The sequence below is a fragment of the Giraffa tippelskirchi genome, chromosome 7 (assembly GCF_054371585.1).
Source record: "Giraffa tippelskirchi isolate mGirTip1 chromosome 7, T2T-mGirTip1v1.2.pri, whole genome shotgun sequence".
Lineage (NCBI taxonomy): Eukaryota > Metazoa > Chordata > Mammalia > Artiodactyla > Giraffidae > Giraffa > Giraffa tippelskirchi.
Window position 1 is genome coordinate 63,503,936 of NC_137281.1, and position 60,984 is coordinate 63,564,919.

Consider the following 60,984-nt stretch of genomic DNA (forward strand, 5'->3'; position numbering starts at 1 on the left):
GACTGTAAGAGCCTACAAGGAAGTGTAAGAGCATTTAAGGTTGTGAGAGGGAGTATAAGAGCATGATAGGGAGCGCACGAGTGTGCAAGGTTGTGGGAAAGTGTGTAAGAGCGTGTGGGGTACTGTAACAGTGTGTGAGGATATGCAATGGAGTGTAATAGCATGCAAGGGAGTGTAAGAGTGTATGATGGTGTGTGAGGGAGTGTAAGAGTGTGAGAGGTGTGCAAAGGAGTGTAACAGCATGTGAAGTAGTGTAAGAGTGTGCAAGGGTGTGTGATGAAGTGTAAGGGTGTGTGAGGTTGGGCGAGGAAGTGTCAGAGCATGCAAAGGAGTGTAAAGAGTGTGCGAAGATGAGTGAGGGAGTGTAAGTGTGTGGGTGTGCAAGGGAGTGTAGGAGGGTGTGAGGCAGTGTAGTACTATGTGAGAGAGTGTAAGAGTGGGGGATGCTGTGCGAGGGAGTGGAAGAGCATGTAAGGGAGTGTAAGAGTATGTGAGGGTCTGCAAGGGAGTATAGGAGTGTGTGAGGGTGTGCTAGGGTGTGAGATGGAGTGTAATAGTGTGAGAGGGTGTGCCAGGGAGTGGAAGAGCATGAGAGGGGATGTAAGAATGTGGGAAGGTATGCAAGGGAGTATAAGAGTGTGTGAGAGTGCTACGAGGTAGTGTAAGAGTGTGCTAGGGTGTGAGATGGAATGTAAGAGTGTGAGAGGGTGTACCAGGGAGTTTAAGAGAGATCCCAGGTGCAGGATAGGTTGGGAGTCACCCTGGACCTAGTGGTTGTTTCAGGGATTGTAAGAACATAGGAGGAAGGATAAGAATGTGTGAGGGTGTGCAAGGAGTGTAAAAGCCAGCAAGGGAGTGTAAGTGTGTGAGGGTGTGCAATGGAGTATAAGAGTGTGTGAGGGGATGCAAGGGAGTGTAAGACTGTGCAAGAGTGTGCAAGAGTGTGTGACATGGTGTGAGGGAGTGTAAGGGTGAATGAGGAGGTGTAAGACTGCAAAGGTGTGAGAGGAGTGTAACAATGTGTGAGGTAGTGGGAGGGAGTGTAATAGTGTGTAAGTGTGTGCGAGTGACTGTAAGAGTGTATGAGGGTGTGCAAGAGCATGCGAAGATGTGCAAGAGTGTGTGATGGTGTGCAAGGGCAGGTGGTTTCATTTGAGGATGTATGAGGATGTGAGAGCATACAAGGATGTTCAAGGATGTGCAAGGTTAAGCAAGAGTGTATGAGGGGATGCAAGAGCATGTGAGGACATGGGAGGGTGTGTGTGGCCATGTGAGTATGAGGGCGTGTGAAGGCGTGTGAGAGCATCCACAGACATGTGAGAGAGTGCGAGGGTTTGTGAGGGCGTGCAAGGACAGGAAATAGCGTGAGAGGGTGTGCAAGGACGTGGGAGAGTATGTGGGCCTGTAAGAGGCCGTGCAATGGTGTATGAAAGCAAGCAAGTCTGAGGACATGTGAGAGTGTGCGAAGACATGCAAGGGATGTGAGGACATGCGAGGACACAGAGGGAGTGAGAGAGCATGCGAGACCCTGTGAGAGACTGCGAGGGCAGGTGAAGCCATGCAAGGGTTTCCAAGGGTGTGTGAGAGCATGTGGGGTCGAGCAAGAGTGTGCAAGTGTCAGCGAGACCATGTGATGGTGTGCCAGAGTGTGTGAGGGCATGTTAGGGAGTGCAAGGGCATGTGAGGGCCTGTAAGAGGGTGAGAGGGCGTGGGAGGGCCTATGAGGTAGTTCAAGTGGGTGTGAGAGTATGTGAGTAGGTGTAAGGGGATGCGAGGGCATGCAAGAGCGTGTGAGGTCATGCAAGGAATTGCGAGAGTGTGTGAGGACACTCGAGAGAGTGTGAGGCCATGTGAGAGTGTGTGAGGGCATGCAAGCACATGCGAGAGGGTGCAAGGACATGCAAGGGGAGACAAGGGCATGGGAGGACATGCAAGGCCGTGTGAGAATGTGCATAGGTGTGCGAGGCTGTGTGATGGCATGCAAATGCGTGCGAGGACATGCGAGGAAGTGTGAGGCCATGTGAGAGCACGTGAGGGCATGTGAGTGCATGCAAGAGGGTGCAAGGATGTGTGAGGGGACGTGAGGGCATGCTAAGGTGTTCAAGTGCATGTGAGGGTGTGGCAGTGCATCCGATAATGTGCGAGAGCATGCGAGATCATGGAGGGTGTGCAAGGGTGCAGGAGGTCATGTGAGGGCATGTGTGAGGATGTTCAAGAGTGAGGGCATGTGAGCACTTGAGAGGGCATACAAGGATGTGCAAGGGCATGCGGGAGTGTGTGAGGGCATGAGAGGCCATTTGAGGTCACGCAAGTGCATGCCAGGATGTGCGAGAATGTGCAAACATGGGCAAGAGTGTGGTAGGGCCTGAAAGGATGTGTGAGGGTGTGTGTGGTCATGTGAAGGCTTGGGAGTACATTTGTGGCTGTGAGAGAGCTTGAGGGTGAATGAGGGTGTGCGAGGCTGTGCAAGGGCATGTGAGGGCATGCAAAAGCATATGAAGATGTTGGAGGGTGTGTGAGGGCTTGCAAGAGAGTGGGAGGACGTGCGATTATTTGTAATGTCATGTGAGGACGTGAGAGGCCATGTGAGTGTGTGCGAGAATGTGCAAGGCTGTGTGAGAGCAGGTGAGCATGTGTAAGGGTATGCAAGAGCATGTGAGGCTGTGCAAGAGTGTGTGAGGGCTTGTGGGGATGGATGTGCGAGGGTGTACACGGATGTGCGAGTGCATGTGAGTCCGTGGGAGAGTCTATGAGGGCATGCAAGGATGTGCGAGAATCTACAAGGGCGTATGAGGATGTGAGAGAGCGTGCCATGATATGTACGAGCTTACGAGAATGTGCGAGGGTGTGCAACGCCGTGCAAGGGCGTGAGGTGGCATGTGGGACTTGTGAGAGTGTGCAAGGACATTTGAGTGCATGTGAAGCTGTGTGAAAGCATGTGAGGATGTGCGAGAATGTGTGAGGGCGTGCTAGGGCATGCACGGACATGTGAGGGCATGCAAAGATATGCAAGAGCATGTGAGGACGTGCGAGAATATGTGAGCACAGGAAAGGGCATTCTAGAATGTGTGCGGGCATGTGAGGGCGTGCCAGGACATGCGAGAGTGTGTGAGGATCTGCGAGCATGCACAAGTGTGTGCTAGAGCATACACGGGCATGTGAGGGCGTGTGAGGTCATCTGAGGGTGTGTGAGTGTGTGTGAGTATGGGCAAGAGCATGTGAGGGTGTGCGAGGACGTGCAAAGGCGTGTGAGGATGTGTGAGAGTGGATGAAAGTGTGGGAGAGCTTATGAGAGCATGTGAGAACATGCGAGGACTGCAAGAGGGTGCAAGAATGTGCGAGAGGGTGTAATGATGTGCGCGGGAGTGCAAGACTGTGTGACAGTGTGCAAGGGTATGTGAGTGCATGGGAGAATGTGAAAGAGTGTACGAGGACATGCGAGGGTGTGCAAAGGCATGCAATAGCATGCGAGGTCATGCAAGGGCGTGTGAAGATGTGCAAGAGCATTCGACAATGTGCAAGAGAGTGCAAGGGTATGCAGGGGTATGTGTGGGCATTTGAGGGTGTGTTAGGGCATGGGGAAAGGTGGTAGGACATGCAAGTGCGTGCAAGCGCATGCAAGGAGGTGTGTGGCTGTGTGAGTGTGTTCGTGGGCGTGTGAAAGCATTCGAGGGCATATGAGGACGTGTGAGTGCATGCGAGGGCATGTGAGGTTATGCGAGGGCACGTGAGGCTGTGCGAGGACGTGTGAGAGCATTCAACAGTGTGTGAGAGCACAAGGGCATGAAGGGGTATGTGAGGGCATTTGAGGACATGTTAGGTTGTGGGAGGACGTGTGAGGGTGTGCAAGTGTGTGTGAGGAGGTATGTGCCTGTTCGAGATATGTGTGTGAATGCAAGAGCTTTTGAGGGCATCTGAGTGTGTGAGAGGATGTGCAAGGCTGCCCGGGGGTGTGCACGAGTGTGTGGGCGCGTGTGAGAGCATGCTAGGATGTTCAAGGGCATGCAAGGGCTTGCAAGGGCATGCAAGGAAGTGCGAGGATGTGCAACCCCATGCGAGGGTGTGTGAGTGTGTGTGAAAATGTGTGAGAGTGGGTGAGCACATGTGAGGGCATAAAGATCATGTGAGTCCATGTGAGAGTATACAAAGGCATGGGAAGACGTGCAGGAATGTGCAATGGTGTGTGATGGCGTGCCAGGGTATGCAAGGATATGCAAGTGTATGTGCAGCTTTGTAAGAGTGTGCAAGGGTATGCGAGCATGTGCAAGGGAATGTAGGGTCATGCACGAGCAGGTGAGGGCATGCAAGAGTGTGTGAGGAAGTTAGAGAGCGTGCAAGGACCTGCAAGGGTATGTGAGGACGTTTGAGACCATACAAAGGAGTTCGAGAGTGTGTAAGGCCCTGTGAAGGCATGCAAAGGCATGCAAGAATTTGCAAGGGTTTGTAAGGATATGTGAGGCTGTGTGATGGCGTGCAAGAGCAGACGAATGCTGGCAAGGGCGTTTGAGAGCATTCTAGGATGTACAAGTGTGTGCGAGGACGTGCAAGAACATGTGATCACATGAGAGGGCATGCTAGGGCATTCAAGAGCGTGTGAGGGCGTGCGAGGGCCTTTGAGGTCATGCGAGAGCATGCAGGGGCATGAGAGGGTATGGAAGAACGTGTGAGGTTGTGCAAGGGCGTGTGAAGATGTTCAAGAGCATATGAAGGCATGTGATGGCATGTGAGGACATGTGAAAGCATGAGTGGACATGCGAGAGTGTTGGAGAATATGCTAGTGTGGGTGAAGTCGTGCTAGGGTGTGTGAGGGCGAGTGAGGGGGTGCAAGGGCATGAGAAAGCTTGCAAGAGCGTGTGAGTATGTATGAGAAAGGTGAGGATATACGAGAGCATGCAAGAGCATGTCAGGTCGTCTGATGCTGTGCAATATCTCGTCAGGGCATGCGAGGAGGTGAGAAGGTGAGTGAGGGCATGAGAGCATGCAATGAGGGGCGAGAGCATGTGATGGCATGTGAGGGCTTGCATAAGCATACGAGGGCATTTGAGGGCATGCAAGAATGTGTGAGAGCATGCAAGGGAGTGCAAAGACTTGCAAGAGCATGCAAGAGCATACGACAGTGTATGAGACCATGTGAGGGTGTGTGAGAATGTGAGAGAATGTGGGAGAGCGTGGGATGGCATGCAAGGGTATGTGAGGATGTGCGAATCTGAACAAGGATGTGCGACAGTGTGTGAGGACATGCAAGGGCATGCGAGGGTCTGTGAGGGTGTAAGAGAACATTCAAGAGCCAGCAAAGATGTGTGAGGTCATGCAAAGGCGTGCAAGGGCTTGGGAGGATGTGCGATGATGTGAGGTCATGGGAGAGCATTCGAGGGCGTGTGAGGGTGTTTGAGGGCATGCGAGGATATGCAAGGACATGCGAGACTGTACGAGAGCATGCAAGAGTGTTTGAGGACATGTAAGGGTGTGCGAGTTTGTGTGAGGACGTGCAAGGGCATGCAAGGTTGTACGAGGATGTGAAATGGTGGGCCATTTTGTGCGAGAATGTAGGAGGGCATGTGAGGGCATGCAAATTCGTCTGGGGGTGTCCAAGGGCGTGCTAGAGTTTGTGAGGGCATGTGAGGACTTGCGAGAATGTGTGGGGGTGTGCCAGGACGTGCAAAGTTGTTTGAGTTCATGTGAGGATGTGTGATAATGCCGTGCAAGTGTGTGCAGGATCATGCAAGAACATGTGGGAGTTTGCAAGGGCATGTGAGGGTGTGCAAAGAGGTGCAAGGGCGTGGGAGGGCATGCGAGGATATGCAAGGGCGTGTGATGGTGTGCAAGGCCATATGAGAGCATTCGAGGGCATGAGAGGGTGTGCAAGGACATGTGAGGCCATTTGAGAGGATGCGAGAGCATGTGAGGACCTGCAAAAGTGTGCAAGTTTGTGTGAGAGCGTGTAAGGGTGTGCGAAAATGTGTGAGAGTGTGAGAGAGCATGAAAGGTCATATGATTCTGTGAGAGGGTGATCTAGGACGTGTGAAGGTGTGGGCGGGTATACTAGGATGTGCAAAGGCATGTGAGGACATGTGAGAGCATGGCAGGGGGTGGGAGAACATGCAAGAGTGTGTGAGGATGTGTGAGGTCGTGTGAGGAAGTGCAAGAACTTGGGAGGGAATGCGAGAGTATGTGAGGCCATGCAAGGTCGAATGAGGCCGTGCAATTGTGTTTGAGGACATGCAAGGGTGTGTGAGGATGTGCGAGGGCATCCAGGCTGTGCAAGGATGTGTGAGGAACACATGAGAGGGAGTGTGATGATGTGAGAGAGTGTGTAAGGGTGTGCAAGGTTTTGCAAAGACGTGCAAGGGTGTGCAAGAGCATAGTGGCCATGTGAGGCCTTGTGAGCACGTGCAGCATCATTCAAGGATGTGTGGGTATGTGAACGAGTGTGCAAGGCCATGCAAGGGAGTACAAGAGTATGCGTGGGGGGCAAGAGCAGGCGAGTCCATGAAAGAACGTGCAAGGGCATGTGAGGGTGTGTGAGAGTGTGCAATGCCATGTGATGGCATGCAAGGATGCACGAGGGTATGTGAAGGCGTGTGAGGTCTTGCAAGAGTGTATGAGGCAATGTGAGGGAATGGGAGGGCTTGTGAGAGGGTGAGAGGATGTGCAAGGTCATGCAAGTTCCTGTGAAGGTGTTCAAGGGCATGTGAGTTTGTGTGAGGATGCAGGAGGGTGTGTGAGGGCGTTTGAGGGCATGGAATGCCATGAGAGTGTGCAAAATGTGCAAGGGCGTGTGAGTTCGTGCGAGGACGTGTGAAGGCGTTTGAAGTTGTGCCAGGACATGCCATGGCATGCGAGTTCATGCAAAGACATGCCAGGTCGTGGGTGGGTGTGCTAGAATGTATGAAGACATGCAAGGATATATAAGAGCATGGGAGGTAGGGAGAGGGCGTTCAAGAGTCTACAAGGCCATCTGAGGGCGTGAAAGTGTATGCAAAGGGCATATGAGGATGTGGCAGAGAGTGTAAGTGTGTGCAAGGATGTGCCAAAGAGTGCAAGTGGGTTCAAGGGCATGACCCCAGATGCAACTCCAGAGGATTCCCAAGAGGAGCCACCCCAAACACAATTTGAGAGGAGCATGCCACCACAACAAGAAAAGAAGCCCCATACCATAACTAAAGAGGAGAACCCTCACCCCACCACAACTATAGAGGAGTCTGCAAACCACAACAAGAGAGGTGCAGGAAAAAAAAATAAGTTGACCCCACTGCAACTAGAGTGGAGCCCCATGCAATAAAAATACAGTAGCCTACCGCACATCACAACTAGACAGGAACCAGCCTGCTAATCACTACTAGAGAGGAGCTGCCCCACTCAGCTCAAGAGGAGGACCCACCACAACTCTAAATGAACCCCAAGTCACCTGTCCCAATTCGAGAGGAACCCCGAGTCGCCCACCACAACCTGACAGGAGTCCTGTGCCATCACAAGGAAGGAGCCTCCAGCAACAAACAGAGGAGTGCCATGCCATAACTTGAGAGGATTGCCCTGCCAAAACTAGAGAGGAGCCCTACAGCACATTGTGCTGAGAGAGGATCCCCTCTGCAGCAAACAGAGATGAGGCCCCTGAAGTAACTCAAAACAAGCCTCTAACAACTGAGAGTGGAGCAACCCTGTGCAAACTAGTGCTGCTGTTGCTGCTGCTAAGTCACTTCAGTCATGTCCGACTCTGTGCGACCCCATAGATGGCAGCCCACCAGGCTCCCCCATCCCTGGGATTTTCCAGGCAAGAACACTGAAGCGGGTTGCCATTTCCTTCTCCAATTCATGAAAGTGAAAAGTGAAGTCGCTCAGTCGTGTCCAACTCTTCGCAACCCCATGGACTGCACCCTACCAGGCTCCTCCTTCCATGGGGTTTTCCAGGCAGGAGTACTGGAGTGGGGTGCCATCGCCTTCTCCGGAAAACTACTGAGGAGCCCCCAATGCTACAAGTAGAGAGAACAGCCTCCCCACAGAGAATTCTCAGAGGAGGTGACACCATAACCAGAGAAGTGCCCTGAGTCCCCTCCTAAACTTGAGAGGGGGCCTATGCCAAAACTCAAGAGAAGCTCACGGCCACGAGAGAGGAGCCCACCGACCAGAACTAGAGAGTGTTCCACCACTCCAATTGGAGAGGATACCCCAGACATCGCACCTACAGAGGGTCCCTTCCAATGCAAATAGCGATGAACGCTATGCTGCAAGTCGAATAGATCCCCCTACCACCGTCAGAGAGGAGGAACCTCATCACACCTAGAGAGCAGCCCCTTGAACATCGCCATTTGAGAGGAGCATTTCCACACATTGAAATTACACAGAATCCTCCTTCCACAGCTAGAGAGGAGGTTCCCATGGGACAACTAAAGAGCAGGATCCATGCCAAAATTCAAGAGCAGGCTCACACATATTGCACCTGGAAAGATTGCCTGTGCACATCGCTATCAGAGAGGAAACCCCCTCAACAATTCAAGAGGAACAGTGCACTACAACACTAGAGGTGCCTCCCACACACACCACAACTAGAGAAAAGCCCCCTAAAACTTGAGACTGAACACCACAACTAGAGAGGAGCCCACTCGAGACAACTAAGAGTTGACCCCCCACATCAACTAGAGAGTACCCCATGCCGCAGGGAGATTAGCCACCCACACATCACAACTAAACAGAAGCCACTCTGCACAATGCTACTAGAGGGGAGCCACCCCACCAAAACTTGAGGAGGCCCCACCTCAACTCAAGAGGAGCACCAAGTCCCCCGATGCAACTCGAGAGGAGTCCTGCACCACAACTAGAGAAGAACCCACCCGGACACTGCATTAAGAAAGGAGGCCCCACACCCTGCCCCTAGAGTGGAGCAATCTTGTACACCACATCGAGAGAGGAGGCTCCATACCACTCCTAGAGAGTAGCCCCTCAAACCACAAATAGAGATGAGCCAGAAAACTGCACCTAGAGAAGAGCCACACAACATGATGCAACAAGACAGGAGATCCCATCCACAATTAGAGAGGACTTCCCCAGGAACAGCACAACTAGGGAGGAGCACTCTGGCACAACACAACTTGAGAGAAGCCCACACGCCAAAACTAGAGAGTTGAATACACGCCACAACTAGATAGTTGACTCTCAGGCACAAATAGTGAGGAGCACAAGGCTGTAACTAGATAGGTGCCCAACCCCTCCTGTACATCACATCTAGAGTGGAGAACCACTGCCACAACTAGAGTGGACACACCTGCTACAGGTAGATAGGAGCCTGCCCCACACATCACAACTAGAGAAAAGTGCCCATGCACATCAAAACTAGAGCGGAACTCCCACATGGATCATAATGAAAGAGGAGGCCAAGATCACAACTAGAGAGGAGACCCCTGCTGCAGTTGGAGCTAATCCCCCCCAAATATAGCCATTAGAGAGGAGCATACCCATACAGCACAATTAGACAGAAGCCATCCGCCACAAGTAGAGAGGAGCCCACCATGCTACAACTAAAGGGGACTCCCACTGCCACAACGAGAGTGTAGCCTCCTGCACATCAGAACTAGAAAAAGTGTCCCTTCTCATCACAACCAGAGAGGAGTCATCATAATCAGACTTTGAGAAGAAAGTTCTACTACAAATAGAGAGGAGCAAGGCTACCACAAGAAGGAGCCCCTCTGCCAAAACTAGAGAGGAGTCTGCAAATGACAGCTAGAGAGGAGCCAATCCACCACAAATAAAGAGTGGACCCTCACGGCAATTAGAATGGAGCCCCATGCCACAACTAGAGAGTATCCTCCCACACATTGCACTTAGACTGGGGAAAGCCAGCACATCGCTACTAGAGAATAATTGCCCCACTTCAGCTCAAGAGGAGGCTCCACCACAACTCTAAAGGAACTTCAAGTCACCTGCTGCAACTCAAGAGGCACTGTGGGTTCCCTGTTGCAATTTGACAGGAGCCCTAGGCTGGAACAAGAAAAGAGGGGACAGGCCAAATTGATGGAGGGGATCCCCAGCTGAAACTGAAGAGAATTCCCCCAGCAAAACTAGATAGGAGTCCCCCAGGATATAACAAATAGAAAGATGCTCTTCTGCCACAAATAAAGACAAGCTCCCTAAAGTAAGTTGACTGAAGTCCCTCACGACTCGACAGGGGCAAACAGCAGAACATCTTGGCAGCAAGTGATCTGGCTGGGGGCTCCTCTCCACTCTGGAGGCCTGGATACCCAGGTTGTGGGTTCTGGTGGGTTCTGTTGCTGGCAAGTGACATCATTTCCTGGGGTTCGTGCTGAGGTCCCTTCCCCAAAGCTTCCCAAGGGAATCTCTGGGATTCTGACTGCTCGACCACCCCCTTAGGCCATGTGCAGGCACAGTGACACCCACACAGCCCACTCCACAGCCTTGGGGAGGCCTGGGTGCAGCCAGGGCCTGAGCTCCGAGGACCCCACTGCTCTCAGACCAGGCTCCTTCTTCTCATAAGTGATGTGGTCCTGGACAAGAATATGCCCCTCAGGGTTTCCCCAGTTCCTCCATCTGCAGAGTGGGGGTCATTCTCCCATCTGCTTCCTGGGTCTGTTGGCTTACGAGCACCTCCATGCCTTTGCACCTGGGGCCGATATCACATGGAGCTTGTGCGCTGAGACTTCAGAAAGAAAGATTCCATACAGGGCTGACATAGCACAGAATGGAGCAGAACGAGGCCTGGATGTGCTGTGGGACCCAGGAAAAGGCACTCCCCCTCCTGACTGTTTTGAGACCCCGCATCCAAGTTGGAGGACCGAAAGGAAGACTCAAAGGTCTCCCTGTGTTATAGAAAAGAGTAGCCAACTTTCTGGTTCTCTGTTTCCATTGAGATACTGTTCAAGTGTCCCAGCTCGGCTTCTGCAGGTGGCTGAGATTCTAATGGCTCCCTGCGTTCTTGTCTTTTACTCTCATAACCGTTCGTCCTTTTCCCCCTTCTGGGGTGGATGGGCACTGTCATTGCTTCTAACTTCGAGACAGATTGATGAAAAGTCTGGACAATCTATTCCTTCCCTCTCTTTTGTTCCATGTCTCTCTCTGGCTGTGTCCCTCTCTTTTCCTTTCTCAATTCAGTCTGTGTCTTCCTCTTTCTCTCTCGTGTGTGGATGGATGGATGCCTATGAATGCACAGGTATAAGATTAGATGAGGGTTAAGTTTTAGGGATAGGTTAGAGGGAGAGAAAGGCTTTAGGTTGGAGTTAGTCATGGGGGAAGAGTCAAGGGTGGTGGTGGTGTTTTTGGAATCTGAGCGCTGTGCATTCTTAGTCTATTTCCGTATGAACCCCTTCTCAGATACACCACTTGCAAGGAGTCTCTCATGTTCCGTTTCCTATCTTGGGATTTGTGAATGTTTAGCTTTTCCATTGTGAAGAGGTTCCATTGGATGGAAACCCACTGGTGTACTTCGTTTTCCTCTTTCCCTTACTTGAAGACATCCATTTCTGCTTCCACCCACCAAATGTCAAGGAGACCCTGATGTTAACAAGCTCTGACCTAGGCTTCTTTCTAGCTATCTCATAACATCAGCATTTAGAATGAGGTTTTTCAGTGATATTGAGGTGGTCTGAGATAAAAACCAATAGCATTCTTCAGATGTAGCTGTCTGGTTTTCCCATGGACATTTATTGAAGAGGCTTTCTTGTTCCCATTTGGATATTCTCCCCTTCTTTGTTAGAGATGAGTTGACCATGGATGCTGGGGTTTGTTTCTGAACTCTCAAATTTTTTCCATTGATCTGGATCTGTGTTTGTTGTTGTATTACCAAAAGCATACTGTCCTGCTGCTGCTGCTGCGGCTAAGTCACTTCAGTCATGTCTGACTCTGCGTGATCCCATCGCCTGAAAGCCTACCAGGTTCCTCCATCCAGGGCATTTTCCAGGCAAGAGTACTGGAGTGGGTGGCTATTCCCTTCTCCGACACTCTCCTGAGGATCCGAGTTTTGTAGTCTAATTTCCTTTTGCACAAACTTGGATGTCCGTTTCGGGGCTTTTTCGTCGGATTGTATTGACTATTTAGGCTCTTTTCTGTGTCCTGACACCTTTTGGAATTCTTTGTTCGGTGCGAAAATGCATTGGCATTTTGGGAGGAATAGCATCAAAGCTGTGGATTGCCTTGTGGGGCTGTGACATCATTTTCCCAATAGGAATTCTTTCAAGCCCTGAGCACAGCTTCTCTTTCCAGTGATTGGTGTGGGCTTGATCTTCTTTCTTCCATCTCTCGCCGTTTTGTGAGAACAGGTCCTTCCTTCCCTTCTGGGTTAGATGGACTCGTGGGTATCACTTCAGTGAATGGCATTGTCAGTGGGGGTGATAATTCCCTTCTCATTGGAAGACTTTGCTGTGAGTATTAGAAGTGCAAGTGATTTCTCTTCCCCTTCCTCCCTGTCCATCTCTCAGAGCCACCGGGAAACAGAGGCCTCATCCAGGGTCACACAGGCCTGAGGGAGTGCAACTAGACTGTTGTTTCTTCAGGCCCTCAGTGCTGGACATCATCCGGGATACTCTGTGTGTGTCTTCCTCAGTCTGGTGTCCCTTCAGACCTTTCCCTAGTTTTCACAGGCTTGTTGTGTTGGTGTTCTTTGTCTGTTTGGAGACACGTCCTTGAGAAGCTTTGTGTTTCCACTCATTCGTCTCGCGATGTATGACCTGTCTTTTGCTTTTGCAATGAGGTCTTTCCCACAGTAGATATCTTTGATTTTGCAAAGTCCACTGTATTCTCTGGGTTGTTTTGTGGACTGCCTTTTAGTTTTGTGTGTGAAGACTCAAAGCACGTGTCCGGTTTCTGCTCATTGTTCTTCTAGATTTGTGACAAGTTTTCATGGAAACTTTGTCTAGGGATAACTGGAAGTGAACTCGGTGTAAGGTGTCAAGCCTCCATCTCCATTCATGTCATGCCCTGCAGTTTCCAATTCCCTGTTCCTGAGTGGTTTTGGAGACCTTGTGGGAAGTTTGGTTGCATCGGAGTTTGCATTTCCACCTTGAGTAGATAGATTCACACTGTTCTGCCCTCAGGGACACTGTCAAGGGGGAGTGAGGAGCAGCCTGCACTTCCAGCAGTGACCACACGGTGGGGCGAGTGCTGCTCTCCCCTCTGGGAGCCCCAGGCCACAGGCATCCCAGTGAGGAGCCAGCTCTGTGCTCAGCTGAAAGGAGTTAGTCTCTCAGGAGCCTCTGAGCCCTTGCCTTTGGATCACCCAGGGTGGGCATTTACTGTGACAGAAAAAAATTGCCCTGAATTCCATGGACGGAAGAGCCTGGCTGTGTAGAGTTCGTGAGTTGCCGTGAATCAGACACAACTGAGGACACAAAAACTCAATAGACTAAAACACTTTTTGGGGGTGGGGGGAGTGAAAGGGGGTGATGTGGGGTTTTTTGTCTTATATATTAGCCAAGGGAAATCTAGTTTAAACCTAAATTCACATAGATGGGAAAGGTATAGCTCTCCGTCACCCTATTAAAAAAAAAAAAAAAAAACGACTTAACTTTTCTGAAAGTTTATTTAGTAGCTTCCTTGAGCAGTTCATTGTGAAGCATTTTTTTTTTTTTTCTGTGACATTGGCCTCATTAAAAAGTACGGTTTGCCTTTACTGGATAATTTTGTTCATCGGTTTGTTAGGGAATCTTGGTAATATTTGAGTTTCCTGGGGAGCATGGTCACATGACCTGGCCCTGGCCAATCGGTGCGTTCCACCTCCCTGGCCACTGTGATTGGCTCCGGACTGGGGCAGTGCCCAATCGGGGCCCAGGGCCGGGCCTGACGTTGGAAGCCAGGGGAAGACGAGCTCTCGTCCTGCTGGGGTAGGGGAAGGGGTGGGGCCGGGGGAGGTCAGGCTCCAGCAGTGGGAGGGGCTTGAGGTCCGCCTGCGGCAGTTGGTGACCTTCCTGCTCCCCTCAGGGCAGAGCCGCCGGCCTGAGAATGAGGGCGCTGCTGAGCCCAGGGGCTGGGATGGCCCGTTGCTGCTGTGGTCCCAGAGTTCCACCCGAGACCTGAGGGAGGCCGTCTGCCCGTGAGTCCTCTCCCGCTTGTCTGTCAGCTTGTTTGAAGCATGCTGGGTTTTCTGCCCAGCTGGCTAAGGGGAGTCCCTGGAAATGCAAGGGTGTGGGTTTTGGCAGACTTCAGGGAAGACATGCCAGATGAGCCTGGGAGACTCCAGCTTAATCTGGATTCAGGAGATATCTCTTCGGGCCAGCTAGTAATTGTAGGATAAGCCTAATGAGTCTTCACAGGATGAAGAGAGTAACGTGCCAAGGTAGCAATCGATGTCCTCCTTCGAGAGGATGAAGCTGGTGCTCAAAGAAGGGGGGAACTTGGCCACAGCAAGGAGGTGTGCACCCAGACAGAACCCCCAGATCCGGCCATTTGAGCTCAGGGAGGCCAGTGGTGTGGCTTGTCCCTGTGGCAGGGGCCGAGGCACGCAGCCCACCCTGATTCCTGCGGGGGCCTGACTTGGGAAGTGCCATCTGGTAGCTTTGAGACTCACCAAACCAAATTGCACTGGAGAGGGGAAGGACACCTTCCTTCATCCACCCCCCACCCCCGCCGGATTCCCACATACCCTGACCCCTTTCTCTGGATTTCGGAGCCATTTCCAGAGTCCCGCTCATATGACCTCATTCGAAGTGCACTGTGGACGAGCTGCCATCTGCAGCTGCTACCACAGCAGCCAAGGGCTTTAGCTCCCGAGTACCTCCCTTCCTTTGGAACTTGGGGGCCCTCTACTCCCCACTTGCACACCACAGACCTTTGCTGAGGATTGTGGGGACCCTCACTCAGTTTGCAGCACGTTGTAGCCATCCCTGTCCTCTCAATACCTCCCTTGCCACTCAGCTTGTGAGCTCCTTTGGAGCAGCGTGGCCCACCTGGCTGCAACGGAAGAGACACAGCTGACAGGGAAACAACAGCTTAGATCTGACAGCCGGAAAGCTCTGTCAAAAGGGACCTCCCTCTTCACACCGTAGAGGCTGTAGGAGCCGCCAGGGTTTGGGAACCAGTGCTGGGGCCAAAATGACTCCACAGCTGTTTTCCTTCCTGGGGAGGGTTCTGGCTCCAGTGGGAATGGCTCAAGTCTCCTAAGGTTCTGAAAGCCCACTGTGTGCAGATTCACGGTACACAGAGAGGAGAAGGTGGAGTCCTGCCCTGGAGGTGGGCACAGCTCACGGATGAGCCAGGCAGGCAGGCAGGCAGGCAGGGCATGAGAACACCTGAGCTGCCTTCATGAGTGAACGGTGTGGGGGCAGAGGAAGAGAAGCCGGTCTGCTCCCTCATGTGGTGCCCAGGGCAGGCTGTCCCCAGAGGAAACCCTTACGACGGTGAGGACTATCACTGCTGTTTCCCAAGGGGTTCCGTCGGTGCGTGTCTTCCCCGGAGCGGTCAGGCCGTCTCTAAAGTACACTGGCCATGGGCATTGCCTCTCCTTGGAACTTCCCATGTGTTTCTCTTTTTTATGGAACAGTGATTTTTCTAGAGGGGTTCTGGGCCACAAGGTTGTTGGGTCATTTTCTAGCCTTCTGTCGTGAAGAACGCTTTCCTGGGCGTTGGGGTGGTTTGTTGTTCCAGCTCCCTTTCCTGGCTTCTTTTGGGAGCTGGTGCAACAAGAGGAGCTCAGCCTCTGCCTTCTGGCTGAGATGTCACCCTTCAAACAGCAATGCCTGCCTGGAGATAATGATGGCATTTGCCAAAAGGGCTTCGTTTGGCACATGATATCTTGAAAGGACGTACACCGTCCTTTCAGCTATCAAAGGCTAGTTCAAATGACATAAAAATGAGAACTCTCCAATGGAGTCTTACAGTAGGTGGAGAGTCCGAAAAAAACTCCTTCAGTCATTTCACTGAGAGTCATTGATTGGGGACACCAAGAATATAGGAAGGAATGCAGAAAGAAAAGGTGAAGTTGTGTTCAGGATCGGGGGGAGGGATGAACAGGGCGTGCTTGCCTTGAATCCAGGCTTTGTTGGGGGGTGGGGCATAAAGATCGAACGGGTCTGAAACTACAAAGTGGTGATGGTAACACAGTATCACCAGAGTTACACAACAGTGTTCCCAAATTGCAACAATGATGAAAAAGTTTACTAATCCCAACTTAACCAAGAGAAATACAGGAAACCATACAAAAAATGAAACATCACCAGAAAGGTGGAAACAAACCAAATGCAAAGCAGTTCAGGGGAAAGGAACTCCATGTCCCCTGGGGGCAGACGGAGTTGCCGGCCTCCACGGTGAGCAGACAGGGATGGAGGCTGCAGAGCCGACCGCTCCCCTGGACGTGGTGTTTCCGGCAAGGGCTCTGGGTCTCTGTCCAGAGCGGGGGCTCGTTCTTCCTGCAGGGGCAGGTGAGTCATCGTCGGCGTCTGGGTGTTGCGCGGGAGCCAGGGCAGGCTCTCCCTGCCGAGGCGGTGACTCCGCCTCTGCCTCGGGTTCTCCTGCCAAAGCCCGAGCAGGTACAGGTGCACGTGGAGGTGGAGGTTCTGGCTGAGGGGGTGGGACATCAGTGCCTGGGGCTGGGGGTCCTGCAGGCACGGAGATCCGATCTGCCCGGTGTGCTGGCCAGTACCCAGCTGGCCTGGTGTCTCTGCGAGGGCAAGTCTCGGTTCTCCATCTGGCCTCGGTGGATCCCTGGGTCCTGCACCTGGAGCCACCACCTCTGTAGGGACAGGTCTGGGAAGTAGAGCCTGGTTCCAGTTGGAGGCCAGTGCTAGAGCCGGGGGAGAAGCAAAGTTTGCCCACAGGCCAGCCTTGGCATGTGCGTATCCCGGGACAGAAAGCTTCCAAGAGATTCCCAAAGAATACCCCGGGTCGGATGTCTTTTGGGACTGAAGTGTGCAAGATGGGGGTGGGGGTGTGAGGCCAGCGCTTGCTGCAGGCCCAGCAGCATCTTTCGGGGACTCGTCCCTGTGTAGCTCAGCACCCCCTCCCCACACACTCCCGTGCACCAGCCCCAGCGTCCTCACCTCTGTGCTCTGGCGTGCTGGGCTCCAGGTCCTCCTGCTGCCTCAGAGGCCGGGGTTCTCGGGACTCTGGGTCGGAGCCGGGTGTGCTGAGCTCCGTGGCAGCCTCAGACTGGGCCGCCGGGTGTATCCTGGGCGGTGTCTCGGCAGCAGGCCTTCCCCGCCTCCGCTTCGCCCCCGGTGGGGCTGATGCCTCCGTGGGCACGCTCACCTGGAGCCTGCACTGGGCCTCACGGGCGGGGGGGTGGTGCTCCGACCCCTCCCTCCGGGAGGTGGACGGGGTGTCCCCGTCCTCGGCCTCATCACGTGGGAAGCTCTGCAACGACAGTGACCGTCAGCCAGCCGTGCTGGGAGTTTTCCGAGCTGGGCCTGGCCAGTGGAGCCGCTGCTTCTGCCTGCTCGAACTTCTCTTCCCAGAAGGGTCAGAGACGTGTGTCTGCTCAGATCCCCACCCGGGAGGAAAGAGACCCACCTGAGGGTGTGAGGTCAGCCTGGGCGGCCGGCGCTGCCCGCACTCTCCCCATCCCACCCAGCCTGCTCTCCCCTGGGGTGTGGACACAACTTGTCCACAGGCTTCTGACCCCACATCCGCCTGGGCTTCCTTGAGGGAGACACACCCCGAGAAACCCGCATCCACACACACAGGCAAAGGACCCGGTGTTTCCGGGTGGCATGGGAGAGGTGGCCTGGCCCCGCCTGGGGCTCCCCGTGTTACCTTTCTGTTTCTCCGGGCAAAGGGCCAGAGGCCTCTCGGGGGTGCCCTGAGCCAACGTCGACAGGGTGCCCACGCACACTGCCTGTGAGCTTTCCTGAGGCCCCGGCCTCTGGGCAGGGGCAAACAGCAGAACATCCTGGCAGCAAGTGATCTGGCTGGGGGCTCCTCTCCGCTCTGGAGGCCTGGATACCCGGGTTGCGGGTTCTGTTGGGTTCTGTTGCCGGCAGGTGACATCATTTCCTGGGGTTCGTGCTGAGGTCCCTTCCCCAAAACTTCCCAAGGGAATCTCTGGGTTTCTGACTGCTCGACCACCCCCCTTAGGCCATGTGCAGGCACAGTGACAGCCACACAGCCCAGCCCACAGCCCTGGGGAGGCCTGGGTGCAGCCAGGGCCTGAGCTCCGAGGACCCCGCTGCTCTCAGACCAGGCTCCTTCTTCTCATAAGTGGTGTGGCCCTGGACAAGCATATGCCCCTCAGGGTTTCCCCAGTCTCTCCATCTGCAGAGTGGGGGTCATTCTCCCATCTGTTTCCTAGGTCTGTCGGCCTACGAGCAGCTCCATGCCTCTCCACCTGGGGCCGATATCACGTGGAGCTTGTGCGCTGAGACTTCAGAAAGAAAGACGCCATCCAGGGCTGACACAGCACAGAATGGGGCAGAACGAGGCCTGGATGCGCCGTGGTACCCAGGAAAAGGCACTCCCCCTCCTGACTGTTTTGAGACCCCGCATGCAAGTTGGAGGACCGAAAGGAAGACTCGAAGGTCTCCCTCTCTTATAGAAAAGAGTAGCCAACTTTCTGGTCCTCTGTTTCCATTGAGATTCTGTTCAAGTGTCCCAGCTCGGCTTCTGCGGGTGGCTGAGCTTCTAATGGCTCCCTGCGTTCTTGTCTTTTCCTCTCCAAACCTTCCGTCCTTTTCCCCCTTCTGGGGTGGATGGGCGCTGTCATTGCTTCTACCTTCGAGACAGATTGATGAAAAGTCTGGACCATCGACTCCTTTCCTCTCTTTGGTTCCGTGTCTCTCTCTCTGGCTGTGTCCCTCTCTTTTCCTTTCTCGATTCAGTCTGTGCCTTCCTCTTTCTCTCTCGTGTGTGGATGGATGGATGCTAGGAATGCCCATGTATATGATTAGATGAGGGTTATGTTTTAGGGATAGGTTAGAGGGAGAGAAAGGCTTTAGGTCGGAGTTGGTCATGGGGGAAGGGTCAAGGGTGGTGGTGGTGTTTCTTGGAATCTGAGTGCTGTGCATTCTTCGTCTCTTTCCATATGAACCCCTTCTCAGATACACCACTTGCAAGGAGTCTCTCATGTTCCGTTTCCTATCTTTTGCATTTGTGAATGCTTAGCTTCTCTGTTGTGAAGAGGTTCCATTGGATGGAAACCCATTGGTGTACTTGGTTTCCCTCTTCCCCTTACTTGAAGAGACCCATTTCTACCTCCGCCCAGCAAATGGCAAGGAGACTCTGATGTTAAGGAGCCTTTGACCTACGCTTCTTTCTAGCTATCTCATGACATCAGTCTTTAGGGTGAGGTTTTTCCCCGATATTGAGGTGGTGTGAGATCAAAACCAATAGCGTTCTTCAGATGTAGCTGTCTGGTTTTCCCATGGACATTGATTGAAGAGGCTTTCTTGTTCCCATTTGGATATTCTCCCCTTCTGTGTCAGAGATGAGTTGACCATGGATGCCGGGGTTTGTTTCTGGACCCTCAACTTTATTCCATCGATCTGGATCTGTGTGTGTTGTTGTATTCCCAATAGCATACCGTCCTGCTGCTGCCGCTGCGGCTAAGTCACTTCAGTCGTGTCTGACTCTGCGCGACCCCATGGCCTGCAGCCTACCAGGCTCCTCCGTCCAGGGCATTTTCCAGGCAAGAGTACTGGAGTGGGTCGCCATCGCCTTCTCCGATACTCTCCTGAGGATCCTAGTTTGGTCGTCTAATTTCCTTTCACACAACCTTGGATGTCCGTATCGGGGCTTTTTCGTCGGATTGTATTGACAATTTAGGCTCTTTTCTGTTTCCGTAACCCCTTTTGCAATTCTTTGTTCGGTGCGAAAATGCATTGGCATTTTGGGAGGAATAGCATCGAAGCTGTGGATTGCCTTGTGGGGCTGTGACATCATTTTCCCAATAGGAATTCTTTCAAGCCCTGAGCACAGCTTCTCTTTCCAGTGATTGGTGTGGGCTTGATCTTCTTTCTTCCATCTCTCGCCGTTTTGTGAGAACAGGTCCTTCCTTCCCTTCTGGGTTAGATGGACTCGTGGGTATCACTTCAGTGAATGGCATTGTCAGTGGGGGTGATAATTCCCTTCTCATTGGAAGACTTTGCTGTGAGTATTAGAAGTGCAAGTGATTTCTCTTCCCCTTCCTCCCTGTCCATCTCTCAGAGCCACCGGGAAACAGAGGCCTCATCCAGGGTCACACAGGCCTGAGGGAGTGCAACTAGACTGTTGTTTCTTCAGGCCCTCAGTGCTGGACATCATCCGGGATACTCTGTGTGTGTCTTCCTCAGTCTGGTGTCCCTTCAGACCTTTCCCTAGTTTTCACAGGCTTGTTGTGTTGGTGTTCTTTGTCTGTTTGGAGACACGTCCTTGAGAAGCTTTGTGTTTCCACTCATTCGTCTCGCGATGTATGACCTGTCTTTTGCTTTTGTAATGAGGTCTTTCCCACAGTAGATATCTTTGATTTTGCAAAGTCCACTGTATTCTCTGGGTTGTTTTGTGGACTGCCTTTTAGTTTTGTGTGTGAAGACTCAAAGCACGTGTCCGGTTTCTGCTCATTGTTCTTCTAGATTTGTGACAAGTTTTCATGGAAACTTTGTCTAGGGATAACTGGAAGTGAACTCGGTGTAAGGTGTCAAGCCTCCATCTCCATTCATGTCATGCCCTGCAGTTTCCAATTCCCTGTTCCTGAGTGGTTTTGGAGACCTTGTGGGAAGTTTGGTTGCATCGGAGTTTGCATTTCCACCTTGAGTAGATAGATTCACACTGTTCTGCCCTCAGGGACACTGTCAAGGGGGAGTGAGGAGCAGCCTGCACTTCCAGCAGTGACCACACGGTGGGGCGAGTGCTGCTCTCCCCTCTGGGAGCCCCAGGCCACAGGCATCCCAGTGAGGAGCCAGCTCTGTGCTCAGCTGAAAGGAGTTAGTCTCTCAGGAGCCTCTGAGCCCTTGCCTTTGGATCACCCAGGGTGGGCATTTACTGTGACAGAAAAAAATTGCCCTGAATTCCATGGACGGAAGAGCCTGGCTGTGTAGAGTTCGTGAGTTGCCGTGAATCAGACACAACTGAGGACACAAAAACTCAATAGACTAAAACACTTTTTGGGGGTGGGGGGAGTGAAAGGGGGTGATGTGGGGTTTTTTGTCTTATATAATAGCCAAGGGAAATCTAGTTTAAACCTAAATTCACATAGATGGGAAAGGTATAGCTCTCCGTCACCCTATTAAAAAAAAAAAAAAAAACGACTTAACTTTTCTGAAAGTTTATTTAGTAGCTTCCTTGAGCAGTTCATTGTGAAGCATTTTTTTTTTTTCTGTGACATTGGCCTCATTAAAAAGTACGGTTTGCCTTTACTGGATAATTTTGTTCATCGGTTTGTTAGGGAATCTTGGTAATATTTGAGTTTCCTGGGGAGCATGGTCACATGACCTGGCCCTGGCCAATCGGTGCGTTCCACCTCCCTGGCCACTGTGATTGGCTCCGGACTGGGGCAGTGCCCAATCGGGGCCCAGGGCCGGGCCTGACGTTGGAAGCCAGGGGAAGACGAGCTCTCGTCCTGCTGGGGTAGGGGAAGGGGTGGGGCCGGGGGAGGTCAGGCTCCAGCAGTGGGAGGGGCTTGAGGTCCGCCTGCGGCAGTTGGTGACCTTCCTGCTCCCCTCAGGGCAGAGCCGCCGGCCTGAGAATGAGGGCGCTGCTGAGCCCAGGGGCTGGGATGGCCCGTTGCTGCTGTGGTCCCAGAGCTCCACCCGAGACCTGAGGGAGGCCGTCTGCCCGTGAGTCCTCTCCCGCTTGTCTGTCAGCTTGTTTGAAGCATGCTGGGTTTTCTGCCCAGCTGGCTAAGGGGAGTCCCTGGAAATGCAAGGGTGTGGGTTTTGGCAGACTTCAGGGAAGACATGCCAGATGAGCCTGGGAGACTCCAGCTTAATCTGGATTCAGGAGATATCTCTTCGGGCCAGCTAGTAATTGTAGGATAAGCCTAATGAGTCTTCACAGGATGAAGAGAGTAACGTGCCAAGGTAGCAATCGATGTCCTCCTTCGAGAGGATGAAGCTGGTGCTCAGAGAAGGGGGGAACTTGGCCACAGCAAGGAGGTGTGCACCCAGACAGAACCCCCAGATCCGGCCATTTGAGCTCAGGGAGGCCACTGGTGTGGCTTGTCCCTGTGGCAGGGGCCGAGGCACGCAGCCCACCCTGATTCCTGCGGGGGCCTGACTTGGGAAGTGCCATCTGGTAGCTTTGAGACTCACCAAACCAAATTGCACTGGAGAGGGGAAGGACACCTTCCTTCATCCACCCCCCACCCCCGCCGGATTCCCACATACCCTGACCCCTTTCTCTGGATTTCGGAGCCATTTCCAGAGTCCCGCTCATATGACCTCATTCGAAGTGCACTGTGGACGAGCTGCCATCTGCAGCTGCTACCACAGCAGCCAAGGGCTTTAGCTCCCGAGTACCTCCCTTCCTTTGGAACTTGGGGGCCCTCTACTCCCCACTTGCACACCACAGACCTTTGCTGAGGATTGTGGGGACCCTCACTCAGTTTGCAGCACGTTGTAGCCATCCCTGTCCTCTCAATACCTCCCTTGCCACTCAGCTTGTGAGCTCCTTTGGAGCAGCGTGGCCCACCTGGCTGCAACGGAAGAGACACAGCTGACAGGGAAACAACAGCTTAGATCTGACAGCCGGAAAGCTCTGTCAAAAGGGACCTCCCTCTTCACACCGTAGAGGCTGTAGGAGCCGCCAGGGTTTGGGAACCAGTGCTGGGGCCAAAATGACTCCACAGCTGTTTTCCTTCCTGGGGAGGGTTCTGGCTCCAGTGGGAATGGCTCAAGTCTCCTAAGGTTCTGAAAGCCCACTGTGTGCAGATTCACGGTACACAGAGAGGAGAAGGTGGAGTCCTGCCCTGGAGGTGGGCACAGCTCACAGATGAGCCAGGCAGGCAGGCAGGCAGGCAGGGCATGAGAACACCTGAGCTGCCTTCATGAGTGAATGGTGTGGGGGCAGAGGAAGAGAAGCCGGTCTGCTCCCTCATGTGGTGCCCAGGGCAGGTTGTCCCCAGAGGAAACCCTTACGACGGTGAGGACTATCACTGCTGTTTCCCAAGGGGTTCCGTCGGTGCGTGTCTTCCCCGGAGCGGTCAGGCCGTCTCTAAAGTACACTGGCCATGGGCATTGCCTCTCCTTGGAACTTCCCATGTGTTTCTCTTTTTTATGGAACAGTGATTTTTCTAGAGGGGTTCTGGGCCACAAGGTTGTTGGGTCATTTTCTAGCCTTCTGTCGTGAAGAACGCTTTCCTGGGCGTTGGGGTGGTTTGTTGTTCCAGCTCCCTTTCCTGGCTTCTTTTGGGAGCTGGGGCAACAAGAGGAGCTCAGCCTCTGCCTTCTGGCTGAGATGTCACCCTTCAAACAGCAATGCCTGCCTGGAGATAATGATGGCATTTGCCAAAAGGGCTTCGTTTGGCACATGATATCTTGAAAGGACGTACACCGTCCTTTCAGCTATCAAAGGCTAGTTCAAATGACATAAAAATGAGAACTCTCCAATGGAGTCTTACAGTAGGTGGAGAGTCCGAAAAAAACTCCTTCAGTCATTTCACTGAGAGTCATTGATTGGGGACACCAAGAATATAGGAAGGAATGCAGAAAGAAAAGGTGAAGTTGTGTTCAGGATCGGGGGGAGGGATGAACAGGGCGTGCTTGCCTTGAATCCAGGCTTTGTTGGGGGGTGGGGCATAAAGATCGAACGGGTCTGAAACTACAAAGTGGTGATGGTAACACAGTATCACCAGAGTTACACAACAGTGTTCCCAAATTGCAACAATGATGAAAAAGTTTACTAATCCCAACTTAACCAAGAGAAATACAGGAAACCATACAAAAAATGAAACATCACCAGAAAGGTGGAAACAAACCAAATGCAAAGCAGTTCAGGGGAAAGGAACTCCATGTCCCCTGGGGGCAGACGGAGTTGCCGGCCTCCACGGTGAGCAGACAGGGATGGAGGCTGCAGAGCCGACCGCTCCCCTGGACGTGGTGTTTCCGGCAAGGGCTCTGGGTCTCTGTCCAGAGCGGGGGCTCGTTCTTCCTGCAGGGGCGGGTGAGTCATCGTCGGCGTCTGGGTGTTGCGCGGGAGCCAGGGCAGGCTCTCCCTGCCGAGGCGGTGACTCCGCCTCTGCCTCGGGTTCTCCTGCCAAAGCCCGAGCAGGTACAGGTGCACGTGGAGGTGGAGGTTCTGGCTGAGGGGGTGGGACATCAGTGCCTGGGGCTGGGGGTCCTGCAGGCACGGAGATCCGATCTGCCCGGTGTGCTGGCCAGTACCCAGCTGGCCTGGTGTCTCTGCGAGGGCAAGTCTCGGTTCTCCATCTGGCCTCGGTGGATCCCTGGGTCCTGCACCTGGAGCCACCACCTCTGTAGGGACAGGTCTGGGAAGTAGAGCCTGGTTCCAGTTGGAGGCCAGTGCTAGAGCCGGGGGAGAAGCAAAGTTTGCCCACAGGCCAGCCTTGGCATGTGCGTATCCCGGGACAGAAAGCTTCCAAGAGATTCCCAAAGAATACCCCGGGTCGGATGTCTTTTGGGACTGAAGTGTGCAAGATGGGGGTGGGGGTGTGAGGCCAGCGCTTGCTGCAGGCCCAGCAGCATCTTTCGGGGACTCGTCCCTGTGTAGCTCAGCACCCCCTCCCCACACACTCCCGTGCACCAGCCCCAGCGTCCTCACCTCTGTGCTCTGGCGTGCTGGGCTCCAGGTCCTCCTGCTGCCTCAGAGGCCGGGGTTCTCGGGACTCTGGGTCGGAGCCGGGTGTGCTGAGCTCCGTGGCAGCCTCAGACTGGGCCGCCGGGTGTATCCTGGGCGGTGTCTCGGCAGCAGGCCTTCCCCGCCTCCGCTTCGCCCCCGGTGGGGCTGATGCCTCCGTGGGCACGCTCACCTGGAGCCTGCACTGGGCCTCACGGGCGGGGGGGTGGTGCTCCGACCCCTCCCTCCGGGAGGTGGACGGGGTGTCCCCGTCCTCGGCCTCATCACGTGGGAAGCTCTGCAACGACAGTGACCGTCAGCCAGCCGTGCTGGGAGTTTTCCGAGCTGGGCCTGGCCAGTGGAGCCGCTGCTTCTGCCTGCTCGAACTTCTCTTCCCAGAAGGGTCAGAGACGTGTGTCTGCTCAGATCCCCACCCGGGAGGAAAGAGACCCACCTGAGGGTGTGAGGTCAGCCTGGGCGGCCGGCGCTGCCCGCACTCTCCCCATCCCACCCAGCCTGCTCTCCCCTGGGGTGTGGACACAACTTGTCCACAGGCTTCTGACCCCACATCCGCCTGGGCTTCCTTGAGGGAGACACACCCCGAGAAACCCGCATCCACACACACAGGCAAAGGACCCGGTGTTTCCGGGTGGCATGGGAGAGGTGGCCTGGCCCCGCCTGGGGCTCCCCGTGTTACCTTTCTGTTTCTCCGGGCAAAGGGCCAGAGGCCTCTCGGGGGTGCCCTGAGCCAACGTCGACAGGGTGCCCACGCACACTGCCTGTGAGCTTTCCTGAGGCCCCGGCCTCTGGGCAGGGGCAAACAGCAGAACATCCTGGCAGCAAGTGATCTGGCTGGGGGCTCCTCTCCGCTCTGGAGGCCTGGATACCCGGGTTGCGGGTTCTGTTGGGTTCTGTTGCCGGCAGGTGACATCATTTCCTGGGGTTCGTGCTGAGGTCCCTTCCCCAAAACTTCCCAAGGGAATCTCTGGGTTTCTGACTGCTCGACCACCCCCCTTAGGCCATGTGCAGGCACAGTGACAGCCACACAGCCCAGCCCACAGCCCTGGGGAGGCCTGGGTGCAGCCAGGGCCTGAGCTCCGAGGACCCCGCTGCTCTCAGACCAGGCTCCTTCTTCTCATAAGTGGTGTGGCCCTGGACAAGCATATGCCCCTCAGGGTTTCCCCAGTCTCTCCATCTGCAGAGTGGGGGTCATTCTCCCATCTGTTTCCTAGGTCTGTCGGCCTACGAGCAGCTCCATGCCTCTCCACCTGGGGCCGATATCACGTGGAGCTTGTGCGCTGAGACTTCAGAAAGAAAGACGCCATCCAGGGCTGACACAGCACAGAATGGGGCAGAACGAGGCCTGGATGCGCCGTGGTACCCAGGAAAAGGCACTCCCCCTCCTGACTGTTTTGAGACCCCGCATGCAAGTTGGAGGACCGAAAGGAAGACTCGAAGGTCTCCCTCTCTTATAGAAAAGAGTAGCCAACTTTCTGGTCCTCTGTTTCCATTGAGATTCTGTTCAAGTGTCCCAGCTCGGCTTCTGCGGGTGGCTGAGCTTCTAATGGCTCCCTGCGTTCTTGTCTTTTCCTCTCCAAACCTTCCGTCCTTTTCCCCCTTCTGGGGTGGATGGGCGCTGTCATTGCTTCTACCTTCGAGACAGATTGATGAAAAGTCTGGACCATCGACTCCTTTCCTCTCTTTGGTTCCGTGTCTCTCTCTGGCTGTGTCCCTCTCTTTTCCTTTCTCGATTCAGTCTGTGCCTTCCTCTTTCTCTCTCGTGTGTGGATGGATGGATGCTAGGAATGCCCATGTATATGATTAGATGAGGGTTATGTTTTAGGGATAGGTTAGAGGGAGAGAAAGGCTTTAGGTCGGAGTTGGTCATGGGGGAAGGGTCAAGGGTGGTGGTGGTGTTTCTTGGAATCTGAGTGCTGTGCATTCTTCGTCTCTTTCCATATGAACCCCTTCTCAGATACACCACTTGCAAGGAGTCTCTCATGTTCCGTTTCCTATCTTTTGCATTTGTGAATGCTTAGCTTCTCTGTTGTGAAGAGGTTCCATTGGATGGAAACCCATTGGTGTACTTGGTTTCCCTCTTCCCCTTACTTGAAGAGACCCATTTCTACCTCCGCCCAGCAAATGGCAAGGAGACTCTGATGTTAAGGAGCCTTTGACCTACGCTTCTTTCTAGCTATCTCATGACATCAGTCTTTAGGGTGAGGTTTTTCCCCGATATTGAGGTGGTGTGAGATCAAAACCAATAGCGTTCTTCAGATGTAGCTGTCTGGTTTTCCCATGGACATTGATTGAAGAGGCTTTCTTGTTCCCATTTGGATATTCTCCCCTTCTGTGTCAGAGATGAGTTGACCATGGATGCCGGGGTTTGTTTCTGGACCCTCAACTTTATTCCATCGATCTGGATCTGTGTGTGTTGTTGTATTCCCAATAGCATACCGTCCTGCTGCTGCCGCTGCGGCTAAGTCACTTCAGTCGTGTCTGACTCTGCGCGACCCCATGGCCTGCAGCCTACCAGGCTCCTCCGTCCAGGGCATTTTCCAGGCAAGAGTACTGGAGTGGGTCGCCATCGCCTTCTCCGATACTCTCCTGAGGATCCTAGTTTGGTCGTCTAATTTCCTTTCACACAACCTTGGATGTCCGTATCGGGGCTTTTTCGTCGGATTGTATTGACAATTTAGGCTCTTTTCTGTTTCCGTAACCCCTTTTGCAATTCTTTGTTCGGTGCGAAAATGCATTGGCATTTTGGGAGGAATAGCATCGAAGCTGTGGATTGCCTTGTGGGGCTGTGACATCATTTTCCCAATAGGAATTCTTTCAAGCCCTGAGCACAGCTTCTCTTTCCAGTGATTGGTGTGGGCTTGATCTTCTTTCTTCCATCTCTCGCCGTTTTGTGAGAACAGGTCCTTCCTTCCCTTCTGGGTTAGATGGACTCGTGGGTATCACTTCAGTGAATGGCATTGTCAGTGGGGGTGATAATTCCCTTCTCATTGGAAGACTTTGCTGTGAGTATTAGAAGTGCAAGTGATTTCTCTTCCCCTTCCTCCCTGTCCATCTCTCAGAGCCACCGGGAAACAGAGGCCTCATCCAGGGTCACACAGGCCTGAGGGAGTGCAACTAGACTGTTGTTTCTTCAGGCCCTCAGTGCTGGACATCATCCGGGATACTCTGTGTGTGTCTTCCTCAGTCTGGTGTCCCTTCAGACCTTTCCCTAGTTTTCACAGGCTTGTTGTGTTGGTGTTCTTTGTCTGTTTGGAGACACGTCCTTGAGAAGCTTTGTGTTTCCACTCATTCGTCTCGCGATGTATGACCTGTCTTTTGCTTTTGTAATGAGGTCTTTCCCACAGTAGATATCTTTGATTTTGCAAAGTCCACTGTATTCTCTGGGTTGTTTTGTGGACTGCCTTTTAGTTTTGTGTGTGAAGACTCAAAGCACGTGTCCGGTTTCTGCTCATTGTTCTTCTAGATTTGTGACAAGTTTTCATGGAAACTTTGTCTAGGGATAACTGGAAGTGAACTCGGTGTAAGGTGTCAAGCCTCCATCTCCATTCATGTCATGCCCTGCAGTTTCCAATTCCCTGTTCCTGAGTGGTTTTGGAGACCTTGTGGGAAGTTTGGTTGCATCGGAGTTTGCATTTCCACCTTGAGTAGATAGATTCACACTGTTCTGCCCTCAGGGACACTGTCAAGGGGGAGTGAGGAGCAGCCTGCACTTCCAGCAGTGACCACACGGTGGGGCGAGTGCTGCTCTCCCCTCTGGGAGCCCCAGGCCACAGGCATCCCAGTGAGGAGCCAGCTCTGTGCTCAGCTGAAAGGAGTTAGTCTCTCAGGAGCCTCTGAGCCCTTGCCTTTGGATCACCCAGGGTGGGCATTTACTGTGACAGAAAAAAATTGCCCTGAATTCCATGGACGGAAGAGCCTGGCTGTGTAGAGTTCGTGAGTTGCCGTGAATCAGACACAACTGAGGACACAAAAACTCAATAGACTAAAACACTTTTTGGGGGTGGGGGGAGTGAAAGGGGGTGATGTGGGGTTTTTTGTCTTATATAATAGCCAAGGGAAATCTAGTTTAAACCTAAATTCACATAGATGGGAAAGGTATAGCTCTCCGTCACCCTATTAAAAAAAAAAAAAAAAAACGACTTAACTTTTCTGAAAGTTTATTTAGTAGCTTCCTTGAGCAGTTCATTGTGAAGCATTTTTTTTTTTTTCTGTGACATTGGCCTCATTAAAAAGTACGGTTTGCCTTTACTGGATAATTTTGTTCATTGGTTTGTTAGGGAATCTTGGTAATATTTGAGTTTCCTGGGGAGCATGGTCACATGACCTGGCCCTGGCCAATCGGTGCGTTCCACCTCCCTGGCCACTGTGATTGGCTCCGGACTGGGGCAGTGCCCAATCGGGGCCCAGGGCCGGGCCTGACGTTGGAAGCCAGGGGAAGACGAGCTCTCGTCCTGCTGGGGTAGGGGAAGGGGTGGGGCCGGGGGAGGTCAGGCTCCAGCAGTGGGAGGGGCTTGAGGTCCGCCTGCGGCAGTTGGTGACCTTCCTGCTCCCCTCAGGGCAGAGCCGCCGGCCTGAGAATGAGGGCGCTGCTGAGCCCAGGGGCTGGGATGGCCCGTTGCTGCTGTGGTCCCAGAGCTCCACCCGAGACCTGAGGGAGGCCGTCTGCCCGTGAGTCCTCTCCCGCTTGTCTGTCAGCTTGTTTGAAGCATGCTGGGTTTTCTGCCCAGCTGGCTAAGGGGAGTCCCTGGAAATGCAAGGGTGTGGGTTTTGGCAGACTTCAGGGAAGACATGCCAGATGAGCCTGGGAGACTCCAGCTTAATCTGGATTCAGGAGATATCTCTTCGGGCCAGCTAGTAATTGTAGGATAAGCCTAATGAGTCTTCACAGGATGAAGAGAGTAACGTGCCAAGGTAGCAATCGATGTCCTCCTTCGAGAGGATGAAGCTGGTGCTCAGAGAAGGGGGGAACTTGGCCACAGCAAGGAGGTGTGCACCCAGACAGAACCCCCAGATCCGGCCATTTGAGCTCAGGGAGGCCACTGGTGTGGCTTGTCCCTGTGGCAGGGGCCGAGGCACGCAGCCCACCCTGATTCCTGCGGGGGCCTGACTTGGGAAGTGCCATCTGGTAGCTTTGAGACTCACCAAACCAAATTGCACTGGAGAGGGGAAGGACACCTTCCTTCATCCACCCCCCACCCCCGCCGGATTCCCACATACCCTGACCCCTTTCTCTGGATTTCGGAGCCATTTCCAGAGTCCCGCTCATATGACCTCATTCGAAGTGCACTGTGGACGAGCTGCCATCTGCAGCTGCTACCACAGCAGCCAAGGGCTTTAGCTCCCGAGTACCTCCCTTCCTTTGGAACTTGGGGGCCCTCTACTCCCCACTTGCACACCACAGACCTTTGCTGAGGATTGTGGGGACCCTCACTCAGTTTGCAGCACGTTGTAGCCATCCCTGTCCTCTCAATACCTCCCTTGCCACTCAGCTTGTGAGCTCCTTTGGAGCAGCGTGGCCCACCTGGCTGCAACGGAAGAGACACAGCTGACAGGGAAACAACAGCTTAGATCTGACAGCCGGAAAGCTCTGTCAAAAGGGACCTCCCTCTTCACACCGTAGAGGCTGTAGGAGCCGCCAGGGTTTGGGAACCAGTGCTGGGGCCAAAATGACTCCACAGCTGTTTTCCTTCCTGGGGAGGGTTCTGGCTCCAGTGGGAATGGCTCAAGTCTCCTAAGGTTCTGAAAGCCCACTGTGTGCAGATTCACGGTACACAGAGAGGAGAAGGTGGAGTCCTGCCCTGGAGGTGGGCACAGCTCACGGATGAGCCAGGCAGGCAGGCAGGCAGGCAGGGCATGAGAACACCTGAGCTGCCTTCATGAGTGAACGGTGTGGGGGCAGAGGAAGAGAAGCCGGTCTGCTCCCTCATGTGGTGCCCAGGGCAGGTTGTCCCCAGAGGAAACCCTTACGACGGTGAGGACTATCACTGCTGTTTCCCAAGGGGTTCCATCGGTGCGTGTCTTCCCCGGAGCGGTCAGGCCGTCTCTAAAGTACACTGGCCATGGGCATTGCCTCTCCTTGGAACTTCCCATGTGTTTCTCTTTTTTATGGAACAGTGATTTTTCTAGAGGGGTTCTGGGCCACAAGGTTGTTGGGTCATTTTCTAGCCTTCTGTCATGAAGAACGCTTTCCTGGGCGTTGGGGTGGTTTGTTGTTCCAGCTCCCTTTCCTGGCTTCTTTTGGGAGCTGGTGCAACAAGAGGAGCTCAGCCTCTGCCTTCTGGCTGAGATGTCACCCTTCAAACAGCAATGCCTGCCTGGAGATAATGATGGCATTTGCCAAAAGGGCTTCGTTTGGCACATGATATCTTGAAAGGACGTACACCGTCCTTTCAGCTATCAAAGGCTAGTTCAAATGACATAAAAATGAGAACTCTCCAATGGAGTCTTACAGTAGGTGGAGAGTCCGAAAAAAACTCCTTCAGTCATTTCACTGAGAGTCATTGATTGGGGACACCAAGAATATAGGAAGGAATGCAGAAAGAAAAGGTGAAGTTGTGTTCAGGATCGGGGGGAGGGATGAACAGGGCGTGCTTGCCTTGAATCCAGGCTTTGTTGGGGGGTGGGGCATAAAGATCGAACGGGTCTGAAACTACAAAGTGGTGATGGTAACACAGTATCACCAGAGTTACACAACAGTGTTCCCAAATTGCAACAATGATGAAAAAGTTTACTAATCCCAACTTAACCAAGAGAAATACAGGAAACCATACAAAAAATGAAACATCACCAGAAAGGTGGAAACAAACCAAATGCAAAGCAGTTCAGGGGAAAGGAACTCCATGTCCCCTGGGGGCAGACGGAGTTGCCGGCCTCCACGGTGAGCAGACAGGGATGGAGGCTGCAGAGCCGACCGCTCCCCTGGACGTGGTGTTTCCGGCAAGGGCTCTGGGTCTCTGTCCAGAGCGGGGGCTCGTTCTTCCTGCAGGGGCGGGTGAGTCATCGTCGGCGTCTGGGTGTTGCGCGGGAGCCAGGGCAGGCTCTCCCTGCCGAGGCGGTGACTCCGCCTCTGCCTCGGGTTCTCCTGCCAAAGCCCGAGCAGGTACAGGTGCACGTGGAGGTGGAGGTTCTGGCTGAGGGGGTGGGACATCAGTGCCTGGGGCTGGGGGTCCTGCAGGCACGGAGATCCGATCTGCCCGGTGTGCTGGCCAGTACCCAGCTGGCCTGGTGTCTCTGCGAGGGCAAGTCTCGGTTCTCCATCTGGCCTCGGTGGATCCCTGGGTCCTGCACCTGGAGCCACCACCTCTGTAGGGACAGGTCTGGGAAGTAGAGCCTGGTTCCAGTTGGAGGCCAGTGCTAGAGCCGGGGGAGAAGCAAAGTTTGCCCACAGGCCAGCCTTGGCATGTGCGTATCCCGGGACAGAAAGCTTCCAAGAGATTCCCAAAGAATACCCCGGGTCGGATGTCTTTTGGGACTGAAGTGTGCAAGATGGGGGTGGGGGTGTGAGGCCAGCGCTTGCTGCAGGCCCAGCAGCATCTTTCGGGGACTCGTCCCTGTGTAGCTCAGCACCCCCTCCCCACACACTCCCGTGCACCAGCCCCAGCGTCCTCACCTCTGTGCTCTGGCGTGCTGGGCTCCAGGTCCTCCTGCTGCCTCAGAGGCCGGGGTTCTCGGGACTCTGGGTCGGAGCCGGGTGTGCTGAGCTCCGTGGCAGCCTCAGACTGGGCCGCCGGGTGTATCCTGGGCGGTGTCTCGGCAGCAGGCCTTCCCCGCCTCCGCTTCGCCCCCGGTGGGGCTGATGCCTCCGTGGGCACGCTCACCTGGAGCCTGCACTGGGCCTCACGGGCGGGGGGGTGGTGCTCCGACCCCTCCCTCCGGGAGGTGGACGGGGTGTCCCCGTCCTCGGCCTCATCACGTGGGAAGCTCTGCAACGACAGTGACCGTCAGCCAGCCGTGCTGGGAGTTTTCCGAGCTGGGCCTGGCCAGTGGAGCCGCTGCTTCTGCCTGCTCGAACTTCTCTTCCCAGAAGGGTCAGAGACGTGTGTCTGCTCAGATCCCCACCCGGGAGGAAAGAGACCCACCTGAGGGTGTGAGGTCAGCCTGGGCGGCCGGCGCTGCCCGCACTCTCCCCATCCCACCCAGCCTGCTCTCCCCTGGGGTGTGGACACAACTTGTCCACAGGCTTCTGACCCCACATCCGCCTGGGCTTCCTTGAGGGAGACACACCCCGAGAAACCCGCATCCACACACACAGGCAAAGGACCCGGTGTTTCCGGGTGGCATGGGAGAGGTGGCCTGGCCCCGCCTGGGGCTCCCCGTGTTACCTTTCTGTTTCTCCGGGCAAAGGGCCAGAGGCCTCTCGGGGGTGCCCTGAGCCAGCGTCGACAGGGTGCCCACGCACACTGCCTGTGAGCTTTCCTGAGGCCCCGGCCTCTGGGCAGGGGCAAACAGCAGAACATCCTGGCAGCAAGTGATCTGGCTGGGGGCTCCTCTCCGCTCTGGAGGCCTGGATACCCGGGTTGCGGGTTCTGTTGGGTTCTGTTGCCGGCAGGTGACATCATTTCCTGGGGTTCGTGCTGAGGTCCCTTCCCCAAAACTTCCCAAGGGAATCTCTGGGTTTCTGACTGCTCGACCACCCCCCTTAGGCCATGTGCAGGCACAGTGACAGCCACACAGCCCAGCCCACAGCCCTGGGGAGGCCTGGGTGCAGCCAGGGCCTGAGCTCCGAGGACCCCGCTGCTCTCAGACCAGGCTCCTTCTTCTCATAAGTGGTGTGGCCCTGGACAAGCATATGCCCCTCAGGGTTTCCCCAGTCTCTCCATCTGCAGAGTGGGGGTCATTCTCCCATCTGTTTCCTAGGTCTGTCGGCCTACGAGCAGCTCCATGCCTCTCCACCTGGGGCCGATATCACGTGGAGCTTGTGCGCTGAGACTTCAGAAAGAAAGACGCCATCCAGGGCTGACACAGCACAGAATGGGGCAGAACGAGGCCTGGATGCGCCGTGGTACCCAGGAAAAGGCACTCCCCCTCCTGACTGTTTTGAGACCCCGCATGCAAGTTGGAGGACCGAAAGGAAGACTCGAAGGTCTCCCTCTCTTATAGAAAAGAGTAGCCAACTTTCTGGTCCTCTGTTTCCATTGAGATTCTGTTCAAGTGTCCCAGCTCGGCTTCTGCGGGTGGCTGAGCTTCTAATGGCTCCCTGCGTTCTTGTCTTTTCCTCTCCAAACCTTCCGTCCTTTTCCCCCTTCTGGGGTGGATGGGCGCTGTCATTGCTTCTACCTTCGAGACAGATTGATGAAAAGTCTGGACCATCGACTCCTTTCCTCTCTTTGGTTCCGTGTCTCTCTCTGGCTGTGTCCCTCTCTTTTCCTTTCTCGATTCAGTCTGTGCCTTCCTCTTTCTCTCTCGTGTGTGGATGGATGGATGCTAGGAATGCCCATGTATATGATTAGATGAGGGTTATGTTTTAGGGATAGGTTAGAGGGAGAGAAAGGCTTTAGGTCGGAGTTGGTCATGGGGGAAGGGTCAAGGGTGGTGGTGGTGTTTCTTGGAATCTGAGTGCTGTGCATTCTTCGTCTCTTTCCATATGAACCCCTTCTCAGATACACCACTTGCAAGGAGTCTCTCATGTTCCGTTTCCTATCTTTTGCATTTGTGAATGCTTAGCTTCTCTGTTGTGAAGAGGTTCCATTGGATGGAAACCCATTGGTGTACTTGGTTTCCCTCTTCCCCTTACTTGAAGAGACCCATTTCTACCTCCGCCCAGCAAATGGCAAGGAGACTCTGATGTTAAGGAGCCTTTGACCTACGCTTCTTTCTAGCTATCTCATGACATCAGTCTTTAGGGTGAGGTTTTTCCCCGATATTGAGGTGGTGTGAGATCAAAACCAATAGCGTTCTTCAGATGTAGCTGTCTGGTTTTCCCATGGACATTGATTGAAGAGGCTTTCTTGTTCCCATTTGGATATTCTCCCCTTCTGTGTCAGAGATGAGTTGACCATGGATGCCGGGGTTTGTTTCTGGACCCTCAACTTTATTCCATCGATCTGGATCTGTGTGTGTTGTTGTATTCCCAATAGCATACCGTCCTGCTGCTGCCGCTGCGGCTAAGTCACTTCAGTCGTGTCTGACTCTGCGCGACCCCATGGCCTGCAGCCTACCAGGCTCCTCCGTCCAGGGCATTTTCCAGGCAAGAGTACTGGAGTGGGTCGCCATCGCCTTCTCCGATACTCTCCTGAGGATCCTAGTTTGGTCGTCTAATTTCCTTTCACACAACCTTGGATGTCCGTATCGGGGCTTTTTCGTCGGATTGTATTGACAATTTAGGCTCTTTTCTGTTTCCGTAACCCCTTTTGCAATTCTTTGTTCGGTGCGAAAATGCATTGGCATTTTGGGAGGAATAGCATCGAAGCTGTGGATTGCCTTGTGGGGCTGTGACATCATTTTCCCAATAGGAATTCTTTCAAGCCCTGAGCACAGCTTCTCTTTCCAGTGATTGGTGTGGGCTTGATCTTCTTTCTTCCATCTCTCGCCGTTTTGTGAGAACAGGTCCTTCCTTCCCTTCTGGGTTAGATGGACTCGTGGGTATCACTTCAGTGAATGGCATTGTCAGTGGGGGTAATAATTCCCTTCTCATTGGAAGACTTTGCTGTGAGTATTAGAAGTGCAAGTGATTTCTCTTCCCCTTCCTCCCTGTCCATCTCTCAGAGCCACCGGGAAACAGAGGCCTCATCCAGGGTCACACAGGCCTGAGGGAGTGCAACTAGACTGTTGTTTCTTCAGGCCCTCAGTGCTGGACATCATCCGGGATACTCTGTGTGTGTCTTCCTCAGTCTGGTGTCCCTTCAGACCTTTCCCTAGTTTTCACAGGCTTGTTGTGTTGGTGTTCTTTGTCTGTTTGGAGACACGTCCTTGAGAAGCTTTGTGTTTCCACTCATTCGTCTCGCGATGTATGACCTGTCTTTTGCTTTTGTAATGAGGTCTTTCCCACAGTAGATATCTTTGATTTTGCAAAGTCCACTGTATTCTCTGGGTTGTTTTGTGGACTGCCTTTTAGTTTTGTGTGTGAAGACTCAAAGCACGTGTCCGGTTTCTGCTCATTGTTCTTCTAGATTTGTGACAAGTTTTCATGGAAACTTTGTCTAGGGATAACTGGAAGTGAACTCGGTGTAAGGTGTCAAGCCTCCATCTCCATTCATGTCATGCCCTGCAGTTTCCAATTCCCTGTTCCTGAGTGGTTTTGGAGACCTTGTGGGAAGTTTGGTTGCATCGGAGTTTGCATTTCCACCTTGAGTAGATAGATTCACACTGTTCTGCCCTCAGGGACACTGTCAAGGGGGAGTGAGGAGCAGCCTGCACTTCCAGCAGTGACCACACGGTGGGGCGAGTGCTGCTCTCCCCTCTGGGAGCCCCAGGCCACAGGCATCCCAGTGAGGAGCCAGCTCTGTGCTCAGCTGAAAGGAGTTAGTCTCTCAGGAGCCTCTGAGCCCTTGCCTTTGGATCACCCAGGGTGGGCATTTACTGTGACAGAAAAAAATTGCCCTGAATTCCATGGACGGAAGAGCCTGGCTGTGTAGAGTTCGTGAGTTGCCGTGAATCAGACACAACTGAGGACACAAAAACTCAATAGACTAAAACACTTTTTGGGGGTGGGGGGAGTGAAAGGGGGTGATGTGGGGTTTTTTGTCTTATATAATAGCCAAGGGAAATCTAGTTTAAACCTAAATTCACATAGATGGGAAAGGTATAGCTCTCCGTCACCCTATTAAAAAAAAAAAAAAAACGACTTAACTTTTCTGAAAGTTTATTTAGTAGCTTCCTTGAGCAGTTCATTGTGAAGCATTTTTTTTTTTTTCTGTGACATTGGCCTCATTAAAAAGTACGGTTTGCCTTTACTGGATAATTTTGTTCATTGGTTTGTTAGGGAATCTTGGTAATATTTGAGTTTCCTGGGGAGCATGGTCACATGACCTGGCCCTGGCCAATCGGTGCGTTCCACCTCCCTGGCCACTGTGATTGGCTCCGGACTGGGGCAGTGCCCAATCGGGGCCCAGGGCCGGGCCTCACGTTGGAAGCCAGGGGAAGACGAGCTCTCGTCCTGCTGGGGTAGGGGAAGGGGTGGGGCCGGGGGAGGTCAGGCTCCAGCAGTGGGAGGGGCTTGAGGTCCGCCTGCGGCAGTTGGTGACCTTCCTGCTCCCCTCAGGGCAGAGCCGCCGGCCTGAGAATGAGGGCGCTGCTGAGCCCAGGGGCTGGGATGGCCCGTTGCTGCTGTGGTCCCAGAGCTCCACCCGAGACCTGAGGGAGGCCGTCTGCCCGTGAGTCCTCTCCCGCTTGTCTGTCAGCTTGTTTGAAGCATGCTGGGTTTTCTGCCCAGCTGGCTAAGGGGAGTCCCTGGAAATGCAAGGGTGTGGGTTTTGGCAGACTTCAGGGAAGACATGCCAGATGAGCCTGGGAGACTCCAGCTTAATCTGGATTCAGGAGATATCTCTTCGGGCCAGCTAGTAATTGTAGGATAAGCCTAATGAGTCTTCACAGGATGAAGAGAGTAACGTGCCAAGGTAGCAATCGATGTCCTCCTTCGAGAGGATGAAGCTGGTGCTCAGAGAAGGGGGGAACTTGGCCACAGCAAGGAGGTGTGCACCCAGACAGAACCCCCAGATCCGGCCATTTGAGCTCAGGGAGGCCACTGGTGTGGCTTGTCCCTGTGGCAGGGGCCGAGGCACGCAGCCCACCCTGATTCCTGCGGGGGCCTGACTTGGGAAGTGCCATCTGGTAGCTTTGAGACTCACCAAACCAAATTGCACTGGAGAGGGGAAGGACACCTTCCTTCATCCACCCCCCACCCCCGCCGGATTCCCACATACCCTGACCCCTTTCTCTGGATTTCGGAGCCATTTCCAGAGTCCCGCTCATATGACCTCATTCGAAGTGCACTGTGGACGAGCTGCCATCTGCAGCTGCTACCACAGCAGCCAAGGGCTTTAGCTCCCGAGTACCTCCCTTCCTTTGGAACTTGGGGGCCCTCTACTCCCCACTTGCACACCACAGACCTTTGCTGAGGATTGTGGGGACCCTCACTCAGTTTGCAGCACGTTGTAGCCATCCCTGTCCTCTCAATACCTCCCTTGCCACTCAGCTTGTGAGCTCCTTTGGAGCAGCGTGGCCCACCTGGCTGCAACGGAAGAGACACAGCTGACAGGGAAACAACAGCTTAGATCTGACAGCCGGAAAGCTCTGTCAAAAGGGACCTCCCTCTTCACACCGTAGAGGCTGTAGGAGCCGCCAGGGTTTGGGAACCAGTGCTGGGGCCAAAATGACTCCACAGCTGTTTTCCTTCCTGGGGAGGGTTCTGGCTCCAGTGGGAATGGCTCAAGTCTCCTAAGGTTCTGAAAGCCCACTGTGTGCAGATTCACGGTACACAGAGAGGAGAAGGTGGAGTCCTGCCCTGGAGGTGGGCACAGCTCACGGATGAGCCAGGCAGGCAGGCAGGCAGGCAGGGCATGAGAACACCTGAGCTGCCTTCATGAGTGAATGGTGTGGGGGCAGAGGAAGAGAAGCCGGTCTGCTCCCTCATGTGGTGCCCAGGGCAGGTTGTCCCCAGAGGAAACCCTTACGACGGTGAGGACTATCACTGCTGTTTCCCAAGGGGTTCCGTCGGTGCGTGTCTTCCCCGGAGCGGTCAGGCCGTCTCTAAAGTACACTGGCCATGGGCATTGCCTCTCCTTGGAACTTCCCATGTGTTTCTCTTTTTTATGGAACAGTGATTTTTCTAGAGGGGTTCTGGGCCACAAGGTTGTTGGGTCATTTTCTAGCCTTCTGTCGTGAAGAACGCTTTCCTGGGCGTTGGGGTGGTTTGTTGTTCCAGCTCCCTTTCCTGGCTTCTTTTGGGAGCTGGTGCAACAAGAGGATCTCAGCCTCTGCCTTCTGGCTGAGATGTCACCCTTCAAACAGCAATGCCTGCCTGGAGATAATGATGGCATTTGCCAAAAGGGCTTCGTTTGGCACATGATATCTTGAAAGGACGTACACCGTCCTTTCAGCTATCAAAGGCTAGTTCAAATGACATAAAAATGAGAACTCTCCAATGGAGTCTTACAGTAGGTGGAGAGTCCGAAAAAAACTCCTTCAGTCATTTCACTGAGAGTCATTGATTGGGGACACCAAGAATATAGGAAGGAATGCAGAAAGAAAAGGTGAAGTTGTGTTCAGGATCGGGGGGAGGGATGAACAGGGCGTGCTTGCCTTGAATCCAGGCTTTGTTGGGGGGTGGGGCATAAAGATCGAACGGGTCTGAAACTACAAAGTGGTGATGGTAACACAGTATCACCAGAGTTACACAACAGTGTTCCCAAATTGCAACAATGATGAAAAAGTTTACTAATCCCAACTTAACCAAGAGAAATACAGGAAACCATACAAAAAATGAAACATCACCAGAAAGGTGGAAACAAACCAAATGCAAAGCAGTTCAGGGGAAAGGAACTCCATGTCCCCTGGGGGCAGACGGAGTTGCCGGCCTCCACGGTGAGCAGACAGGGATGGAGGCTGCAGAGCCGACCGCTCCCCTGGACGTGGTGTTTCCGGCAAGGGCTCTGGGTCTCTGTCCAGAGCGGGGGCTCGTTCTTCCTGCAGGGGCGGGTGAGTCATCGTCGGCGTCTGGGTGTTGCGCGGGAGCCAGGGCAGGCTCTCCCTGCCGAGGCGGTGACTCCTCCTCTGCCTCGGGTTCTCCTGCCAAAGCCCGAGCAGGTACAGGTGCACGTGGAGGTGGAGGTTCTGGCTGAGGGGGTGGGACATCAGTGCCTGGGGCTGGGGGTCCTGCAGGCACGGAGATCCGATCTGCCCGGTGTGCTGGCCAGTACCCAGCTGGCCTGGTGTCTCTGCGAGGGCAAGTCTCGGTTCTCCATCTGGCCTCGGTGGATCCCTGGGTCCTGCACCTGGAGCCACCACCTCTGTAGGGACAGGTCTGGGAAGTAGAGCCTGGTTCCAGTTGGAGGCCAGTGCTAGAGCCGGGGGAGAAGCAAAGTTTGCCCACAGGCCAGCCTTGGCATGTGCGTATCCCGGGACAGAAAGCTTCCAAGAGATTCCCAAAGAATACCCCGGGTCGGATGTCTTTTGGGACTGAAGTGTGCAAGATGGGGGTGGGGGTGTGAGGCCAGCGCTTGCTGCAGGCCCAGCAGCATCTTTCGGGGACTCGTCCCTGTGTAGCTCAGCACCCCCTCCCCACACACTCCCGTGCACCAGCCCCAGCGTCCTCACCTCTGTGCTCTGGCGTGCTGGGCTCCAGGTCCTCCTGCTGCCTCAGAGGCCGGGGTTCTCGGGACTCTGGGTCGGAGCCGGGTGTGCTGAGCTCCGTGGCAGCCTCAGACTGGGCCGCCGGGTGTATCCTGGGCGGTGTCTCGGCAGCAGGCCTTCCCCGCCTCCGCTTCGCCCCCGGTGGGGCTGATGCCTCCGTGGGCACGCTCACCTGGAGCCTGCACTGGGCCTCACGGGCGGGGGGGTGGTGCTCCGACCCCTCCCTCCGGGAGGTGGACGGGGTGTCCCCGTCCTCGGCCTCATCACGTGGGAAGCTCTGCAACGACAGTGACCGTCAGCCAGCCGTGCTGGGAGTTTTCCGAGCTGGGCCTGGCCAGTGGAGCCGCTGCTTCTGCCTGCTCGAACTTCTCTTCCCAGAAGGGTCAGAGACGTGTGTCTGCTCAGATCCCCACCCGGGAGGAAAGAGACCCACCTGAGGGTGTGAGGTCAGCCTGGGCGGCCGGCGCTGCCCGCACTCTCCCCATCCCACCCAGCCTGCTCTCCCCTGGGGTGTGGACACAACTTGTCCACAGGCTTCTGACCCCACATCCGCCTGGGCTTCCTTGAGGGAGACACACCCCGAGAAACCCGCATCCACACACACAGGCAAAGGACCCGGTGTTTCCGGGTGGCATGGGAGAGGTGGCCTGGCCCCGCCTGGGGCTCCCCGTGTTACCTTTCTGTTTCTCCGGGCAAAGGGCCAGAGGCCTCTCGGGGGTGCCCTGAGCCAACGTCGACAGGGTGCCCACGCACACTGCCTGTGAGCTTTCCTGAGGCCCCGGCCTCTGGGCAGGGGCAAACAGCAGAACATCCTGGCAGCAAGTGATCTGGCTGGGGGCTCCTCTCCGCTCTGGAGGCCTGGATACCCGGGTTGCGGGTTCTGTTGGGTTCTGTTGCCGGCAGGTGACATCATTTCCTGGGGTTCGTGCTGAGGTCCCTTCCCCAAAACTTCCCAAGGGAATCTCTGGGTTTCTGACTGCTCGACCACCCCCCTTAGGCCATGTGCAGGCACAGTGACAGCCACACAGCCCAGCCCACAGCCCTGGGGAGGCCTGGGTGCAGCCAGGGCCTGAGCTCCGAGGACCCCGCTGCTCTCAGACCAGGCTCCTTCTTCTCATAAGTGGTGTGGCCCTGGACAAGCATATGCCCCTCAGGGTTTCCCCAGTCTCTCCATCTGCAGAGTGGGGGTCATTCTCCCATCTGTTTCCTAGGTCTGTCGGCCTACGAGCAGCTCCATGCCTCTCCACCTGGGGCCGATATCACGTGGAGCTTGTGCGCTGAGACTTCAGAAAGAAAGACGCCATCCAGGGCTGACACAGCACAGAATGGGGCAGAACGAGGCCTGGATGCGCCGTGGTACCCAGGAAAAGGCACTCCCCCTCCTGACTGTTTTGAGACCCCGCATGCAAGTTGGAGGACCGAAAGGAAGACTCGAAGGTCTCCCTCTCTTATAGAAAAGAGTAGCCAACTTTCTGGTCCTCTGTTTCCATTGAGATTCTGTTCAAGTGTCCCAGCTCGGCTTCTGCGGGTGGCTGAGCTTCTAATGGCTCCCTGCGTTCTTGTCTTTTCCTCTCCAAACCTTCCGTCCTTTTCCCCCTTCTGGGGTGGATGGGCGCTGTCATTGCTTCTACCTTCGAGACAGATTGATGAAAAGTCTGGACCATCGACTCCTTTCCTCTCTTTGGTTCCGTGTCTCTCTCTGGCTGTGTCCCTCTCTTTTCCTTTCTCGATTCAGTCTGTGCCTTCCTCTTTCTCTCTCGTGTGTGGATGGATGGATGCTAGGAATGCCCATGTATATGATTAGATGAGGGTTATGTTTTAGGGATAGGTTAGAGGGAGAGAAAGGCTTTAGGTCGGAGTTGGTCATGGGGGAAGGGTCAAGGGTGGTGGTGGTGTTTCTTGGAATCTGAGTGCTGTGCATTCTTCGTCTCTTTCCATATGAACCCCTTCTCAGATACACCACTTGCAAGGAGTCTCTCATGTTCCGTTTCCTATCTTTTGCATTTGTGAATGCTTAGCTTCTCTGTTGTGAAGAGGTTCCATTGGATGGAAACCCATTGGTGTACTTGGTTTCCCTCTTCCCCTTACTTGAAGAGACCCATTTCTACCTCCGCCCAGCAAATGGCAAGGAGACTCTGATGTTAAGGAGCCTTTGACCTACGCTTCTTTCTAGCTATCTCATGACATCAGTCTTTAGGGTGAGGTTTTTCCCCGATATTGAGGTGGTGTGAGATCAAAACCAATAGCGTTCTTCAGATGTAGCTGTCTGGTTTTCCCATGGACATTGATTGAAGAGGCTTTCTTGTTCCCATTTGGATATTCTCCCCTTCTGTGTCAGAGATGAGTTGACCATGGATGCCGGGGTTTGTTTCTGGACCCTCAACTTTATTCCATCGATCTGGATCTGTGTGTGTTGTTGTATTCCCAATAGCATACCGTCCTGCTGCTGCCGCTGCGGCTAAGTCACTTCAGTCGTGTCTGACTCTGCGCGACCCCATGGCCTGCAGCCTACCAGGCTCCTCCGTCCAGGGCATTTTCCAGGCAAGAGTACTGGAGTGGGTCGCCATCGCCTTCTCCGATACTCTCCTGAGGATCCTAGTTTGGTCGTCTAATTTCCTTTCACACAACCTTGGATGTCCGTATCGGGGCTTTTTCGTCGGATTGTATTGACAATTTAGGCTCTTTTCTGTTTCCGTAACCCCTTTTGCAATTCTTTGTTCGGTGCGAAAATGCATTGGCATTTTGGGAGGAATAGCATCGAAGCTGTGGATTGCCTTGTGGGGCTGTGACATCATTTTCCCAATAGGAATTCTTTCAAGCCCTGAGCACAGCTTCTCTTTCCAGTGATTGGTGTGGGCTTGATCTTCTTTCTTCCATCTCTCGCCGTTTTGTGAGAACAGGTCCTTCCTTCCCTTCTGGGTTAGATGGACTCGTGGGTATCACTTCAGTGAATGGCATTGTCAGTGGGGGTGATAATTCCCTTCTCATTGGAAGACTTTGCTGTGAGTATTAGAAGTGCAAGTGATTTCTCTTCCCCTTCCTCCCTGTCCATCTCTCAGAGCCACCGGGAAACAGAGGCCTCATCCAGGGTCACACAGGCCTGAGGGAGTGCAACTAGACTGTTGTTTCTTCAGGCCCTCAGTGCTGGACATCATCCGGGATACTCTGTGTGTGTCTTCCTCAGTCTGGTGTCCCTTCAGACCTTTCCCTAGTTTTCACAGGCTTGTTGTGTTGGTGTTCTTTGTCTGTTTGGAGACACGTCCTTGAGAAGCTTTGTGTTTCCACTCATTCGTCTCGCGATGTATGACCTGTCTTTTGCTTTTGTAATGAGGTCTTGCCCACAGTAGATATCTTTGATTTTGCAAAGTCCACTGTATTCTCTGGGTTGTTTTGTGGACTGCCTTTTAGTTTTGTGTGTGAAGACTCAAAGCACGTGTCCGGTTTCTGCTCATTGTTCTTCTAGATTTGTGACAAGTTTTCATGGAAACTTTGTCTAGGGATAACTGGAAGTGAACTCGGTGTAAGGTGTCAAGCCTCCATCTCCATTCATGTCATGCCCTGCAGTTTCCAATTCCCTGTTCCTGAGTGGTTTTGGAGACCTTGTGGGAAGTTTGGTTGCATCGGAGTTTGCATTTCCACCTTGAGTAGATAGATTCACACTGTTCTGCCCTCAGGGACACTGTCAAGGGGGAGTGAGGAGCAGCCTGCACTTCCAGCAGTGACCACACGGTGGGGCGAGTGCTGCTCTCCCCTCTGGGAGCCCCAGGCCACAGGCATCCCAGTGAGGAGCCAGCTCTGTGCTCAGCTGAAAGGAGTTAGTCTCTCAGGAGCCTCTGAGCCCTTGCCTTTGGATCACCCAGGGTGGGCATTTACTGTGACAGAAAAAAATTGCCCTGAATTCCATGGACGGAAGAGCCTGGCTGTGTAGAGTTCGTGAGTTGCCGTGAATCAGACACAACTGAGGACACAAAAACTCAATAGACTAAAACACTTTTTGGGGGTGGGGGGAGTGAAAGGGGGTGATGTGGGGTTTTTTGTCTTATATAATAGCCAAGGGAAATCTAGTTTAAACCTAAATTCACATAGATGGGAAAGGTATAGCTCTCCGTCACCCTATTAAAAAAAAAAAAAAAAGACTTAACTTTTCTGAAAGTTTATTTAGTAGCTTCCTTGAGCAGTTCATTGTGAAGCATTTTTTTTTTTTTTTCTGTGACATTGGCCTCATTAAAAAGTACGGTTTGCCTTTACTGGATAATTTTGTTCATTGGTTTGTTAGGGAATCTTGGTAATATTTGAGTTTCCTGGGGAGCATGGTCACATGACCTGGCCCTGGCCAATCGGTGCATTCCACCTCCCTGGCCACTGTGATTGGCTCCGGACTGGGGCAGTGCCCAATCGGGGCCCAGGGCCGGGCCTCACGTTGGAAGCCAGGGGAAGACGAGCTCTCGTCCTGCTGGGGTAGGGGAAGGGGTGGGGCCGGGGGAGGTCAGGCTCCAGCAGTGGGAGGGGCTTGAGGTCCGCCTGCGGCAGTTGGTGACCTTCCTGCTCCCCTCAGGGCAGAGCCGCCGGCCTGAGAATGAGGGCGCTGCTGAGCCCAGGGGCTGGGATGGCCCGTTGCTGCTGTGGTCCCAGAGCTCCACCCGAGACCTGAGGGAGGCCGTCTGCCCGTGAGTCCTCTCCCGCTTGTCTGTCAGCTTGTTTGAAGCATGCTGGGTTTTCTGCCCAGCTGGCTAAGGGGAGTCCCTGGAAATGCAAGGGTGTGGGTTTTGGCAGACTTCAGGGAAGACATGCCAGATGAGCCTGGGAGACTCCAGCTTAATCTGGATTCAGGAGATATCTCTTCGGGCCAGCTAGTAATTGTAGGATAAGCCTAATGAGTCTTCACAGGATGAAGAGAGTAACGTGCCAAGGTAGCAATCGATGTCCTCCTTCGAGAGGATGAAGCTGGTGCTCAGAGAAGGGGGGAACTTGGCCACAGCAAGGAGGTGTGCACCCAGACAGAACCCCCAGATCCGGCCATTTGAGCTCAGGGAGGCCACTGGTGTGGCTTGTCCCTGTGGCAGGGGCCGAGGCACGCAGCCCACCCTGATTCCTGCGGGGGCCTGACTTGGGAAGTGCCATCTGGTAGCTTTGAGACTCACCAAACCAAATTGCACTGGAGAGGGGAAGGACACCTTCCTTCATCCACCCCCCACCCCCGCCGGATTCCCACATACCCTGACCCCTTTCTCTGGATTTCGGAGCCATTTCCAGAGTCCCGCTCATATGACCTCATTCGAAGTGCACTGTGGACGAGCTGCCATCTGCAGCTGCTACCACAGCAGCCAAGGGCTTTAGCTCCCGAGTACCTCCCTTCCTTTGGAACTTGGGGGCCCTCTACTCCCCACTTGCACACCACAGACCTTTGCTGAGGATTGTGGGGACCCTCACTCAGTTTGCAGCACGTTGTAGCCATCCCTGTCCTCTCAATACCTCCCTTGCCACTCAGCTTGTGAGCTCCTTTGGAGCAGCGTGGCCCACCTGGCTGCAACGGAAGAGACACAGCTGACAGGGAAACAACAGCTTAGATCTGACAGCCGGAAAGCTCTGTCAAAAGGGACCTCCCTCTTCACACCGTAGAGGCTGTAGGAGCCGCCAGGGTTTGGGAACCAGTGCTGGGGCCAAAATGACTCCACAGCTGTTTTCCTTCCTGGGGAGGGTTCTGGCTCCAGTGGGAATGGCTCAAGTCTCCTAAGGTTCTGAAAGCCCACTGTGTGCAGATTCATGGTACACAGAGAGGAGAAGGTGGAGTCCTGCCCTGGAGGTGGGCACAGCTCACGGATGAGCCAGGCAGGCAGGCAGGCAGGCAGGGCATGAGAACACCTGAGCTGCCTTCATGAGTGAACGGTGTGGGGGCAGAGGAAGAGAAGCCGGTCTGCTCCCTCATGTGGTGCCCAGGGCAGGTTGTCCCCAGAGGAAACCCTTACGACGGTGAGGACTATCACTGCTGTTTCCCAAGGGGTTCCGTCGGTGCGTGTCTTCCCCGGAGCGGTCAGGCCGTCTCTAAAGTACACTGGCCATGGGCATTGCCTCTCCTTGGAACTTCCCATGTGTTTCTCTTTTTTATGGAACAGTGATTTTTCTAGAGGGGTTCTGGGCCACAAGGTTGTTGGGTCATTTTCTAGCCTTCTGTCGTGAAGAACGCTTTCCTGGGCGTTGGGGTGGTTTGTTGTTCCAGCTCCCTTTCCTGGCTTCTTTTGGGAGCTGGTGCAACAAGAGGAGCTCAGCCTCTGCCTTCTGGCTGAGATGTCACCCTTCAAACAGCAATGCCTGCCTGGAGATAATGATGGCATTTGCCAAAAGGGCTTCGTTTGGCACATGATATCTTGAAAGGACGTACACCGTCCTTTCAGCTATCAAAGGCTAGTTCAAATGACATAAAAATGAGAACTCTCCAATGGAGTCTTACAGTAGGTGGAGAGTCCGAAAAAAACTCCTTCAGTCATTTCACTGAGAGTCATTGATTGGGGACACCAAGAATATAGGAAGGAATGCAGAAAGAAAAGGTGAAGTTGTGTTCAGGATCGGGGGGAGGGATGAACAGGGCGTGCTTGCCTTGAATCCAGGCTTTGTTGGGGGGTGGGGCATAAAGATCGAACGGGTCTGAAACTACAAAGTGGTGATGGTAACACAGTATCACCAGAGTTACACAACAGTGTTCCCAAATTGCAACAATGATGAAAAAGTTTACTAATCCCAACTTAACCAAGAGAAATACAGGAAACCATACAAAAAATGAAACATCACCAGAAAGGTGGAAACAAACCAAATGCAAAGCAGTTCAGGGGAAAGGAACTCCATGTCCCCTGGGGGCAGACGGAGTTGCCGGCCTCCACGGTGAGCAGACAGGGATGGAGGCTGCAGAGCCGACCGCTCCCCTGGACGTGGTGTTTCCGGCAAGGGCTCTGGGTCTCTGTCCAGAGCGGGGGCTCGTTCTTCCTGCAGGGGCGGGTGAGTCATCGTCGGCGTCTGGGTGTTGCGCGGGAGCCAGGGCAGGCTCTCCCTGCCGAGGCGGTGACTCCTCCTCTGCCTCGGGTTCTCCTGCCAAAGCCCGAGCAGGTACAGGTGCACGTGGAGGTGGAGGTTCTGGCTGAGGGGGTGGGACATCAGTGCCTGGGGCTGGGGGTCCTGCAGGCACGCAGATCCGATCTGCCCGGTGTGCTGGCCAGTACCCAGCTGGCCTGGTGTCTCTGCGAGGGCAAGTCTCGGTTCTCCATCTGGCCTCGGTGGATCCCTGGGTCCTGCACCTGGAGCCACCACCTCTGTAGGGACAGGTCTGGGAAGTAGAGCCTGGTTCCAGTTGGAGGCCAGTGCTAGAGCCGGGGGAGAAGCAAAGTTTGCCCACAGGCCAGCCTTGGCATGTGCGTATCCCGGGACAGAAAGCTTCCAAGAGATTCCCAAAGAATACCCCGGGTCGGATGTCTTTTGGGACTGAAGTGTGCAAGATGGGGGTGGGGGTGTGAGGCCAGCGCTTGCTGCAGGCCCAGCAGCATCTTTCGGGGACTCGTCCCTGTGTAGCTCAGCACCCCCTCCCCACACACTCCCGTGCACCAGCCCCAGCGTCCTCACCTCTGTGCTCTGGCGTGCTGGGCTCCAGGTCCTCCTGCTGCCTCAGAGGCCGGGGTTCTCGGGACTCTGGGTCGGAGCCGGGTGTGCTGAGCTCCGTGGCAGCCTCAGACTGGGCCGCCGGGTGTATCCTGGGTGGTGTCTCGGCAGCAGGCCTTCCCCGCCTCCGCTTCGCCCCCGGTGGGGCTGATGCCTCCGTGGGCACGCTCACCTGGAGCCTGCACTGGGCCTCACGGGCGGGGGGGTGGTGCTCCGACCCCTCCCTCCGGGAGGTGGACGGGGTGTCCCCGTCCTCGGCCTCATCACGTGGGAAGCTCTGCAACGACAGTGACCGTCAGCCAGCCGTGCTGGGAGTTTTCCGAGCTGGGCCTGGCCAGTGGAGCCGCTGCTTCTGCCTGCTCGAACTTCTCTTCCCAGAAGGGTCAGAGACGTGTGTCTGCTCAGATCCCCACCCGGGAGGAAAGAGACCCACCTGAGGGTGTGAGGTCAGCCTGGGCGGCCGGCGCTGCCCGCACTCTCCCCATCCCACCCAGCCTGCTCTCCCCTGGGGTGTGGACACAACTTGTCCACAGGCTTCTGACCCCACATCCGCCTGGGCTTCCTTGAGGGAGACACACCCCGAGAAACCCGCATCCACACACACAGGCAAAGGACCCGGTGTTTCCGGGTGGCATGGGAGAGGTGGCCTGGCCCCGCCTGGGGCTCCCCGTGTTACCTTTCTGTTTCTCCGGGCAAAGGGCCAGAGGCCTCTCGGGGGTGCCCTGAGCCAACGTCGACAGGGTGCCCACGCACACTGCCTGTGAGCTTTCCTGAGGCCCCGGCCTCTGGGCAGGGGCAAACAGCAGAACATCCTGGCAGCAAGTGATCTGGCTGGGGGCTCCTCTCCGCTCTGGAGGCCTGGATACCCGGGTTGCGGGTTCTGTTGGGTTCTGTTGCTGGCAGGTCACATCATTTCCTGGGGTTCATGCTGAGGTCCCTTCCCCAAAACTTCCCAAGGGAATCTCTGGGTTTCTGACTGCTCGACCACCCCCCTTAGGCCATGTGCAGGCACAGTGACAGCCACACAGCCCAGCCCACAGCCCTGGGGAGGCCTGGGTGCAGCCAGGGCCTGAGCTCCGAGGACCCCGCTGCTCTCAGACCAGGCTCCTTCTTCTCATAAGTGGTGTGGCCCTGGACAAGCATATGCCCCTCAGGGTTTCCCCAGTCTCTCCATCTGCAGAGTGGGGGTCATTCTCCCATCTGTTTCCTAGGTCTGTCGGCCTACGAGCAGCTCCATGCCTCTCCACCTGGGGCCGATATCACGTGGAGCTTGTGCGCTGAGACTTCAGAAAGAAAGACGCCATCCAGGGCTGACACAGCACAGAATGGGGCAGAACGAGGCCTGGATGCGCCGTGGTACCCAGGAAAAGGCACTCCCCCTCCTGACTGTTTTGAGACCCCGCATGCAAGTTGGAGGACCGAAAGGAAGACTCGAAGGTCTCCCTCTCTTATAGAAAAGAGTAGCCAACTTTCTGGTCCTCTGTTTCCATTGAGATTCTGTTCAAGTGTCCCAGCTCGGCTTCTGCGGGTGGCTGAGCTTCTAATGGCTCCCTGCGTTCTTGTCTTTTCCTCTCCAAACCTTCCGTCCTTTTCCCCCTTCTGGGGTGGATGGGCGCTGTCATTGCTTCTACCTTCGAGACAGATTGATGAAAAGTCTGGACCATCGACTCCTTTCCTCTCTTTGGTTCCGTGTCTCTCTCTGGCTGTGTCCCTCTCTTTTCCTTTCTCGATTCAGTCTGTGCCTTCCTCTTTCTCTCTCGTGTGTGGATGGATGGATGCTAGGAATGCCCATGTATATGATTAGATGAGGGTTATGTTTTAGGGATAGGTTAGAGGGAGAGAAAGGCTTTAGGTCGGAGTTGGTCATGGGGGAAGGGTCAAGGGTGGTGGTGGTGTTTCTTGGAATCTGAGTGCTGTGCATTCTTCGTCTCTTTCCATATGAACCCCTTCTCAGATACACCACTTGCAAGGAGTCTCTCATGTTCCGTTTCCTATCTTTTGCATTTGTGAATGCTTAGCTTCTCTGTTGTGAAGAGGTTCCATTGGATGGAAACCCATTGGTGTACTTGGTTTCCCTCTTCCCCTTACTTGAAGAGACCCATTTCTACCTCCGCCCAGCAAATGGCAAGGAGACTCTGATGTTAAGGAGCCTTTGACCTACGCTTCTTTCTAGCTATCTCATGACATCAGTCTTTAGGGTGAGGTTTTTCCCCGATATTGAGGTGGTGTGAGATCAAAACCAATAGCGTTCTTCAGATGTAGCTGTCTGGTTTTCCCATGGACATTGATTGAAGAGGCTTTCTTGTTCCCATTTGGATATTCTCCCCTTCTGTGTCAGAGATGAGTTGACCATGGATGCCGGGGTTTGTTTCTGGACCCTCAACTTTATTCCATCGATCTGGATCTGTGTGTGTTGTTGTATTCCCAATAGCATACCGTCCTGCTGCTGCCGCTGCGGCTAAGTCACTTCAGTCGTGTCTGACTCTGCGCGACCCCATGGCCTGCAGCCTACCAGGCTCCTCCGTCCAGGGCATTTTCCAGGCAAGAGTACTGGAGTGGGTCGCCATCGCCTTCTCCGATACTCTCCTGAGGATCCTAGTTTGGTCGTCTAATTTCCTTTCACACAACCTTGGATGTCCGTATCGGGGCTTTTTCGTCGGATTGTATTGACAATTTAGGCTCTTTTCTGTTTCCGTAACCCCTTTTGCAATTCTTTGTTCGGTGCGAAAATGCATTGGCATTTTGGGAGGAATAGCATCGAAGCTGTGGATTGCCTTGTGGGGCTGTGACATCATTTTCCCAATAGGAATTCTTTCAAGCCCTGAGCACAGCTTCTCTTTCCAGTGATTGGTGTGGGCTTGATCTTCTTTCTTCCATCTCTCGCCGTTTTGTGAGAACAGGTCCTTCCTTCCCTTCTGGGTTAGATGGACTCGTGGGTATCACTTCAGTGAATGGCATTGTCAGTGGGGGTGATAATTCCCTTCTCATTGGAAGACTTTGCTGTGAGTATTAGAAGTGCAAGTGATTTCTCTTCCCCTTCCTCCCTGTCCATCTCTCAGAGCCACCGGGAAACAGAGGCCTCATCCAGGGTCACACAGGCCTGAGGGAGTGCAACTAGACTGTTGTTTCTTCAGGCCCTCAGTGCTGGACATCATCCGGGATACTCTGTGTGTGTCTTCCTCAGTCTGGTGTCCCTTCAGACCTTTCCCTAGTTTTCACAGGCTTGTTGTGTTGGTGTTCTTTGTCTGTTTGGAGACACGTCCTTGAGAAGCTTTGTGTTTCCACTCATTCGTCTCGCGATGTATGACCTGTCTTTTGCTTTTGTAATGAGGTCTTGCCCACAGTAGATATCTTTGATTTTGCAAAGTCCACTGTATTCTCTGGGTTGTTTTGTGGACTGCCTTTTAGTTTTGTGTGTGAAGACTCAAAGCACGTGTCCGGTTTCTGCTCATTGTTCTTCTAGATTTGTGACAAGTTTTCATGGAAACTTTGTCTAGGGATAACTGGAAGTGAACTCGGTGTAAGGTGTCAAGCCTCCATCTCCATTCATGTCATGCCCTGCAGTTTCCAATTCCCTGTTCCTGAGTGGTTTTGGAGACCTTGTGGGAAGTTTGGTTGCATCGGAGTTTGCATTTCCACCTTGAGTAGATAGATTCACACTGTTCTGCCCTCAGGGACACTGTCAAGGGGGAGTGAGGAGCAGCCTGCACTTCCAGCAGTGACCACACGGTGGGGCGAGTGCTGCTCTCCCCTCTGGGAGCCCCAGGCCACAGGCATCCCAGTGAGGAGCCAGCTCTGTGCTCAGCTGAAAGGAGTTAGTCTCTCAGGAGCCTCTGAGCCCTTGCCTTTGGATCACCCAGGGTGGGCATTTACTGTGACAGAAAAAAATTGCCCTGAATTCCATGGACGGAAGAGCCTGGCTGTGTAGAGTTCGTGAGTTGCCGTGAATCAGACACAACTGAGGACACAAAAACTCAATAGACTAAAACACTTTTTGGGGGTGGGGGGAGTGAAAGGGGGTGATGTGGGGTTTTTTGTCTTATATAATAGCCAAGGGAAATCTAGTTTAAACCTAAATTCACATAGATGGGAAAGGTATAGCTCTCCGTCACCCTATTAAAAAAAAAAAAAAAAGACTTAACTTTTCTGAAAGTTTATTTAGTAGCTTCCTTGAGCAGTTCATTGTGAAGCATTTTTTTTTTTTTTCTGTGACATTGGCCTCATTAAAAAGTACGGTTTGCCTTTACTGGATAATTTTGTTCATTGGTTTGTTAGGGAATCTTGGTAATATTTGAGTTTCCTGGGGAGCATGGTCACATGACCTGGCCCTGGCCAATCGGTGCATTCCACCTCCCTGGCCACTGTGATTGGCTCCGGACTGGGGCAGTGCCCAATCGGGGCCCAGGGCCGGGCCTCACGTTGGAAGCCAGGGGAAGACGAGCTCTCGTCCTGCTGGGGTAGGGGAAGGGGTGGGGCCGGGGGAGGTCAGGCTCCAGCAGTGGGAGGGGCTTGAGGTCCGCCTGCGGCAGTTGGTGACCTTCCTGCTCCCCTCAGGGCAGAGCCGCCGGCCTGAGAATGAGGGCGCTGCTGAGCCCAGGGGCTGGGATGGCCCGTTGCTGCTGTGGTCCCAGAGCTCCACCCGAGACCTGAGGGAGGCCGTCTGCCCGTGAGTCCTCTCCCGCTTGTCTGTCAGCTTGTTTGAAGCATGCTGGGTTTTCTGCCCAGCTGGCTAAGGGGAGTCCCTGGAAATGCAAGGGTGTGGGTTTTGGCAGACTTCAGGGAAGACATGCCAGATGAGCCTGGGAGACTCCAGCTTAATCTGGATTCAGGAGATATCTCTTCGGGCCAGCTAGTAATTGTAGGATAAGCCTAATGAGTCTTCACAGGATGAAGAGAGTAACGTGCCAAGGTAGCAATCGATGTCCTCCTTCGAGAGGATGAAGCTGGTGCTCAGAGAAGGGGGGAACTTGGCCACAGCAAGGAGGTGTGCACCCAGACAGAACCCCCAGATCCGGCCATTTGAGCTCAGGGAGGCCACTGGTGTGGCTTGTCCCTGTGGCAGGGGCCGAGGCACGCAGCCCACCCTGATTCCTGCGGGGGCCTGACTTGGGAAGTGCCATCTGGTAGCTTTGAGACTCACCAAACCAAATTGCACTGGAGAGGGGAAGGACACCTTCCTTCATCCACCCCCCACCCCCGCCGGATTCCCACATACCCTGACCCCTTTCTCTGGATTTCGGAGCCATTTCCAGAGTCCCGCTCATATGACCTCATTCGAAGTGCACTGTGGACGAGCTGCCATCTGCAGCTGCTACCACAGCAGCCAAGGGCTTTAGCTCCCGAGTACCTCCCTTCCTTTGGAACTTGGGGGCCCTCTACTCCCCACTTGCACACCACAGACCTTTGCTGAGGATTGTGGGGACCCTCACTCAGTTTGCAGCACGTTGTAGCCATCCCTGTCCTCTCAATACCTCCCTTGCCACTCAGCTTGTGAGCTCCTTTGGAGCAGCGTGGCCCACCTGGCTGCAACGGAAGAGACACAGCTGACAGGGAAACAACAGCTTAGATCTGACAGCCGGAAAGCTCTGTCAAAAGGGACCTCCCTCTTCACACCGTAGAGGCTGTAGGAGCCGCCAGGGTTTGGGAACCAGTGCTGGGGCCAAAATGACTCCACAGCTGTTTTCCTTCCTGGGGAGGGTTCTGGCTCCAGTGGGAATGGCTCAAGTCTCCTAAGGTTCTGAAAGCCCACTGTGTGCAGATTCATGGTACACAGAGAGGAGAAGGTGGAGTCCTGCCCTGGAGGTGGGCACAGCTCACGGATGAGCCAGGCAGGCAGGCAGGCAGGCAGGGCATGAGAACACCTGAGCTGCCTTCATGAGTGAACGGTGTGGGGGCAGAGGAAGAGAAGCCGGTCTGCTCCCTCATGTGGTGCCCAGGGCAGGTTGTCCCCAGAGGAAACCCTTACGACGGTGAGGACTATCACTGCTGTTTCCCAAGGGGTTCCGTCGGTGCGTGTCTTCCCCGGAGCGGTCAGGCCGTCTCTAAAGTACACTGGCCATGGGCATTGCCTCTCCTTGGAACTTCCCATGTGTTTCTCTTTTTTATGGAACAGTGATTTTTCTAGAGGGGTTCTGGGCCACAAGGTTGTTGGGTCATTTTCTAGCCTTCTGTCGTGAAGAACGCTTTCCTGGGCGTTGGGGTGGTTTGTTGTTCCAGCTCCCTTTCCTGGCTTCTTTTGGGAGCTGGTGCAACAAGAGGAGCTCAGCCTCTGCCTTCTGGCTGAGATGTCACCCTTCAAACAGCAATGCCTGCCTGGAGATAATGATGGCATTTGCCAAAAGGGCTTCGTTTGGCACATGATATCTTGAAAGGACGTACACCGTCCTTTCAGCTATCAAAGGCTAGTTCAAATGACATAAAAATGAGAACTCTCCAATGGAGTCTTACAGTAGGTGGAGAGTCCGAAAAAAACTCCTTCAGTCATTTCACTGAGAGTCATTGATTGGGGACACCAAGAATATAGGAAGGAATGCAGAAAGAAAAGGTGAAGTTGTGTTCAGGATCGGGGGGAGGGATGAACAGGGCGTGCTTGCCTTGAATCCAGGCTTTGTTGGGGGGTGGGGCATAAAGATCGAACGGGTCTGAAACTACAAAGTGGTGATGGTAACACAGTATCACCAGAGTTACACAACAGTGTTCCCAAATTGCAACAATGATGAAAAAGTTTACTAATCCCAACTTAACCAAGAGAAATACAGGAAACCATACAAAAAATGAAACATCACCAGAAAGGTGGAAACAAACCAAATGCAAAGCAGTTCAGGGGAAAGGAACTCCATGTCCCCTGGGGGCAGACGGAGTTGCCGGCCTCCACGGTGAGCAGACAGGGATGGAGGCTGCAGAGCCGACCGCTCCCCTGGACGTGGTGTTTCCGGCAAGGGCTCTGGGTCTCTGTCCAGAGCGGGGGCTCGTTCTTCCTGCAGGGGCGGGTGAGTCATCGTCGGCGTCTGGGTGTTGCGCGGGAGCCAGGGCAGGCTCTCCCTGCCGAGGCGGTGACTCCTCCTCTGCCTCGGGTTCTCCTGCCAAAGCCCGAGCAGGTACAGGTGCACGTGGAGGTGGAGGTTCTGGCTGAGGGGGTGGGACATCAGTGCCTGGGGCTGGGGGTCCTGCAGGCACGCAGATCCGATCTGCCCGGTGTGCTGGCCAGTACCCAGCTGGCCTGGTGTCTCTGCGAGGGCAAGTCTCGGTTCTCCATCTGGCCTCGGTGGATCCCTGGGTCCTGCACCTGGAGCCACCACCTCTGTAGGGACAGGTCTGGGAAGTAGAGCCTGGTTCCAGTTGGAGGCCAGTGCTAGAGCCGGGGGAGAAGCAAAGTTTGCCCACAGGCCAGCCTTGGCATGTGCGTATCCCGGGACAGAAAGCTTCCAAGAGATTCCCAAAGAATACCCCGGGTCGGATGTCTTTTGGGACTGAAGTGTGCAAGATGGGGGTGGGGGTGTGAGGCCAGCGCTTGCTGCAGGCCCAGCAGCATCTTTCGGGGACTCGTCCCTGTGTAGCTCAGCACCCCCTCCCCACACACTCCCGTGCACCAGCCCCAGCGTCCTCACCTCTGTGCTCTGGCGTGCTGGGCTCCAGGTCCTCCTGCTGCCTCAGAGGCCGGGGTTCTCGGGACTCTGGGTCGGAGCCGGGTGTGCTGAGCTCCGTGGCAGCCTCAGACTGGGCCGCCGGGTGTATCCTGGGCGGTGTCTCGGCAGCAGGCCTTCCCCGCCTCCGCTTCGCCCCCGGTGGGGCTGATGCCTCCGTGGGCACGCTCACCTGGAGCCTGCACTGGGCCTCACGGGCGGGGGGGTGGTGCTCCGACCCCTCCCTCCGGGAGGTGGACGGGGTGTCCCCGTCCTCGGCCTCATCACGTGGGAAGCTCTGCAACGACAGTGACCGTCAGCCAGCCGTGCTGGGAGTTTTCCGAGCTGGGCCTGGCCAGTGGAGCCGCTGCTTCTGCCTGCTCGAACTTCTCTTCCCAGAAGGGTCAGAGACGTGTGTCTGCTCAGATCCCCACCCGGGAGGAAAGAGACCCACCTGAGGGTGTGAGGTCAGCCTGGGCGGCCGGCGCTGCCCGCACTCTCCCCATCCCACCCAGCCTGCTCTCCCCTGGGGTGTGGACACAACTTGTCCACAGGCTTCTGACCCCACATCCGCCTGGGCTTCCTTGAGGGAGACACACCCCGAGAAACCCGCATCCACACACACAGGCAAAGGACCCGGTGTTTCCGGGTGGCATGGGAGAGGTGGCCTGGCCCCGCCTGGGGCTCCCCGTGTTACCTTTCTGTTTCTCCGGGCAAAGGGCCAGAGGCCTCTCGGGGGTGCCCTGAGCCAACGTCGACAGGGTGCCCACGCACACTGCCTGTGAGCTTTCCTGAGGCCCCGGCCTCTGGGCAGGGGCAAACAGCAGAACATCCTGGCAGCAAGTGATCTGGCTGGGGGCTCCTCTCCGCTCTGGAGGCCTGGATACCCGGGTTGCGGGTTCTGTTGGGTTCTGTTGCTGGCAGGTCACATCATTTCCTGGGGTTCGTGCTGAGGTCCCTTCCCCAAAACTTCCCAAGGGAATCTCTGGGTTTCTGACTGCTCGACCACCCCCCTTAGGCCATGTGCAGGCACAGTGACAGCCACACAGCCCAGCCCACAGCCCTGGGGAGGCCTGGGTGCAGCCAGGGCCTGAGCTCCGAGGACCCCGCTGCTCTCAGACCAGGCTCCTTCTTCTCATAAGTGGTGTGGCCCTGGACAAGCATATGCCCCTCAGGGTTTCCCCAGTCTCTCCATCTGCAGAGTGGGGGTCATTCTCCCATCTGTTTCCTAGGTCTGTCGGCCTACGAGCAGCTCCATGCCTCTCCACCTGGGGCCGATATCACGTGGAGCTTGTGCGCTGAGACTTCAGAAAGAAAGACGCCATCCAGGGCTGACACAGCACAGAATGGGGCAGAACGAGGCCTGGATGCGCCGTGGTACCCAGGAAAAGGCACTCCCCCTCCTGACTGTTTTGAGACCCCGCATGCAAGTTGGAGGACCGAAAGGAAGACTCGAAGGTCTCCCTCTCTTATAGAAAAGAGTAGCCAACTTTCTGGTCCTCTGTTTCCATTGAGATTCTGTTCAAGTGTCCCAGCTCGGCTTCTGCGGGTGGCTGAGCTTCTAATGGCTCCCTGCGTTCTTGTCTTTTCCTCTCCAAACCTTCCGTCCTTTTCCCCCTTCTGGGGTGGATGGGCGCTGTCATTGCTTCTACCTTCGAGACAGATTGATGAAAAGTCTGGACCATCGACTCCTTTCCTCTCTTTGGTTCCGTGTCTCTCTCTGGCTGTGTCCCTCTCTTTTCCTTTCTCGATTCAGTCTGTGCCTTCCTCTTTCTCTCTCGTGTGTGGATGGATGGATGCTAGGAATGCCCATGTATATGATTAGATGAGGGTTATGTTTTAGGGATAGGTTAGAGGGAGAGAAAGGCTTTAGGTCGGAGTTGGTCATGGGGGAAGGGTCAAGGGTGGTGGTGGTGTTTCTTGGAATCTGAGTGCTGTGCATTCTTCGTCTCTTTCCATATGAACCCCTTCTCAGATACACCACTTGCAAGGAGTCTCTCATGTTCCGTTTCCTATCTTTTGCATTTGTGAATGCTTAGCTTCTCTGTTGTGAAGAGGTTCCATTGGATGGAAACCCATTGGTGTACTTGGTTTCCCTCTTCCCCTTACTTGAAGAGACCCATTTCTACCTCCGCCCAGCAAATGGCAAGGAGACTCTGATGTTAAGGAGCCTTTGACCTACGCTTCTTTCTAGCTATCTCATGACATCAGTCTTTAGGGTGAGGTTTTTCCCCGATATTGAGGTGGTGTGAGATCAAAACCAATAGCGTTCTTCAGATGTAGCTGTCTGGTTTTCCCATGGACATTGATTGAAGAGGCTTTCTTGTTCCCATTTGGATATTCTCCCCTTCTGTGTCAGAGATGAGTTGACCATGGATGCCGGGGTTTGTTTCTGGACCCTCAACTTTATTCCATCGATCTGGATCTGTGTGTGTTGTTGTATTCCCAATAGCATACCGTCCTGCTGCTGCCGCTGCGGCTAAGTCACTTCAGTCGTGTCTGACTCTGCGCGACCCCATGGCCTGCAGCCTACCAGGCTCCTCCGTCCAGGGCATTTTCCAGGCAAGAGTACTGGAGTGGGTCGCCATCGCCTTCTCCGATACTCTCCTGAGGATCCTAGTTTGGTCGTCTAATTTCCTTTCACACAACCTTGGATGTCCGTATCGGGGCTTTTTCGTCGGATTGTATTGACAATTTAGGCTCTTTTCTGTTTCCGTAACCCCTTTTGCAATTCTTTGTTCGGTGCGAAAATGCATTGGCATTTTGGGAGGAATAGCATCGAAGCTGTGGATTGCCTTGTGGGGCTGTGACATCATTTTCCCAATAGGAATTCTTTCAAGCCCTGAGCACAGCTTCTCTTTCCAGTGATTGGTGTGGGCTTGATCTTCTTTCTTCCATCTCTCGCCGTTTTGTGAGAACAGGTCCTTCCTTCCCTTCTGGGTTAGATGGACTCGTGGGTATCACTTCAGTGAATGGCATTGTCAGTGGGGGTGATAATTCCCTTCTCATTGGAAGACTTTGCTGTGAGTATTAGAAGTGCAAGTGATTTCTCTTCCCCTTCCTCCCTGTCCATCTCTCAGAGCCACCGGGAAACAGAGGCCTCATCCAGGGTCACACAGGCCTGAGGGAGTGCAACTAGACTGTTGTTTCTTCAGGCCCTCAGTGCTGGACATCATCCGGGATACTCTGTGTGTGTCTTCCTCAGTCTGGTGTCCCTTCAGACCTTTCCCTAGTTTTCACAGGCTTGTTGTGTTGGTGTTCTTTGTCTGTTTGGAGACACGTCCTTGAGAAGCTTTGTGTTTCCACTCATTCGTCTCGCGATGTATGACCTGTCTTTTGCTTTTGTAATGAGGTCTTTCCCACAGTAGATATCTTTGATTTTGCAAAGTCCACTGTATTCTCTGGGTTGTTTTGTGGACTGCCTTTTAGTTTTGTGTGTGAAGACTCAAAACACGTGTCCGGTTTCTGCTCATTGTTCTTCTAGATTTGTGACAAGTTTTCATGGAAACTTTGTCTAGGGATAACTGGAAGTGAACTCGGTGTAAGGTGTCAAGCCTCCATCTCCACTCATGTCATGCCCTGCAGTTTCCAATTCCCTGTTCCTGAGTGGTTTTGGAGACCTTGTGGGAAGTTTGGTTGCATCGGAGTTTGCATTTCCACCTTGAGTAGATAGATTCACACTGTTCTGCCCTCAGGGACACTGTCAAGGGGGAGTGAGGAGCAGCCTGCACTTCCAGCAGTGACCACACGGTGGGGCGAGTGCTGCTCTCCCCTCTGGGAGCCCCAGGCCACAGGCATCCCAGTGAGGAGCCAGCTCTGTGCTCAGCTGAAAGGAGTTAGTCTCTCAGGAGCCTCTGAGCCCTTGCCTTTGGATCACCCAGGGTGGGCATTTACTGTGACAGAAAAAAATTGCCCTGAATTCCATGGACGGAAGAGCCTGGCTGTGTAGAGTTCGTGAGTTGCCGTGAATCAGACACAACTGAGGACACAAAAACTCAATAGACTAAAACACTGTTTGGGGGTGGGGGGAGTGAAAGGGGGTGATGTGGGGTTTTTTGTCTTATATAATAGCCAAGGGAAATCTAGTTTAAACCTAAATTCACATAGATGGGAAAGGTATAGCTCTCCGTCACCCTATTAAAAAAAAAAAAAAAACGACTTAACTTTTCTGAAAGTTTATTTAGTAGCTTCCTTGAGCAGTTCATTGTGAAGCATTTTTTTTTTTTTTTCTGTGACATTGGCCTCATTAAAAAGTACGGTTTGCCTTTACTGGATAATTTTGTTCATTGGTTTGTTAGGGAATCTTGGTAATATTTGAGTTTCCTGGGGAGCATGGTCACATGACCTGGCCCTGGCCAATCGGTGCGTTCCACCTCCCTGGCCACTGTGATTGGCTCCGGACTGGGGCAGTGCCCAATCGGGGCCCAGGGCCGGGCCTGACGTTGGAAGCCAGGGGAAGACGAGCTCTCGTCCTGCTGGGGTAGGGGAAGGGGTGGGGCCGGGGGAGGTCAGGCTCCAGCAGTGGGAGGGGCTTGAGGTCCGCCTGCGGCAGTTGGTGACCTTCCTGCTCCCCTCAGGGCAGAGCCGCCGGCCTGAGAATGAGGGCGCTGCTGAGCCCAGGGGCTGGGATGGCCCGTTGCTGCTGTGGTCCCAGAGCTCCACCCGAGACCTGAGGGAGGCCGTCTGCCCGTGAGTCCTCTCCCGCTTGTCTGTCAGCTTGTTTGAAGCATGCTGGGTTTTCTGCCCAGCTGGCTAAGGGGAGTCCCTGGAAATGCAAGGGTGTGGGTTTTGGCAGACTTCAGGGAAGACATGCCAGATGAGCCTGGGAGACTCCAGCTTAATCTGGATTCAGGAGATATCTCTTCGGGCCAGCTAGTAATTGTAGGATAAGCCTAATGAGTCTTCACAGGATGAAGAGAGTAACGTGCCAAGGTAGCAATCGATGTCCTCCTTCGAGAGGATGAAGCTGGTGCTCAGAGAAGGGGGGAACTTGGCCACAGCAAGGAGGTGTGCACCCAGACAGAACCCCCAGATCCGGCCATTTGAGCTCAGGGAGGCCACTGGTGTGGCTTGTCCCTGTGGCAGGGGCCGAGGCACGCAGCCCACCCTGATTCCTGCGGGGGCCTGACTTGGGAAGTGCCATCTGGTAGCTTTGAGACTCACCAAACCAAATTGCACTGGAGAGGGGAAGGACACCTTCCTTCATCCACCCCCCACCCCCGCCGGATTCCCACATACCCTGACCCCTTTCTCTGGATTTCGGAGCCATTTCCAGAGTCCCGCTCATATGACCTCATTCGAAGTGCACTGTGGACGAGCTGCCATCTGCAGCTGCTACCACAGCAGCCAAGGGCTTTAGCTCCCGAGTACCTCCCTTCCTTTGGAACTTGGGGGCCCTCTACTCCCCACTTGCACACCACAGACCTTTGCTGAGGATTGTGGGGACCCTCACTCAGTTTGCAGCACGTTGTAGCCATCCCTGTCCTCTCAATACCTCCCTTGCCACTCAGCTTGTGAGCTCCTTTGGAGCAGCGTGGCCCACCTGGCTGCAACGGAAGAGACACAGCTGACAGGGAAACAACAGCTTAGATCTGACAGCCGGAAAGCTCTGTCAAAAGGGACCTCCCTCTTCACACCGTAGAGGCTGTAGGAGCCGCCAGGGTTTGGGAACCAGTGCTGGGGCCAAAATGACTCCACAGCTGTTTTCCTTCCTGGGGAGGGTTCTGGCTCCAGTGGGAATGGCTCAAGTCTCCTAAGGTTCTGAAAGCCCACTGTG

General features: G+C 54.2%; 6 protein-coding genes and 1 long non-coding RNA gene across 10 annotated transcripts; 1 reads left to right on the plus strand and 6 right to left on the minus strand.

Moving 5' to 3' along the window:
- The first annotated feature begins 14,374 nt into the window (after window positions 1–14,374).
- On the plus strand, window positions 14,375–26,124 carry LOC145513988 (uncharacterized). Its single transcript, XR_014059789.1, has 2 exons — window positions 14,375–15,818; window positions 23,464–26,124. It is a non-coding gene; the product is annotated as an uncharacterized LOC145513988 (long non-coding RNA).
- Window positions 16,071–21,140, minus strand: LOC145513955 (uncharacterized). Of its 2 annotated transcripts, none has more exons than XM_081511033.1 (3): window positions 17,686–21,140; window positions 16,974–17,286; window positions 16,071–16,666 (listed from the first exon to the last, which is right to left on the minus strand). In XM_081511033.1, exons 1-3 carry the CDS (start codon window positions 17,920–17,922, stop codon window positions 16,095–16,097), a joined length of 1,122 nt encoding a protein of 373 aa, XP_081367159.1. In that variant the 5' UTR covers window positions 17,923–21,140; the 3' UTR covers window positions 16,071–16,094. The 2 variants fall into 2 exon arrangements, with proteins under 2 accessions (XP_081367159.1, XP_081367158.1); XM_081511032.1 differs by having other exon boundaries at window positions 16,071–16,717.
- On the minus strand, window positions 23,716–25,567 carry LOC145513961 (uncharacterized). Of its 2 annotated transcripts, none has more exons than XM_081511042.1 (3): window positions 25,331–25,567; window positions 24,619–24,931; window positions 23,716–24,311 (listed from the first exon to the last, which is right to left on the minus strand). In XM_081511042.1, exons 1-3 carry the CDS (start codon window positions 25,565–25,567, stop codon window positions 23,740–23,742), a joined length of 1,122 nt encoding a protein of 373 aa, XP_081367168.1. In that variant the 3' UTR covers window positions 23,716–23,739. The 2 variants fall into 2 exon arrangements, with proteins under 2 accessions (XP_081367168.1, XP_081367169.1); XM_081511043.1 differs by having other exon boundaries at window positions 23,716–24,362.
- A 5,236-nt stretch (window positions 26,125–31,360) lies between the features above and the next one.
- Window positions 31,361–36,426, minus strand: LOC145513962 (uncharacterized). The gene is made up of 3 exons (XM_081511044.1): window positions 32,976–36,426; window positions 32,264–32,576; window positions 31,361–31,956 (listed from the first exon to the last, which is right to left on the minus strand). The coding sequence occupies exons 1-3, from the start codon at window positions 33,210–33,212 to the stop codon at window positions 31,385–31,387; spliced, it is 1,122 nt and encodes a 373-aa protein (XP_081367170.1). The 5' UTR covers window positions 33,213–36,426; the 3' UTR covers window positions 31,361–31,384.
- A 2,577-nt stretch (window positions 36,427–39,003) lies between these two features.
- On the minus strand, window positions 39,004–40,794 carry LOC145513935 (uncharacterized). 2 transcript variants are annotated; one of them, XM_081510998.1, is made up of 3 exons: window positions 40,619–40,794; window positions 39,907–40,219; window positions 39,004–39,599 (listed from the first exon to the last, which is right to left on the minus strand). In XM_081510998.1, the coding sequence occupies exons 1-3, from the start codon at window positions 40,751–40,753 to the stop codon at window positions 39,028–39,030; spliced, it is 1,020 nt and encodes a 339-aa protein (XP_081367124.1). In that variant the 5' UTR covers window positions 40,754–40,794; the 3' UTR covers window positions 39,004–39,027. The 2 variants fall into 2 exon arrangements, with proteins under 2 accessions (XP_081367124.1, XP_081367123.1); XM_081510997.1 differs by having other exon boundaries at window positions 39,004–39,650.
- Window positions 40,795–46,645: 5,851 nt separating this feature from the next.
- On the minus strand, window positions 46,646–51,714 carry LOC145513985 (uncharacterized). The gene is made up of 3 exons (XM_081511078.1): window positions 48,263–51,714; window positions 47,551–47,863; window positions 46,646–47,294 (listed from the first exon to the last, which is right to left on the minus strand). The coding sequence occupies exons 1-3, from the start codon at window positions 48,395–48,397 to the stop codon at window positions 46,672–46,674; spliced, it is 1,071 nt and encodes a 356-aa protein (XP_081367204.1). The 5' UTR covers window positions 48,398–51,714; the 3' UTR covers window positions 46,646–46,671.
- Window positions 51,715–54,290: 2,576 nt separating this feature from the next.
- On the minus strand, window positions 54,291–56,097 carry LOC145513984 (uncharacterized). Its single transcript, XM_081511076.1, has 3 exons — window positions 55,906–56,097; window positions 55,194–55,506; window positions 54,291–54,937 (listed from the first exon to the last, which is right to left on the minus strand). The coding sequence occupies exons 1-3, from the start codon at window positions 56,038–56,040 to the stop codon at window positions 54,315–54,317; spliced, it is 1,071 nt and encodes a 356-aa protein (XP_081367202.1). The 5' UTR covers window positions 56,041–56,097; the 3' UTR covers window positions 54,291–54,314.
- Window positions 56,098–60,984: the final 4,887 nt, after the last annotated feature.

Bases quoted from the DNA above. Each gene is read 5' to 3' on its own strand.
- LOC145513955 (XM_081511032.1), bottom strand. From the start codon at position 17,922: ATGATGTCACCTGCCGGCAACAGAACCCAACAGAACCCGCAACCCGGG. The intron at 17,287-17,685 runs GTAACACGGGGA...CTGTCGTTGCAG, and splicing joins TTGCCCGGAGAAACAGAAAG to AGCTTCCCACGTGATGAGGC. The intron at 16,718-16,973 runs GTGAGGACGCTG...CCCCGGCTCTAG, and splicing joins CAGCACGCCAGAGCACAGAG to CACTGGCCTCCAACTGGAAC.
- LOC145513961 (XM_081511043.1), bottom strand. From the start codon at position 25,567: ATGATGTCACCTGCCGGCAACAGAACCCAACAGAACCCGCAACCCGGG. The intron at 24,932-25,330 runs GTAACACGGGGA...CTGTCGTTGCAG, and splicing joins TTGCCCGGAGAAACAGAAAG to AGCTTCCCACGTGATGAGGC. The intron at 24,363-24,618 runs GTGAGGACGCTG...CCCCGGCTCTAG, and splicing joins CAGCACGCCAGAGCACAGAG to CACTGGCCTCCAACTGGAAC.
- LOC145513962 (XM_081511044.1), bottom strand. From the start codon at position 33,212: ATGATGTCACCTGCCGGCAACAGAACCCAACAGAACCCGCAACCCGGG. The intron at 32,577-32,975 runs GTAACACGGGGA...CTGTCGTTGCAG, and splicing joins TTGCCCGGAGAAACAGAAAG to AGCTTCCCACGTGATGAGGC. The intron at 31,957-32,263 runs GTGAGGACGCTG...CTGTCCCTACAG, and splicing joins CAGCACGCCAGAGCACAGAG to AGGTGGTGGCTCCAGGTGCA.
- LOC145513935 (XM_081510997.1), bottom strand. From the start codon at position 40,753: ATGTTCTGCTGTTTGCCCCTGCCCAGAGGCCGGGGCCTCAGGAAAGCT. The intron at 40,220-40,618 runs GTAACACGGGGA...CTGTCGTTGCAG, and splicing joins TTGCCCGGAGAAACAGAAAG to AGCTTCCCACGTGATGAGGC. The intron at 39,651-39,906 runs GTGAGGACGCTG...CCCCGGCTCTAG, and splicing joins CAGCACGCCAGAGCACAGAG to CACTGGCCTCCAACTGGAAC.
- LOC145513985 (XM_081511078.1), bottom strand. From the start codon at position 48,397: ATGTTCTGCTGTTTGCCCCTGCCCAGAGGCCGGGGCCTCAGGAAAGCT. The intron at 47,864-48,262 runs GTAACACGGGGA...CTGTCGTTGCAG, and splicing joins TTGCCCGGAGAAACAGAAAG to AGCTTCCCACGTGATGAGGC. The intron at 47,295-47,550 runs GTGAGGACGCTG...CCCCGGCTCTAG, and splicing joins CAGCACGCCAGAGCACAGAG to CACTGGCCTCCAACTGGAAC.
- LOC145513984 (XM_081511076.1), bottom strand. From the start codon at position 56,040: ATGTTCTGCTGTTTGCCCCTGCCCAGAGGCCGGGGCCTCAGGAAAGCT. The intron at 55,507-55,905 runs GTAACACGGGGA...CTGTCGTTGCAG, and splicing joins TTGCCCGGAGAAACAGAAAG to AGCTTCCCACGTGATGAGGC. The intron at 54,938-55,193 runs GTGAGGACGCTG...CCCCGGCTCTAG, and splicing joins CAGCACGCCAGAGCACAGAG to CACTGGCCTCCAACTGGAAC.